This window comes from Heterocephalus glaber, unplaced genomic scaffold (genome assembly GCF_053883595.1).
Source record: "Heterocephalus glaber isolate CG9 unplaced genomic scaffold, H.glaber_assembly_v1.0 deba00001773, whole genome shotgun sequence".
In the NCBI taxonomy this organism is placed as follows: Eukaryota; Metazoa; Chordata; class Mammalia; order Rodentia; family Bathyergidae; genus Heterocephalus; species Heterocephalus glaber.
This window is the reverse complement of record NW_028258463.1, coordinates 7,512,652-7,574,577: the sequence shown is the minus strand read 5'-3', so window position 1 is coordinate 7,574,577 and position 61,926 is coordinate 7,512,652. Positions and strand designations below refer to the sequence as shown.

Genomic DNA, 61,926 nt, shown 5'->3' with positions numbered 1-61,926 from the left:
GGCCAGCCTGGGCACCATTGTGAGTTTAAGGGCAGCCTGAACTACACAGCAAGACCTGTCTCAAAAACTAGCTTAGCGTCCACTTTGTGATGTGGAGCTTTATGGTGACTCCAATTTGATTTTTAGCTTAGTGTGTTGGGATCTGGTGCAGGAATTATGGTCTCAGCAGTGGCTAGTGTAATTTCCATCACTCGTGCCCACCTGTGCTGACCTCCTCGTAGTGTCTTCGACTCTCTTAAACACCAAATCTGGCCCCCAAGATGCTCACGCTGCCTAGACGCACCCTCCTCCTCCGTGCCCTGGACTCCAGCGTGAGAACCGCAGAAGGAACTGTTTGCATCCACTCGAATGGGTCACAGCTCCCTGCATGCGGGCCTCACAAGCCAGACATGCGTGGCCCCTGTTCAGACTCCTCGGTTTTCTTTGGTCTTTCTGACAGAAGTTCTCTGAGCAACTGGTGATTCATGGAAGAGTTCCTGGCTGGAAGGAGGAGCCCAGTTTGTAGCCTTGGCCGGGATTGATGGTGTGATTCTCTGACCATGGCTGATTTCATTCTCCTAGTGCTTCCCAACCTGATCACAGGTAACTGGATGAGTCAACGATGGCTCCCTGACCTCCGTGCCACACACCCTGAGGTCAGGCATCCCACATGGCCTCCCTCTCGCCCTCCCAAGGGCTTGCTGGCCTGTGGCAGGGTGGCTGACTCCTGCGTGGGCTTTTAATTTCCTACTTCTCTGAGGCACAGTTAACAGCTATTATGTTTTTGTCTTTGAGACAAGGTCTCATTCTGTAGTTCAGGCTGGCCTAGGACTCATGGTGATCCTCCTGCCTCAGCCTCCCGAGTGCAGGGATTACAGGCCTGTGCCACCACACCTGGTTTATTCCCTTCTAAAATTAATTTCTGGGCCAGGGATTTAGCTCAGTGGTTCCACTGCCTGCCAGGTCCCAAGTTCAATCCCCAGTACCAAAAAAAACCCCACAACATACACAGTGCTAGAATAGGAGGCCTCAGGCATATGATCTTTTCACAGACAATAAATGGAGGCCCAAAAGAGAAAATAGCAGAGCAGAGCAATGAAGCGTTTGGATCCCAGCTGTCCAGGGCCTAATGGGCTAAATGGGGGAGGCGCCAGGCTGACTTCGCAGGCGCAGAGCAGATCTTGCAGACCCGAGTGCTGGGCCCTGTTGCAGGCAGCCTGCGTGGGGAGGGATTGAGGTGTGGACTTGAGGCAGCTGCCCACTTCCCATCACCCACTACAGCCACCCTGGTCTAAGCCCCCATCATCTAGAATCCCGTGAGAGCCTGAGGAGGCTCTTCCTCTTCGCCTTCACCCCCATATCATCCCAGTAGATCCTCCTGCTTCAGTCTCCCTGCATGCTGGGCTCATAGGCGTGTGCCACCATGCCCAGCTCAGATGTGTCTCTCTTTCTCTTTTCTTCTTTTCTTTCTTTGTCTTTTTTTTTTTGGTACCGTGAATCAAACTCAGAACTTTGCACTTGCCAGGCAGGTGCGGTGCCACTGAGCTAGGTCCCCCGCCCTCAGATGTGTGTCTTTCCACTGGGAGGGACAAGCATACGCAGACACCCACACACAGGCCCTGTGCACGCTCCGCAGACGTCTGAATCAGCTCAGGATAGACAAGCGATTTATTTCAGCACATTCTTTATTGGGCTGGCTTCTTAGGGACTCTGGAGTGAGGAGGGGCGGAGCTGGGCAGGCAGAGGGCAGAGTTCAGCTGGACCTGGGCGGGGAATAAGGGCGGGGAGGGGCGTCATCCCCGCGCGGGTTGAAGTTGAGACCTCCCCTGTCCTTGTCACCCTCCTACAGAGCCCTCTCCCTCCCCATTGCCCCCTGTCAAAATCTAGATTTTAACCAGGCTCGCCAAGCATGGTGGCGCACACCTGTGATCCCAGCACTGGGGAGGCTGAGGCAGGAGGATTGATTCAAGTTCAAGGCCTGGACTACAGAGCAAGACCTTGTTGTCTCAAAAAACCTCACTACAATCCCATGAGATAGGTTTTGAGGTCAGAACTGGGGTGGGTGGGTGGCAAACCCAGGCACACTAGCTGGGCGAGCACCCTGCCCCTAGCTGCATCCTTAGCCCTCCAATGAAACGCTTCACTTGCTTTCCTTCTAATGAAAACACTTAGATGTGGTAGGCACAGGCCTGTAATCCCAGCTCTTGGGAGGCTGAGGCAGGAGAATTGCTGAGTTCCAGGCCAGCCTGGATTACATAGGGAGACCCTGTCTCCAAAAAAAGAAAAAGAAAGGCCAAGTAACCTGCTCATGTGTGTTGAGGCAAAGGTCTGAATAAGGCCAGGGGTGCTGCTTGGTGGCAGAAGGCTTGCCCGGGACCCCCAAGGCCTGGTCCATCCCCAGTAGTACTGAGGGGATGGCCTGCACTCACATGACTGGAAGCTGAACCTGCTTGTGCCTCAGGCCCAGAAGCTCAAGCTCAAGCTCCTGCTGTGTGCCGGGAGGGCGCAGAGCCCAGCCACACACCCACCTGAGACTGCACAGATCTGTCCATTCCACCACCAAGGCCAGGAGCTCCTGTAGCAGCAGTTCCCTCAACAGCTCCTCGTCCTCACCTGGGGTCCTGAGGGGGGCAGCGAAGGGGACAACGAGGGAGCCTGCTGAGCCCAGCCTCCCCAGGGAGCGGGTCCGGGGTATGACACCACGGGGCAAGCAAGATGGGGCGGCTGTGGCCTCTCGGTTCCCTCAGCTCTCAGATCCTGGGGACCCAGGCTTTTCAGTACAGCCAGAGCCAATAGGAAAGCCAAGCATAGTCATGCACATTCATCCCAGGACTCAAGAGACTGAGGCAGGAGGATCGCCAAGAGTTCCACACCAGCGTGGCTTAAAAGTGAGGTCAAGGCCACCCTGAACTACATAGCCAAACCCTAACTCAAAAAACCCAGGGCCGGGGATTTAGCTCAGTGGTTCTGCCGCCTGCCTTCCAAGTGCACGGACCCAAGTTCGATCCCCGGTACCAAAAAAAAAAAACCAACAAATAGCCGGGTGTGGTGGCACGTGCCCTGCTGAGGGGTGTGCCGAGGTGGGTGACCGGAAGGAAGCCAGGGTCCTTTCTGCTCCTCTGGGGCCCTCACCTCTGCGGCTCCGCTGCCCCCTGATTCCCCTGAGGTGCAGGCAGCTCCAGGTTCCGGGTGTTCCTCTGGGTGATGTTGTGTCTCCAGCTGGAGGAGAGAGGTGAAGATGGAAGTGGAGATATCGCCCCATCTGGGGACACTTGGATGTTTTGTCTCCCTGACCCAGGGAGCAAGGACGCCACTTTCTCCACTCAGCCTTCACCAGTGACCACTTTTCGGAACTTGCCAGGTTGGCCAGGGTGGGTGGCCCACGCCTATCATCCCAGCAGTCTGGAGGCTGAGGCAGGAGCATCCCTGAAAGTTCGAGGCCAGCCTGGGCTACATAGCAAGACCCTGTCCTGACCGCCCCCCCAGGAGGAAAGAGAAGTGAAGATGAGGACGCCTCCATCGCTCTGCTGCCTGCACCACGGGGCTTCTGGGCCGGGCCAAGCTGCCCTGAGAGGCGTGCAGGGCACTGCCTGTGGTCTGAAGGCAGAGGGCAGCGGGGAGGGGCAGGGGAGCCCGGGGGACGCACTCGCTCTTCTTCCCCTTCTGCGCCAGCAGCCAGTTCACGAAGTCCTGCTGGCGAATCTTGTCCATGGCGATGCTGTAGTCGCTGATGAATGTCCCCTCTGCGTACCTGGGGCCTCGGGGGCCGCGAGGCCGGGCCTGGGGTCTGGGGGTAGAGGACAGAGTGGGGAGGGGAGAGAGGGGCTCCAGACCCTGGGAGACTGATCCTCAATGACTGGCAGAGGACAGCCTTGCCCAGGGCCAGGGTTTATCTTCCTGCATGTGCGTGCGTGCGTGCGTGCGTGCGTGCATGCGTGTGTGTGTGTACACGAGCATGCGTGCGCGCTTCTGGTTTCTGGGCAAAGAGGGCTCAGGAATCTCGCTTATTCCCAGGGACTGAGTTACACAGTTCCTTGCTTTCTTCCTCTTGCCTTTCCCAATTCAGTTCTTTAGCTCAGATCCAAAAAGTAAAGCCTGTCATTCCAACACTAGGGAGGCTGAGCCAGGAGAATCTTGGTGAGTTCAAGGTCAGCCTGCCCTGCACTACACATTGAGACCCTGCCTCAAAAAACCAGAAAACACAAACAACCACCCCCCCCACCCCCCGAAAACAGAAACAGAAACGCTCTCTGCATCTGTCCTCTCTGCGTTCCGGCAGCGGACAGTCGTTTTTCACAGCCCAGCCTCTCGGGTGGCCTGGGCTTCCTGCTCCTCATGGCCCCCAGCCGCTGACCTCCTTCCGCCCCTACCTGCTCAGAGCCTCTCCCTTGTGTCCCAGCCCTGCAGCCAGGAACAGCAGCACCAGCACCAGAGAGCAGGTCCTCATGGCTGCCATCACCCACGGGGTTTCTGAGCCTGGAGAGAAAAGGGCCAGAAGAGGGGCATCCGGGATGCTGTGAAGTCTTGAAGCCGGGCTGTGCTGGGTGCCAGGGCAGTGCCTCCAGGAAGGTGGGGGTTCAGGCAGTAGAGGCAGTGATACAAAGGACTTGGACCTGCTGTGTGTTGTTTTTTCTTTCTTTGAGACAGGGTCTCACTATGTGGCCCAGCCTGGCCTGGGACTCATGGTGATCCTCCTGCCTCAGCCTCCCCAATGCTGCGATAACAGGCGTGCGCCACCACACCCGACTCCCTTAAAGTCTGCCTGCCCTTTTCCTGTTGGGTCTTAGCTAGAGACAGGGAGCAGAGAGGAAGCTCCCTCCAAAGCCCTGCACACCCCAGCTGGCCCTTGGAGCTGGCCTTCCTGAGGGCCCGCCCCACTGCGGTCCCTTCCGCCCAGTCTCAGCCTCTGTCTTACCACACTCTCCCAGAATCCAGAAGGACGGGCTGGGGTCCCTTCCAGCTCCCTCCATCCCTGCTGCTTTATACTGTGGCTTCCAGGCCCCATTGGCCTAATCCCATCTTATCTCGGCGTTCCGCCACATTAGGCCTCTGTACACAGGGTGACCGCGCCTCCGCAGCTGCCCCGAGCTAATTGGTGATTAACATTTGGGTATCTGGGCTGCAGGCTGGGCACCACTGCCGGGACCCCATGCCCGTCCTCCCCTCGCCGGGCAGGCCCGCTGCTGCTCCCCACTTCCTGACTGTGCCTCAGGTTGGTGAGCTGGGCAGGGCACGCGTGGGGAAGCGTGGCGCTTCTAGGGTAGAGGAGAGGTCACAGTCATCTGAACACCAGTTTAAGCCCAACATGGTGGTGTGCGCCTGTCATCCCAGCACTCCAGAGGCTGAGGCAGGAGGATCTCCAGGAGTTGAAGGCCAGCCTGGGCTACATAGTGAGACCCTGTCTTAAGAAGCCAAATAAATGGCCAAGCTCATTTTCTGCCTCTCCAGTCCAGGGCCTGAGAGAGGCCCCAGGTGGACTTGGTGGCCTGGGATCCAGCAGGAAGTTAAGTGCCGCGTGGGCTGCAAGATCCCAGGGAGGAAGCCGCCTGCCCTGCCACCTGGAAACCAGCCTTCTGCTCACCCATTGCTCACATCCCCCAGTCTCACCCAGTGAGCGCCCTGCAGTCATCTCCCAGCGACAGCGACAGCGGCCTCAGCCTTCAGGGGACACGGGACTGCCAGGACCTGTGTCCTGGGGGCGACACTGTTAATGGCTCAGAGTTTGCGTCAAAACCCGGGCCCTTGCCCAGGGGCGGAGGTTGGGGGGGGTGTGAACATCGTTCCCTAGGATGCCCAGGTCCTTCTGGTGCCAAACCAGAGCCAGAGCCAAGAAAGTTCCTTTTGTTTGAGACGGGGGTCTCGCTATGTAGTGCACCCTGCCCTTGAACTCACTATGTAACCCAGATTAGCATCAAACTCATAGGGAGCCCCCTGTGTCAGCCTCCCGAATGCTAGGAGTATAGTCGTGTGCTCCATGCCTGGCTTTTAATTTTAGTATTTTTGTGGAGCTGAGGATCAAACCCAAGACCTCAAGAATGCAGACAGTGCTCCCCCTGACCAGCTGCACTCTGCCCAGGGCTCACACTGTAAGAAGCCACCTGATGAGCAGTCCTGGGGGCTTCTGGGTGGGGTGCAGAGAGGAGGCTTGGAAGATAGTGGCCCCCCTCCTGCTGTTCCAGGACAGAGTTTCCAGGACGTGGGGCTCAGAGAGGAGGCAGAGAAGCCTAAATCCCAGCACTTGGGAGGCCAAGGCAGGTGGATCCCTGTAAGTTTGAGGCCAGCCTGGGCTACATAGTGAGTTCAAGTCCAGTCTGGACTACATAGTGAAACCCTGTCTCAAAAAAAAACAAAGTAAAAAAAAAAAAGTGGAGCAATGGAGGAGCCCTGGGGTTTGCTGCCTCCTGCAGCCCATGGTGATCAGGACCCCGCCTCCCCCTTGGCCATGTGAAGACTGGGATCCTCCAGGCTCAGCCTCCCTCAGGCTCCACCTTTGAAGTTCCTGGGGTCTCTAGCTCCGCCTTGGGCTGACTCAGAGCCCACCTCCCTCTCTGTCCCTCTCACAGGCGGGTGGTGATTCTTGTGCCTGCCAGTGAGTCACCCTCCGTCATGCTGACTCCTAGAAGGCCTGGCCCCCTCGGGAGTCCCAGACAGTTCAGCCACAGCAGCTCTCACACCACCAGGTCCACGGGGACACTGTCCAAGCTCCCCCGGCAGTGCACACCTGGGATCCCAGCACTCAGGAGGCTGAGGCAGGAGGATCATTATGAGTTCGAGGCCATCCTGGGCTACATAGTGAGTTTAAGTTCAGCCTGAAATACACAGTGAGACTTTACCCAAAACAGAACATAACAAAATGAAAACCCCAAAACAAACAAACAAAAACTTTGCACCAGAGTGCTGGGATTACAGATGTGCAGGACCATACTCACTGGTTCTTTACCACTTAATAGTTCCATGTATATCTCCAAAAACTGAGGATATTCACTCATGTAACCCAAGTAACTAAAGGTATCAAAGTCAAGAAGGGTATAATTTTTTCTATTATCCCATCACATCCTTGGGAACGTGCCCTTCCTCTACTTGATCTGGTCTTTAATCATGTACTGTGCTCCATTGTTAGATCCCTTTCATTCTCCTTAATCAGTTTGCAGACTTTCACTGTTTGTCAGGATAATGACTTTTTTTGTCTTGTTTTTTGAGACAGGGTCTCCTTATGTAGTCCAGGCTGGCCTTGAGCTCAATATGTAGCCCAGGCTGGGCTCCAACTCCCAAGGATCCTCCTGCCTCAGCCTCCTGAGTGCTGGAATTATAGGTGTGTGCCATGACACCTGGCTAGTTTTCTTAATTTTACTCTTTTTTTTTAATTAGTACCTGTTTGCAGGACATAATATTTACATTTATCATGGGGAGTTGCTGCATGTACATAACACATCTTAATTCTTTTTTCATCTCCTACTTTTGGCTCTTCTAACAGGCATGTAGTATAACTCACTGTAGTATCTGGGGGAGGCAGTACTGAAGATTAAACCCAGGGAGCACTAAACTACATCCACAGCCCTTTTTTTTTTCTTTTTAAATTTTCAGGCAGAGTCTCACAAAGTTGCCCAGGCTGGCCTTAAACTTGTGATCCTCCTGCCTCAGTCCCCCAGGACCTGGAGTTACAGGTGTGGGTTATGATGTGCCCCTCTCATTTTCAAAAGAAATAGACTGGCAGAATGGATCAAGAAGCAGGATCCAACAATATGCTGCATAGAAGAAACACATTTAATTTAAAAAGAAATTCATGGACTGAAAGTCAGAAGATGGAAAACTATTCTCTATGTGACAGGAACCTGGAAAAAAAGCAAAGTTAGCTATTCTATTGGCAGACAGTGGATTTCAAGCCAAGACTGATTAAGAGAGACAAAGAAGGTCACTACATCCTTGAAATGGGAACAATCCAAGAGGAAGTGATAACAATCATAAATATATATGCACCAAATACTAGTGCACCCAACTATATAAAACAAATATTAATGGACATGAAAACCAAATAAACATGAATACAATTATAATAGGGGATGGGCGAGGAATTTAGCTCAGTGGTTTCGCCGCCTGCTGTGCAAGCGCAAGGACCTGAGTTTGATCCTTGGTACCAAAAACACCCAATTATAAGGGGGGACCTCAATACCACACTGTCACAAATAAATAGATCAAATAGATGAAAAATCAATGAGAAATATCAGAACTGAAGCAAACTTTTTTTTTTTGGTACCAGGAATCGAACTCGGGTCCTTGCGCTTGCGAGGCAGGCGATGGAACCACTGGGCTAAATCCCTAGCCCTTGAAGAAAACTTTTGAACAAATGGACTTAGTAGATATCTATAGTGTTCCACCCCAGAACATTAAAATACACATTTACAGCTGCACACGGAATGTTCTCCAAAACAGACCACATACTAGCTCATAGAACGTGCTTAAGTAAATGCAAAGGAATTGGAATTATCCCATGCATATTGTCAGGCCATAGTGCAATGAAATTGGAAATCAATGGAAAAGGAAACCACAAGAATTTCATAAACAGAGCTGGAGATTTAGCTCAGTGGTTCCTCTGCCTGCCTCGCAAGCACAAGGACCCGAGTTTGATCCCCAGTACCAAAAAAAAATGTTTCATAAACACATGGAAATTAAATAACATCCTCCTGAACAACCAATGAATCACAGATGTAATTAAAGAAATTAGATAGTTTCTACAATTAAACTATAACACCAATACAACATACCAGAACTTATGGGATGTAGTGAAAGCTGTCCTACCAGGGAAATTTATAGTGGTGAATTCCCATTTCAGATAAACAGAGCAAGCTCCAATAAACAACCTATTTTTCTTTGTTTTTGTTTTTTGAAGCAGGCTCTTGCTGTGTAGTTTAGGCTGGCCTTAAACTCCCTAGTTAGTTCAGGCTGGCCTTGAATTCACAAAGATCCTCCTGCCTCAGCCTCCCTAGTGCTGGGATTATAGGCCTGCACCAGCACTCCCAGCTTTTTGTGGGCCTTTTTGTTTCTTTGTTATAAACAACCAAATGTTAAACCTCAAGCTTCTAGAAGAGCAAGTCAAACCCAAAGCTTGTGTGAGGGAGAAAATACAAAGAGCAGAGCAGAAATTAATGCAATAGAGACTAAGAAAACAATACAAAGAATCAGTGAATCAGAGTTAGTACTTTGAAAGATCAAATAAAGTTGACAAACCCCTAGCCAACCTTATCAAAAAAAGGAAAGAAAAGACTCAAACCCATGCAATTAGGAATGAAAAGGGTGAAATCATAACAGATCCTGCAGAGATCCACAAGGTCATCAATATCTACTTCGAGAACCTGTACTCTAATATGATAGAAAACATAGAAGAAATGGACAGATTCCTAGATACATATGAATTACCAAAACTAAATCAAGAAAATATAAAAATTCCAAATAAACCAGTATCAGCCAATGAAATTGCAGATGTAATTAAAAACCCACCACTGGGCTAGGGATTTAGCTCAGTGGTTTTGCTGCCTGCTGCGCAAGCTCAAGGACCCGAGTTTGATCCCCAGTACCAAAACAAAAAACAAAAATAAACCCACCACCAACAACAACAAAAAAGCCCAGGCTCTGACAGATTCACTGTTGAATTCTATAAGAAATTTAGAGAAAACCTAATGCCACTACTCCTCAAACTCTTTAATGAAATTGAAAGGGAAGCAATACTCCCAAAGTCCTTCCTTCCTTCTCTTTCTCTTTCTCTTTCTTTCTTTCTTTCTTTTTGGCACCGGGAATCAAACTCAGGACCTTGCACTTGCAAGGCAGGCGCAGTGCCACTGAGCTAAATCCCCAGCCCTCAAAGTCTTTTCTGAAAGCAAGCATTAATTACCCTGATACCAAAACCAGAGAAGGATCCAACCAAAAAGAGAACAGGCCAATCTCCCTAATTCACATTGATGCCATCGATGCAATAATCTTCAATAAGATAGTGGCAAACAGGTACCTCAGCGGCACCACACCTGCCTGGCAAGCTCAAAGTCCTGTGTCCAATCCCCGCTACCCCCCAAAAAAGACCCCAAAAAACAAAACAAAACCCAAAAAACTTGCAAACAGGATGCATCAAATCATCAAGAAAATTATATACCATGACCAAGTAGAATTCATCCCAGGGATGATTTAACATACCCGAATCAATAGATGTAATGCACCATATTAACAGAGCCAAGGACAAAAACCGTATGATCCTCTCAATAGATGCAGAAAAGGCATCTGACAAAGTCCAACACCCATCATGATAAAAATCCTACAGAAAATTGGTAGATAGTCTTTATCTCAATCTTATAAAAGCCATCTATGACAAACCAACAGCTAACATCACATTAAATGGATAAAAACTGAAAGCTTTCACTCTAAAATCAGAAACAAGGCACGGATGTCCACTGTCACCATTCTTTTTTTTTTTGGTACTGGGCATCGAACTCGGGACCTTGTGCTTGTGAGGCAGGTAATGGAACCACTGGCCCACCATTCTTATTTAATATAGTTCTGGAAACATTAGCCAGAGTAATTAGACAAGAGAAAAAATAAAAGGAAAAAGGATAGGAAAGAAAGAAGTTAAATTATCCTTATTTGCAGATGACATGATCCTCTACATAGAAGACCCCAAAAACTCCACCAAAAGATTTCTAGATTTAATAACCAAATTTAGTAGTGTAGCTGAATACAAAGTCAACACTCAAAAATCAATACCACTCCTATACAAAAATAACAAACTCACTGAGAGAAATTAGGAAAACAACATTTTCACAATAGCATTGACAAAATGAAATATCTAGGAACCAATCTAATGAGGGAAGTAAAAGACTTTCACATTGAAGACAACAGTGCTCTGAAAAAGCAGATGTCAGAAAATGGAATTAGGGCCGGGGATTTAGCTCAGTGGTTCCCATGCCTGCCTTGTAAGCACAAGGTCCTGAGTTTGATCCCTGGTACCAAAAAAGAAAAAAAAGAAAATGGAACTATAAGCCTTGTTCTTGGGTAGGAAGGACTAATACAGCGAAAATGGCCATACTTTCAAAAACTGCTATACAGATTTAAAGCAATCCCAATCAAAATACCAATAGCATATCTCACAGAATTAGAGAAAACAATCCTGAAATTCGTTTGGAACCAGAAGAGACCTAGAATAGCAAAGGCAATTCTGGGCAACAAAGACATGGTAGGGGGTATCACAATCCCCAACTTGAAACTCTACTACAAAGCTACTGTGATAAAAACAGCATGGTACTGGCAAAAGAACAGACCCAAGGATCAATGGAACAGATTAGAAGATGCAGAATTAACTCCAGACACACTCAGCCACCTCATCTTTGACAAAGGAGCCAAACACCTTCACTGGAGGAAAGATAGCCTCTTTAATAAATGGTGCTGAAAAAATTGGCTTTCCACATACCAACGATTAAAACTAGAACCATATCTTTCACCATGCACTAACCTAAAATTGAAATGGATCAAAGATCTAAATATTAAAACAGAAACACTAAATCTGCTGGAAGAGAGAATAGATAGAACGTTTGAGAACATAGGAGTAGGCAAAGACTTCATGAACCAAACCCAGACTGAATGGAAAATATCAAAAAGAATCAACAACTGGGACCTCATCTTATGTATAACAAGCTTTTTTTGGGGGGGGTACCAGGGATGGAACTTGGGACCTTGCTCTTGTGAGGCAGGTGCTGGAACCATCGAACTACATCCCCGGCCCAACTTAGAACAAGGTTTTGCGCAGCAAGAGAAACCACCAACAGAGTGAAGAGACAACCCACAGTGTGGGAAAACAATTTTGCCAGCTGTTTCTCAGACAAAGGTCTACTATCTAGAATATATAAAGAACTAAAAAAAATCAGATCCCCAAATTTAAAGACCCAATCCAAAAATGGGCATCTGATATGAACAGACATTTCTCAAATGAAGAAGTAGAAACAGCAAATAAATGAAAAACTGTTCAGCATCACTGGTCATTTGAGAGATGCAAATGAAAACAACACTGAGATTCCACCTCACTCCAGAAAGAATGGCTGCTATCAAGAAATCAACCAGGGCGCCGGGGATTTAGTGGTTCCACTGCCTGCCTCGCAAGCGCAAGGTCCCGAGTTCGATCCCTGGTACCCCCCCCCCCAGAAAGAAATCAACCAATAACAAATGCTGGAAGGGCTGTGGGGAGAATGGAACCCTTCTTCACTTTTGGTGGGAGTGTAGACTAGTAGAACCACTGTGGAAATCAGTGTAGAGATTCCTCAAAAAACTAAAACCTACAGGTTCCATTTGACCCAGCTATTCTCCTCTTGGCCTCCTCCCAAAAGAATTAAAAGCATCCTACCATAGTGATCTATGCACACCCACGTTCATAGAGGGACAGTTTGTAATAACTAAATCTTAGAAACAGCCCAAATGCCCATGAACCAATGAATAGCTAAAGAAGATGTGGTGGGGTGTTTTTACACAATGGAGTATTACTCTGGCATAAAGAAGGATGAGCTGAGACATTTCTAGCTAAATGGATGGACCTTGAGACCATACTCTTAAGTGAAATCCATCAGACACACGTGTGTAAATACTGAGTTGTTTCTCTGGCGTAAGAAACCAAAAGTGGAAATAAGGACCAAAGCGTATAATAGATATTGGGAAATGGAAGGAACTGTTCAAAAGGGGAGGGGAACAAGGGAGGGAAGGGAGAAAGGAAGGAAGGGACAAGAGAAAAAGAGGACAGAAGGGAAAAAGGAAACAGAGCTTTTGTACACGAGGGGAAGAGGGGTTGCAGGGAGGGGAGGGGAATGGGAAAAAGAGGGGGGAGGTATCCTGTACAGGTTCAAATTCCCTATGAATGGTATCATTATGTAAGTCTAAAATGTATCAGTAAATGTTTTGCTATAAAAAACATATATTTATTTTATATTGTTGGTGGGAGTGCAGGCTGGGAATCGGTATGGAGATACCTCAAAGAACTAGGGCTAGAGGTCCCATTTGACCCAACTATTCCCCTGCTGGGGATCTTCCCAAAAGAATTAAAAGAATCATACCACAGCGATAGATGTGCACCCATGTTTATAGCAGCACAGTTTGTAATAGCAAAAGCTTGGAAGCAGCCCAAGTGCTCATCAACTGAAAGCTGGATAAAGAAGATGTGGTTTTTTAATAAAATGGAGTACTACTCAGCCATAAAGAATGAGAAACTAGAGACATTTATAGCTAAATGGATGCATATCGAGGCCATACTCTTAAGTGAAATAAACAGGACACACGTGTAAAGACCGAATAGTTTCTCTAGTGTGAGAGACTGAGAGTGTAAATAAGGATACACATGGATGAAATGGCCTAATAACATATTTCTTGGATTGTGTTTCCATCGTGTGTCATATGACTGTATCGAAATTTAAATTAGGGAGAAGCTTGGCTTATGTGGAGTCTGCTAGCTAACTGGAGTTTTTTTCCAGACCACTATTTGTTCAGTGTTGGTTTTGGGGACCTTTCTGAAAGAAATCACATCCTCTGGTGTCTTGTTGGTGCTTGAGATGCTTTTTTAAGTTATATGGAAAAATGTTTGGGGACGGAGATTTAGCTCAGTGGTTCCACCATCTGCCTCACAAGTGCAAGGTCCTGAGTTCGATCCCCGGTACAAAAAAAAAAAAAATGTTTAAGTGCTTTTCAGTTTTGTTTTGGTTAAGTTCTACTGTATTTGAATATTATTGTAGTTTTTTTCCCCTTGCATTGTTCTTCCTTGAATGGTTTTAATTTTTGTATGTGTGTGTGTTTGATAAGTTATTTTTTTAAAATATATTTTCTTTTTCTTTTTTTTTTCTTTTTTTGTCTTTTTGGGGCAGGGTCTTGCTGTGTAGTTCAGGCTGGCTTTGAACTCACTATGGAGTCCAGGCTGGCCTCCAGCTCATGGCGATCCTCCTGCCTCAGCCTCTTGGGTACTGGGATTATAGGTGTGCATCTCCAAAACCACCTCAAGCCAACAAAATTTCCTAAGCATGTACTGTATGCCATAGGATCCATTTACTGAGCTCTTACTGTGTGTCATAGTATGACACAGGAGGAGGAGGAATGTGTGAGGAAGATTGTGTGGTCTGATGAAGCCCACTTTAAGCTAAATAGAACAGTGAACGGACATAACAGTGTTTCCTGGATTCCAGAAAATCCCACTGTGTGTGAATAAAGCAGTTTACTGGGAGTCAGCATCTGGTGTGGGGTGTCAGCAAGAGGGTTAACAGGGCCATTTTTCTTTGAAGGTACAATTACAGGTCAAGCTACATACACGAAGTTTATGGAAATGATGTTTTCTTTCAACAAGACAGTGCACCACCATGGTACCCAAAGATGTGTGAGCTTATCTGGACGAGAACTTGCAGCCAGGTGTGGTGGTGCACGGCTGTCATCCCAGCACTCCGGAGGCTGAGGCAGGAGGACTGCAGCAAGTTCAAGGCCACCCTGGGCTACATAGTGAGTTCAAGGTCAGTCTGATCTACACAGGGAGACCCTGTTTCACAAAACAAAACAAAAAGAGAATTTAATGGGCTTGGGATTTAGCTCAGTGGTGCCGCCTCCTGCCTCGCAAGCCCAAGGTCCCGAGTTCGATCCCTAGCACCAAAAAAAAAAAAAAAAAAAAGAAAGAAATAGGTTATTCAAAAAAAGAATTTGCAAGGACACTGGCTAAGAAAACGAAATGGAGTTGAGTTACCCACACCATCTCCTGATTTAACACCTGCAGAATTTTATCTAGGCGGGGCCCTAAAGGATGTTTTGTATCACAGAAAACCCATTACACTGACGGCCCTTAGAGAAGAAAGTGCTAATGCATGTGCAGCAATTTCAATGACTAAGGTGACCCAAGCAGCAGCAATATCTGGAATAAATAATAAATAATAAATATCTGGAAGCAAATGGCCACCACTTTGAGCAACTCTTGTAACTGCAGAGGCCAAAGGCAACTTGTGTCAATCTCATGATATCTCAGTAAATGTAGTATTAAAATATTTATGTAAGCTTTTCTTTCCCAGAAGTGTGTATACATTTTTTGGCGGACTCTGTAGATACCTAACAAAGATTTTTTTTTTTTTGGTACCGGAGACCGAACTCGGGACCTTGCTCTTGCAAAGCAGGCTGCGGAACCACTGAGCTCAATCCCCAGCCCAGCTAACAAAGATAATATAAGGCTTACACATAGAATTTCAAGAATAATAAATCATTATTGTACTTGTGAAGCTATCACTAAGATTAATCGATTGATTTTGGTTTTTTGAGAGTCTCACTATGTAGTTCAGGCTGGTTTTGAACTCACTGTGTAGCCCAGACTGGCCTCGAACTCATAGTGATCCTCCTGCCTCAGCCTCCCAAGTGCTGAGATTATAGGTGTGCACCACCACACTCAGCTGACCACTAAGTTTTAGAACTAGAACAGCCTCAATGTCCTCCAAGTACCGGGTCCCTTCTGTGACCAACCTCACCACTGACCCAGAAGTAAATGTATTCAGGAATTCTGTATTCAGCATTTTCTTTGAAATTTCACCTATTCTGATGAATTTCTAAAAGATATAGTCTTAGTTTCACACATTTTTAATTTTATAGAAATGGGACTACAATGAATATCTTCTTCAGTTTTAATTTTTGGGGTGTACTGAGATTTAGGCACTGGGTACACGCAGAGGTTCACCTCTTGTCACTGCTCATTAGGACTCCGTGACATGAGAACCCCCGGTTTTACGCTTTACTTATCCCTCCTTCTGCTGACAGGCAGTTGTACTCATTTTGTTATCAACAACGCTCCTGTAAACCACCCTCTACATGGAGCCAGGTGCGATGGCACATACGGTAATTCCAGCACTCAGGGGGCTGAGCCAGGAGGATGCCAAGGTCGAGCCCAGCCTTAGTGATGTACCCAGACCTGTCTCAAAATTAACAACAATAATGATGATAAAAAGGCTGAGATGTTGCTCAGTACAAAAGCCCTGGATTCTTTCTTCAGTACTGCAAAAAATACATCCACAAACAAGCAAACCCCACGTCTTTGCTCAAATTTGTTTTTTTAAAGGAACTACATTTTTTTAATTTTTAAAAAAGCATGGTAAAATACAGAAAACAAAACTTACACTTTCAATCATTTTAAATGTAAAATCCAGAGACATTAAGTACACTCGGGTTTTGGGCAAACTCGCCACTCTACAGTCTCACAAATGTTTTCACTACCCTACTGAAATTCTGTACCCATTCTGAATTATGCAGATATAAAAAATTTCATCCCACTTCAAGGCTGAAAAAAAACTTCTACTGAATTCGTGGTGGAAAAGTACAAGCTCTAGGTCCAACAGTTGGAATTTATAAGGCTCTTATTGCCTGAAAATTGTTTTCCCTTCCCAGTCCGTTGCACCAAAAAACGAAAAACAAAAAATGTTCTCCTGTTTGTCCGTATGAAATGTTTTATTTCTCTACATTCTTGCTAGTAATTAATATGAGAAATATTTTCCAAACCCCACCTCTATTTTCATGACCTGCTTGATTTTTATTTCCATGTATCCCACTATAAAATTGGTTTGCCTTTTCTGAGAGTTTATAGCTACCCCAAGAGCTAGGATTTTCAGGGAGACTTTAATGTGGGCTCTGAGGGGAAACTGTAGCTCCGAGTGACACCCATTTTTCATGGTCACTGGGGTGCCTGCCCCGTCCCAGAAGGATGACCCAGAGATAGCTCTTGGCAGAAGACGTTTGCAGAATTCCTTCTGGACTTCTCATTCACCTGTATCATCCTGGGTTCACACAGGGACACGGCCAGGGACTCTGCCAGCCGCCAAGGGCTCCCTTGCCCTGAGTTGGGAACAATTTCGAAGCTGTGTAGCTGGACAAAGGGGCGAGGGTGCCCTTTGGCCGGCACTGGGCGCTGGATTATGGGGCGTTACAAGCCCGGAGATGCCCCTTGGTAGCTATTTTGGGTGTGGATCCTTGTGTGGCTGCATTTGTGGTACGTTCCCCATGATTATGATGTATTTTTTTAAAAGGCACTAATAAGGTAAAGCCAACATTTCATCTAACAATACTGACCTATCCTCTGGGAGCTCCAACACTTCTTCACTGTATTTTTTTTGAACACCTGTTAACATTGTGTTAGATTCCCTGAGTGATACATAGCCTTCTTTCTCAAGGATTTGACCCAGAAAATACTGATAACAAAGTGGCTTTTAAGCAACATAAGACACAGACAAATGATACAAAGAAGCAAAAGCTCCTAGTGAGTGTTCAGCTCGCAAATGCTGGGTGGACAGGAGCAGGGAGCCTGGGGTTCTCCCCAAAAATGTACAAAGTGTCCACTTTAGTGCATCCAATAATTCCAATGTCTGTGCATTCTTCCTCTTCCCAGAAAGGACAGTGGGAAGATAAGAAGTGAGTGATGGCGGGGAGGGAGGAGGAGAGGAAGGAGAGAAGGGTGGGTAGAGAGTGTGTGAGTGTGTTGATTGCAAAGAGGGAAGAAATGAGTGGAGGGAAGAGGGACAGGAGGAGGATGAAAGGGGAAGAGAAGCAACAAAGAGAAAAAGGGAAATTGTAAAGGTAAAAGGGGTGGAGGAAAGGAATTGAGTGTCGGAGCCAGAAGAAAAATGGAGGAGCAGAGGGGGAGGGGAAGAGAGAGGGTGGGGGAGGGGCGGGAGGAAGAGGAGGGGAGGGGTGGGCTTGGGTCCTCTCGGAGGGCCAAGGGGAGGTGACACATTTGACACACACGTTCTGGAAATGAAAAGAAAATCCTAAAAATGTATTCAATTTATCATTGAAAGTCTGACCCTGTATTTTCAGGCTTAAGAGTAGAAATTAAGTTGTAATAATACAGATTCTTACAAAATTCAAGAGTGTGTAGGGGAGAGGTGTGTGAATCAAAACTCTTCCTAGATGAACTCTTGAAAACCAGAAATCACTTGAGGAATTTTATCTCAACTTAATTAATCAGTTGAAAATACTATTTATCTGATTCCCTTTTGTTTTGTAAATGAAGATAGATGGAAAGGTTCTTGGTGATTATTACTATTTTTTGGTGATAAAATACTAGTGAAGTAATGTATTAATTTTTTAAAAAATAACTTTTAAAAATTAAATGGCATCATTTTTTTAACCTCTAGAACCCTGAAATACTTTAGATGGACCTGAAAAAAAAATCTTAACTAGAAACAGGAATAAAATCAATTAATCTTCCTAGGAATACAATTTTTAAAAAGCAAACAGAAATAATTTGTTTTTTAGCTAGAAAAAAACTTTTAAAATACATAAATATTGGATAGATAATGCTGAATTAACTTCATGCAGTTTGCTGTTGTGGTTTATTTGAAATAAAAGTTTGAATACTTAGAAGATATGTTAATTTCAAATACAAAATTATCTCATTACTATTTCTAACTTGAAGAATATTTAGGTATGGATTCTCTCTCTTTTGTTGCTTTTTATAATTTGTTTTGTTTTAAAGATATTTGTCTTTTGTTGAATTTTACAATTTCCCCCCCAAAGTACTAGTGGTTTACTTTGGATTTTGTGCTGTAGGAACTACACAAAATTGTTCATTATCTTTAAATGAATGATTTTGGAGTTAAAAAAATTAAGTAAAAGGCAGTAATGCTGCTGTGTGTAGAATGTTCTCAACTATTTCTTCTACATTTGTCAATAGGGGCTGAGTAGTTTAATTTAGTAACAAAATGAATTAACATCACTTTTAAAAAGTTAATAGAATAAATTATCCTCTTCTTTACTAAAGTTTTTACATTGTAAATCTGAACCAAAACAAAAAAATTGAGAGGTTTTATCACACATGCTGTGTAACCCACAGTAAAACAGTCAATTGTCCTTAAAGTTCTTTTTCTACCCTGAGTTCTTCCATCTCTAATAAATACATTTCTTTTTAAACTTTGAAAGACACTGAACACTTTTGAATGAATGACAATTTGAAGAAGGAACTTTTCCTTTTTGGTTCTTGTTCTCTTACATTTTATGAGATATCCTAAACACATAATTATGTTGCATGTGCTTTTAAACTGGGGCTAATTTACACTTTCTCAAAGTTTATAGCCATTGAAAAGAACCACACTAAGACTTCAAATTGCAGGAAGAAACAAAAACTTCCCAAGGCAGTAACAATGAAAAAATAAGCAAACAACAACAAAAACAAATAAAATAAAATTCAAACAAACAAAAAAACACAAACTCCTAAAAAAGCTTTGAAGTCAAAGCTGTCAGGAAATGTACATTTCTCTTTTTCTATATTTCATAGTAACCACCTTTTTGTTGCAAAATTGATTGATTCAGTAGAAATACAAATAAAAATTCTATTTTGATGTATTTACCTCCTATTTTCCAGTACTTTATGCTTTTTCGTTACATTTTAAATGCACTATATATTCTGAAAATTTATCCAAAAGAAGAAAACAATTATATGCCTCAAATGACCTATTTTGTACCATTTACAAAACTAAAAAATTCAATGTATCCAATTATACACAGATAAAAAAGCAATGATGTACATCTATCGGATGGAATAAAAATGTTGGGAAAACAAGGGAAAGTAGATGGTACAACAGTGGTGAAAATTTAAGATATAAAAATTAAGGCGACAAAATGTGAAACTTACAAATAGACAAATGCTGGGAAGAAATATTTAAGAATAAAATTAATTTTGTGCAATGGTAAAAATGTTGTTTTTAGAATCTATTCCCAATTTTTTTAAAATTTTGTTTTTTTCTCTTATACCTCCTCTCATTATTAGTTCACACTGGAGGAAAATGGATCAGAATCCTATCTTTCAAAAGGAGTCAAGTTTCAAAGTTTTTGAATTGAGAGGGGAGTTGAATTCCATCACTAGACCAAACCCTTCTGCAGGAAAAATGGAGGAGGAGGAGGAGGGGGAGGAGGAGGGGGAGGAGGAGATAGGAAGAGTGAGAAGAAACAACAATTTTATTATTATTCAAGAAAGAAAAGAACAATTTATCTTGCAGCATAGTTTTTTACTCTAACACAAACTGAATTTAGCTCTGCGTGGAAGATTCATCTTTCCCAAAAAAGCAATGCAGAAAATAAAATAAAAAATAGACACTGTTAGTTTTGTGTAAAGTCAGTAATAATAACAATAAACCAAAAGCAAGAAAAGATGAAAAGTTAGGGGACTGCAAATCTGGCCATTCCTCTCCCTAACGTAGGAATGTGTCTCCGGAAGGTCTAGCCCTTCTTCCAGATTAATTTTAGGCTCATTCAGAGAGCAGAAAAAAGTAGCCCTGTTCATCACCATTCAGCCCCCAACCCAGACGAAAACAGGTCACTGAGCAGAACCCAGCCCAGTGCTTGCTTCCTGCCTGTCCTGACCCTAATCACACACACACACACACACACACACACACACACACACGCACACACACACACGCACGCACCACCCCTCTTTCGGGGGGGGAAAGGGGGTGTGGAGAGGATCAGAATTCAGTCCAAAAGTTGACTTTAAAATATCAGTTTCAATTGATCAATAATTAATTTAAAAATATTTTTAAAGGCTATTGAAATAAATCATATTTTCTTCCCCCAGTGTTACTTTAAATACATTTCAAACTGGCTAGTTTCAGCTAACATTTAGACTTTTTAAATGTATTTTCTTCTTTTTTATGTATTTTCTTCTTTTCTATATATTTTGCTTTTTCTTTTATATTTTTAAATGGAAAACAACCTAAAAGTGAACTGAATCCATTTGTTTAAAAAAATGTTCCCTTTAATTTTAGCATAGTGAAAGGCGATTTGTCCTGTGTAGTAGTTTAAAGGTCAGTAGGTGTTTCTTTTGGGGGGGGGGGGACGCAACTTGCTTTTGTTTGAGAGATAAGAGTAGTAGATAGGTTCCCTAGGGACAAACTCCAGAAGTGCTTTTATCAATTCCTAAAGATTCCCCAAAGGAAGAAAAGAACACTTGCAATTTCTGGGACCTGGGGTACCCTGACTCACTCTCCTCCTTGTTCCCCAACACAACAGAAGAGATTTAAGGAGCCAGGGGCTCCCACTTAGCAAAAGGCCACGGGACACAACAGCCTTTCTGAGATCATTTTTCAGCTTTTCGAAATTCCACACACAAGAAAAAGTCCCCGGACATCAGCCACACACAACATTCGGACGAACAGAGTTTGTTTCTGGACTCTTAATTTCCGGAATCCTCTTTGCAGTTTATTTTAGCTGGCTCTTCATTGACATATTTATTGAGTGCCTACTATGTGGCGGAGCCCGTTTCCAGTTCATTGGATTGGTTCGTTTTAAAACTACGCTTGAGAATCAGCGCCGGGTAAATGCTGAGGCTGAGGGGGGGCCGGAGCGGACGTGGGGCGCAGGCCGGACGCCCCACCTCCCTCACGCGCTCCTCTGCTCGCCGACCACGAGCTCCTAGCATTTTAATTCCTGTTGCTTTGCAGGAAGAAAAATATCATAAAAACAAAAATCCGAGGCGCACGTGGCCGGCCAGGGCACAGGCGGACTAGGGCGGGTGCGCCGGGGCCTCCCCGCCCCCACGTCCCGGCCTCGGTTCTTTCAGCGCCTGGGAAAACGGGGAGGGGACGGAGGTGCCCGCTTCGCCTTCAACTCCCCGACTTTGGGAACGATCTGGGATCGTGCGGCAGGACAAGGGCGGCGAACCGAAGTCGGACCCTGAAACGAAAAATAATCACAAAAAAAGCAATTCGAGGCTGTCGGAGCGGTGCGGGCAACACGTGCTGCGGAGTCGGCCCGGGCGCAGGCGACGGAGACAATGGCGTGGGGCCGGGGCCGGGAGGGAGCCCTCCCCCACCTGTCCCCCGACATGCGCGCTCAACAGGCTCCAGCCGGGCTGCGGGACCCCGCATGCCCGGGGGCGACCCCCTCTTCTGCAGGTCACGGGGCTGGGGGGCTCCGGGGTCCCCGGGCGCGCCCCGCCGCCCGCCCCTCCTCGGCTTCGCCCCGCGCTCACCGCGGGGACCGGGTGCGGTGCAGCGAGCGCCCCGCGCTCCGCCGGGGACAGCGACACCGCCGCGCCCCTCCCCCACGCCGGCGCCCACGTGCCATCCCGGTCCCAGGCGGGTCCCGCCGGGGCTCCCCGGGCCAGAGGATCCGGAACGCGCGGGGCGCGAGGACCTGGGCGGATCCGCTCCCCGGCCCGGCGCGGAGGGGAGGGGCCACCGCCCGCCCCGCCCCCCGCTTCCCCCGGGCCGAGCGGAAACCGCCCCTCCCCCCGCGGGCTGACCTGGGGACGTGGGCGGGGCCTGCCGGCCCCCGGCCCGCCCGCTCCCGCCTCGCAGCACCGCACCCCAAACAAAGTTCGGAGGCCCCGACCCCGCGCCCGGCCCCCACCTGGGCGCCCCGCGTCGGGCCAGGAAGGCTCCCTGGGCACCGCCGCCCGTCCCCCCCTCCCGACGTCGCCCCAGGCTTCGCCGACCACCCCCGCGCCCCTTCCCCGCGCCCGCCCCCCTCGGTCCCGGGGTCACTCGGCGGGAGCCAGGGTCGCGCGGGACCCCGTGGTGCTGCCCGTTCGTGGCGTGCCCGGATGCCAGCGACTTGTCCTTGTGGGGCCCCCGGCCCCGGTCCCCCCACCCGGATCACGGCTTCCTGGTCCCGCGCGGTTCGGTCCCGCGTCCCAGACCCCCGGGGGCGGGGAGTACCGTGGGGGAGGGGAGCGAGGGGCGGGGACCCCTGCTCTCGAATCTGGGAAAAGGCGCCTTTCGGTTTAAATCGCCAGCTCGAGCGACCCCCTCTCGAAGACCCCATAGTCCCCGGCTTCTCTTTGTCTCTCCGCCGCCCCCCGCCTGTCAGTCGCCCGCCGCTAACCGGGGGCGGGGTGCGCCACGCAGCCCCCTAAAACGAATAAAAAGTACCCGTGCATTTCACCCTGGAGGACCCGGCAAGGGGGTCCCGGCTGCCTCCCCCCAGGTGGGGGTGGGTGGGGGAGGATTGGGGGCGGGGCGCTGCTCCCCGGCAAGGTCTGGGCGAGGGGGAGGGGGCGAGGGGCTCTCGGGTACGGCGCCCGCGGTCCCCCTGCACCCTGGGGCCGAGTTGGGGACCCCTTCCTTTCCGAGACGGGCGATTGCGGGGCTCGGCGGGCCGGGAGCGCGGAGAGGGCGGGAGGCGTCGGGGGTCTCCCGGTGCCGACTGGGTGGGGGCTGTCACCACGTGGCTTCGGCCTTTTTTTTTTTTCCTCTCCATTTTTTTTTTTTCAAGTCGATTTTATTTAGAGGCGGCGCCAGGTCGGCCGCGGAGAAACGTGACACAGCCCGCTCGGAGGGTCCGGACCGCTGGGAGAAGGCGCCGCCGCGTCCCCGCTCCGCCCCGCGCTTCGCCGCCGCCCCGCGCGCCCAGGCCGCGCTCCGCCCGGGCCCCGCACACTGTCGCGCGGGGTGCGAAGAAAGTTTGCGGCTCGGCTGCCCGCGCCCGCGCTCGGCCTCGCCCGGGACGACACCGCCACCATGAACAAGCTATACATCGGCAACCTCAACGAGAGCGTGACCCCTGCCGACCTGGAGAAGGTGTTCGCCGAGCACAAGATCTCCTACAGCGGCCCGTTCCTCGTCAAGTCCGGCTATGCCTTCGTCGACTGCCCCGACGAGCACTGGGCCATGAAGGCCATCGAAACTTTCTCGGGTAAGCGCACGGCGAGCCCCGGGACCGGGGGCCCCGTCGCTCCGCTGGCCGCCTACTCCTCTTACCCCGCTGCACCCTGGGGTGCGGGCCCCCCCACTCCACACCGATCGCCCCCTGCGCCCCGCAAAGCACCCGGTGTCTTCGCCCTTCCCCCAGCCCCAGATGAGGAGCTCGGGGTTCCCTTTGCCTCCTCTCCCCTCGACGGGGCGGGTGCCCTGGTTGGTGGCCGAGGAGGTGGTTTTCTGCACCCCCAGACGACCCCGATTGGGGCGTTATCGCCACGTCCAGCCCCTCCCTGGCCGCCCTCGACGGCCCCCCAGCTTGGACACCCCAGGTCCCCTGCCTCGCTCTTAGGCCTTTCCAGACCCTCCCCCCGCCGTCTTAGATTTCCCCGCTTTCCGTGGAGACTGCACCCCTGGGGCAGCGCCCAGGAGAAAGGGGCTCCCGCGTCCCGCCCAGGGCCCGGGGCTCGAGCCATTTTGATTTGAAAGTGGGGCGTGAGCGGGGTGGCGCGTCGGCTCGAGTCGCCATGCTGCTTCCGAGACGCCGCGGCCGGCCGGAGTCGCGCTCGTTGCGCCCGCAGAGACCCTCCCGCCCCGGCCCCCCCCCCGCACGCCCCGACAGGTGCCCGCCCCGCCGGCCCCACCTTCGCGGGGCTGGGACAAAAAATAAAGTTTTGTTCTCCACCCGACCCACGGCCTCTCTCGGAGGAACGGGGAGCCGTGGAGGCCGGGCGCGCACACAAACGCCCTCGCACATTTCCAAAGTCGAGCTCGCAGAGCGATCCACACACTTCGTTTCCTTGATTAAAACGAAAACTGAGGAAACGAATTCGTAGGTTCCACCGTTCCTAGAGCAACCTTTTCCCATTGGCCTGGAGGACCGCAGGCTGGATTCCTAGGACGAACTGGAATCCCAGAGCTCTGGGGTTTCCCTTCCCCTTCCTCCCCCACCCCAGTCACTCCTTTATACCCAGGCTCTTTTTAAAAAAAAAAAAAAAATCTTTTTCAATCTTTAGGGAAAGTGGAACTGCAAGGAAGACGCCTAGAGATTGAGCACTCGGTCCCCAAAAAACAAAGGTAGGAAAGAACCCTTCCGAGGGGGTGGGAGATGTGTTCAGGGGTCCATGGCGACTCCGGGGAAGAAACGCGCTACGGGCCTTCCCACCCCCAACTCCGGATGTTGGGGCCTGGGAGGGAAGACGGCCAACATCTTGGAATGACTGGTTGTTGGGGGGGGGGGCGAGGGAGAAAAAAGTTTGGGCTGAGGTAAGCTGAAAGATGTTACTTGCAGAATTAAAGGGGGGGGGGATCAATGGGATGTAGAAATCTTAAGAGTGTTCTCAAAGTGTGGGGCCATTTTTGTGGGGAAGCTTAAAATCTTCGGAGTTGAGATTCATGGCTGTGGCAATTCGTTCCACTTCTTATCAGGCCTCGTATTCTGCCTCCCACCCCGAACCATAATTGCAAAGTGGATTTAGGGTGTTCCTTTTCCAAATCCCAAGGGGATATGGATCGAGACCCACCCACCCCACCCACCCCACCCACCCCACCCACGCCAAGAATCTTATGTTGTGCGTTACTTATATTTCTGTAACGGGCAAAGACACGATGTATGTGTATACATGTGTATATATATATATATGTTTGTGTGTGTGTGTATATCTGTCTGTCTATATATATATGCCAATATGTGTGTATATTTTCCCCTTACCCCCCAGTCCCTGAGGTCTTACACCGTCCCCTCCCCAACTGGATTTTTCCAAGAATCTGCTGTGGCCGCCCTCGCCTTTAGGACCCCCACCCCCACTCCTTTAGCCCATTGTTACAAGCAGACCATCTGGGGTTAGAGCTTTGTTCAGGCTGTGGGCTGGGGCTCTTTGGAGGGTCTAGAACTCCGTGGATGAATGGGGTGTGTGTGTGGGGGGGGGTGTTCCAATACTCTGTCCTCTCCAACAAAATGGGGTACGGCTATCATGCTTGCCAAAAATTCATGGTGGGTTTCAGATCTTTCATGGAACTGTGCCTGCCTTCTCCCATCAGACTTTAAATACATTGACAGTGCAGTTTTCTCTCCTGTCTTGTAAGCAGCTCCCAGAAATCTTTGATCCCCTCAACCTTCAACCCTAATTTCCACTTCCAGTTGGCCCTGTAGAATAATCGAGCGTTTTCTGAGTGGCAAAGGTGGGGGTGGGTGACTGCCTTTTTTTCTGTTTTTTTGAAAAGCTGTGAAAGGATCTAGTAGAAAGTTTTAACTCGAGATCATCTGTTTGGTCATTTATTTTGTGATATTTAAGTAACTGGAAACTGTATCCATAGATGATCAATATGGCTTGTTACTGTGTTTCTAGAGCTCCTGATCTGACCTCAAGTGTTTGAAATACTCTTATTGGAAAGGTACTAGATTTAGGAGTAAAGAGGCAATAAAATTTGAAAGGGGGGGGTCTATTTCAAAATATTTTCTGGGACCTGCCTTGCAAGCGCAAGGTCCCGAGTTCGATCCCGGTACCAAAAAAAAAACAACAACACACAAAACATTTTCTGTAGATGAAACTAAGAAACGAACTCAACACCAATAGATATATTGAACAGTGGATATTTGAATTGAAATCTGGGTGTTGATGAGAAACATCTCTTCATAATTGGAATTCTGGATTATGTGAACATTTTTCCTTTTGCTTTTGAGAATGGTTTAAATTTTAAAGGGAATGAAATGAAAAGCAAAGAGAAATTGCAAAATGTGATGAAATGGAACTCAAAACATTTATATTTTAATTTTCACGGTGCCCTGTATTTGTGGATCTTTTTCCTCAAGCCGTCTGCTTGCTTTTAAGCCATTTCTGGGCTCCTTGTTCCCTCCAAAATGCATTACTGAGGGCTCCTTTGAGTTGAAATGGGGAGGGGTGTCTTAAGAGAAGACCGGGTTAAAAAAAAAATCCTGTTCCACATCCATATTAAATTAGACCTTTTGTGTGTTCTTCCCTTTCCTGATATACTTTTTGAGTCCAAAAATTGATTCAATTGTTCTTTTCTTTTTTTTGCGGGGGGGATGCTACTGGTGAGAAGGGTCTTCATTTTTCTAGCATGAATCAGTTTTTTAAAAGACACTCAAGGTTTAAAAAACAAGAGTTTATTTTCATTAAGTCAGTTTGCTCTATCATTTTGTGTTGTGAGGAAGCTTGTGGTGTGTGTCTTCAGTCAGTGTCTGAAAGTATTCTTTGCCTTGGGCTTGTTACTGGCTTTTTAAATCTCGGAATGAAAAAACTAGTTATTTAAGGCTAACAGTCTAAGCAAAATGAGCACATAGGTATTTTGTGTGTATATATTCTTCAGTTTCCACTCTTTAAAATAAAAAACTTTCCTTGATGAAAGTTTCAGAAGAGTTATGATTTAAATTTCTAAGAGTCTCATAGTACCCAACAACCTTAATATTCTTGTTTTTTTTTTCTTTAAAATGGGTGAAATCAAAAAAAGATATATTATAGAAGTTACTTTTGATCAGCTCTGATTTAAAAGTATTAATATATTTTGTCATTTCAAAGCCATTTTGATAAATACAGCTTATATTTTTTAAGAAGTCACATGACAACATTATATTTAAGCCAAAAATAGCAAATAATTTGCGTTTTTTAAATGGGTAACATTAAATTTCTGTCACTTTCCCAAACCCCTTCTTAGCCAGTGTTGGAATTTGATTAACAGTTTAGACTTTTTATTGAGCATTTACATAAACACATGTAATCAGTGTCCAGTATTGGTACCTAACAGAAAAGCCAAAAGCATTTTGAAAACAGTTGTGGGGTTTGGATGTGTTTACTTTTGAGAGACCAAAGAGTAGTAAGGTGGGGGAATGATCTTTGTGAGACTTGTTACTGAGGGAAATTATTTGTTTTGTAATAATTTGTAACTTTTGTTACACTTGCCACTGTGGGGTATGCCTTTTTCTAGAGGAATGTGATAGTGTATTTACTGTCAACTGGTGTCATCGAAATAAAAGATGTCACTTGAAAAAAAATAAAAGTTGCCCTGCATTTTTCTAGGTGGGAATATATTGAAGGTTGACAGTCCTAAGTTTGGTGATTTCTTTGGGTTGATAATCGTAGTTCTGTCCTTTAGGTTGACTTAAAACGTGGTGGGTTAACATATTTCCCTACATTTCCAACTAGCAAAATAAAAACTAGCCTCTTCAAAGACAATGTGTCCTAACTTTATTCTCAAGAGTTATATTTTCTGATGCTAGTGGGTTTTAAAAAATCTGAAAGTTGTCTTGTAAATGGTAAACAAAAAAAATTGCAGTTTTAAAAGATGATTTATAGGTATTGTGAAGAACTCACTGGCTCACAGAATATTTTCAAAATAAGCTCAAAAATTTACCTCTAGGAATAATTTTCCATTTGGTGAAAAAAAATACAAACTTGTCGTAGTTAGAGGCTGAAAATAAAAGGAATGGGGTTTAAAAAACAAGGGAATGAAAGGTACCAGCAGAGATAGATTTTCAGGTACTTTCTTTAATGGTTCTAAGAAGAGATTAGCAAAGAAAGTTGACAACTCATGTAAGGTGAGAGATGTAACTAACTTTGGTCAACACTTAGGACTCTTAGTAAAAAGGCTCTTCTATTAGGTTACCTTTTTTTTAAAGTGAAAAAATGGTTAGTTCTTAAATTTTTGTTTATTTTTGCAGAAAATATTGGTTCATTCTGTCATTTCTAACTTCCATCTAGCAATTGAACTTTATAAGTATAATTGATTTTTCTTTATTGCTAGAAAATCCGTAGTTTCTTAATTTGGTGGTCAGTATTTCAAGAGGAGACCTTCCTAAGGACAGTGTATTTGTCCTGTAGCCGCATCGTGGGTTTCCATAATCCTTGATTTTCTGACCCAAATTAGAAACATGAAATTGAGCTGTGATGTTCTCAGATGGAGAACTTTTTACTATTGAAGGAGGAGAACTACAATCGCAGTTCCCATCACTAAATCATTCAGAGTATAGCTAACTCTTCCAAATGTATAGTTTTTATAGTTTTAGCGGCAGAGCTTTTGGTAGAAAACAAGACAAAACATTCTCATAATTACGTTTCAGAGATGAAATTTATAACACTTGCAATTGGAAGACTCTTTAATTCAAAGATTCTGAGCTTCTAATCTTTTTTTTTTTTTTTGCTTCTAATCTTTTAAAATTACCTTAATATATATCATTTGAATCTGGCCTTGTATGTGTGTATACTTATAAAGTTTGTTTTGTGAGTTTATTTATTCTATAATATGTGCCAGGCAGTTGACACACTGAGATAGGCTAGTGTGTACACACTTTTAAAACATTTTTAAAATTTCACATCTGGTTTAGTTGAATGAAAAAGGGAAGACTAGCAAATGCTAACTGCTGAAGTTCAGCAATCGGTGCTGAAGAGACAGGCATTGGCTGTACCTCCACCGATTGGGGTGGTGGGATCTTTAAAATGAATGATTGAAGTGAAGCAGAGGCATTTAAAGAACTGATGTTTTCAGCTGTTAGAATTTTAAATACAATCTTTTTTCACTCCCCTCTCTTAAAAGATTCTTAAGAGGGGCTGGAGATTTAGTTCAGTGCTTCCGCCAACTGCCTCCCAAGGGCAAGGTCCTGAGTTCGATTCCCCAGTACCAAAAAAAAAAAGATTTTTAAGAGGTGGCTGGTGCATTTCAGAAAGTGCAGCTTAGGTTTTGGGATGGGGGTGCCAGGGAGGAAAAAGGGGAACCCTGGGAGGAGCCGAGTGGAGGATCAGGTGCATTTCCCGCTTCCTTTTGAAATAAAGAGGAGTCTCAGGGACCCGGCAGGGTCTGCCCAGGGCAGGGCTATCTTTGTGTACAGAATTCACCTCCTCCCTTCCCTGGTAAGATTGAAAGAGAAAAGGACAAGCGGAGAGTGGCAGCCACCTTGGCACTGCAGGCGCTTCCTGGGAGCCCCCCTCAGCTGCCCACCTTCCTCTTGCGAGGTCCTTTCCCAGGGTCCCCAAGACTCAGGGCCCTTGGAACACAGATCCCAAACCTAAGCAGCACCCCTTGGCCGAGGGGTCTCCCTGCTTCCCACCCTTGGGCAAAAGGCCAGGGGATCCACGTGAAGGGGAGGGGGAGAGAAGAAGGGGAGATGGAATGAGAGAGGAGGGAAGTGGGGGCCTGCAGCTCTTGTTGGTCCCTTGTGTGACTTGAGTTAGCAGGCAGCGTGATCATGTGACCATCTGCTGCCTGGCTGCTCGGCCGGAAGGTGGTTGCAACAAGAGCCAGGAGTAATAGTAACGACAGTGTCCGCGGTGGATTTATGCTGCCCAAGAGGGACAGCAGGTCTTCCACTTGGCCACTGGCTCCGGGGACTTCATCAAGGCCTCGGCCAGAGTTTGACTCTGAATTAACAGGCAGCTTTGGCTCTTCCATTCGTTTCCACTGCACCTTGTAAAACACCTTTCAAAACGAAAACTGAAGGAAAAGTCCCTTTGGGGACCCACGCTGTGGAAGGTGGGTGCCCCCTTGGTCACTGACGACCTTTGATTGGGATGGAAGTGAGACCGCTTGGGAAATCCACCTGCCAGAGGGGCTCCTGGGGCTTTGACCGCACCGTGTTGGGCGCGGGGACAGGGCCATCCGAACCCCGAAACACGGGGCTGCTGAAGTCAGATGTGGGTTGATGATGGGTGAATCCTGGGGAACATTCGATTTGGGGCCTGTCGTTTTAATGCAGTCGGAGCTGATTGCTGGAGGTGTCGGGCTCCCAGGGGCCTGGCTGCCGACAGGAAACTGCTTCTGAATGAAATACAGGACAGACAGTGGGCGATTCAAAGAATTGTTGACCCTAATGTCCAGATATGGTCCAGACTCCTAGGCACACAAGTCTGATTCGTAGACAAGTGATGTTTTGGTGGCTGGAAAGTGTACAAGGGACCATGATGAGGGATGGCTGGAAATTTTGCTTTTTAGTTTAACCAAGAATTGGAGGAAAGTTTTCTCTAAATGGAGGAGGAGGCAAAAAGAAAAGAAAAGTAGGAATCTCTGCATCTTCTCTTTCCCTTTCTACCGCGTCTGTTCTGTGGATTCTTCTCAGTCTTCCACATGTCCTTTGGAAAAGTGGGCTAAGGAGATTTTCCAATTATGTTTCATTTGGAGTTAATTTTAGTTAAAATCAGTCATCAGTCTGCGTGGATAGAGCAAATGGAAATGCGCAGGTGGGCTGGGTACTTTGGTTAAGATGGTGGGACACCGTTTGAGTCTGTAAGAAGCCAAATTGGAATTCAGAGATGAAGAAAATATTGTTCCCACATATGAAGGTTGTCCGTGGCTTCCCAGCTCTTCAAGACTCCAACAGGGAGGAAGCTGGGTCAGGTCAGAGTCCTGTGGGCCACCCCAAGTCACTCAGTTGCCCTCCGAGGGAGTTAGGAAAGGTCTCCCAGGAGACCCAGTGTTGAGAAGCAGGGGTTCGATTTCTTATTTTTTTAGACAGGATCTCGCTGTGTAGCCCGGACTGGCCTCACACTCTCAGCAATCCTCCTGCTTCACCCTCCCGAATACTGGAATCCCAGGCATTTGCCACCATGCCAGGCTCTGAGGCTTAATTTCTGAACTATAAAGGAGTGCTGCTATTTCTATGGTATTATTTGTGTCTTAGATATTGACCTCACTGCCTCCTATCTGGCCAGTCTTTGTCCCCCTTTCAAGTTCCTGTTCTGCCCCATGGAACTGTGCTCGGCTTGAGAACTGGAAGTGATGAAGAACAGAAGTGCTTGGAGCCAGGTTCCTGCACGGTCTGTCTGCTTTTTTGTGTTTTTTTGGTACCGGGGATTGAACTCGGGTCCTTGCGCTTGTGTAGCAGGTGGCAAAACCACTGAGCTAAATTCCCGGCCCCTTACACGGTCCATCATTGACTGTTGGGTATGGCTGCTGCCTGCTCCTTTAGGCCCTGGCTTCAGGTTTAGAAGCACATTTGGCCCTTTTCCTGGGGAACAGTGCTGGACAGGAAGGTCCAAGGGGCCCTGTGTCTGGTGCCATAATAACTGTCCTGAAAGGAGAGAGGGGTCTGGTGTCCACCAGAGCCCCAGGACACCTCTTGCCCACTTTCTCAGAGGAAAGGGCTGGCGAGGGAGCAGTGTGGCGGAGAAGCCACAGGTGGCTCACGAGGGGAAGGGGCTGTGGTTCTATTGCTGAATAGCTTCTGATGCTGCCGGGCGGAAATTTCACATGTTAGGGTTCCTATCAAATTTACCTGTAGGGTAGGGACGTTGGTGCCTGAGGAACCACGGGAACCTGCAGATGAAGAAGATGTAGTAAGAATTCAGATGTCCGGTGCGGTGGTACACACCTGTAACATTCCGGGAGGCTGAGGAAGGAGGATCACTTTGAGTTCAAGGCCAATCTGGATTACAGACCCTGTCTCACCAAAACAAAGCAAAAGAAAGCAGAATTCTGGACCAGGGATTTAGCTCAGCGGTTCCACCTCCTGGCTCGCCAGTGCAAGGTCCTGAGTTCAATCCCCAGTACCAAATAAAAAAAGAAAGAAAAGAAAACAATTCAGGATGAAGGGAACAGCGTCAGACCTCTTAGGTCTGAGGAAGGAAGAGCAGTTTCCCCTCCCTGGTGCAGATGTGTATATTCTGCTGTTAGTGAGCTGATATAATGAGCGTCCAGGAATTGGGGACCCCCCGGGTGCCCAGGAGGTAGTGGAATACATTGTTCCCTCCTTCCCCTGCCCTAACCTTCTCTGCATGGGGTCCCTGGTCTGGAAGCACCCGGGAAGCTGCTCTCAGAGCCCCCTTTATGGCAGCTTCCTCTGTCAGGCCCTCTCTGCTCCGGGCTTGAACCCCGCACGCTGCACCCTTAGGTGACATGGGGCCCACCACCTGGCTGGAAGAGCAGGGGCTTCCACCCAGGTGTGGCTGAGACTTTTCAGTGGTCCCTAGACAGAGTGTACAGTTCATTTATCCCGAGGGAGGGGCTGCTGCGATGGGAATTGCTCAATCCGGGCTCCTCAACTTCCCATTGGGTTCTCCGAGAAGGAGAGAATGAGGGAAGGCCGGAACTGCAACGGAGGTGCTGAGAGCATCTAGTCAGAGTTAGAAACACTCAGTCCACTTCCTCTTTGAGGTCTCGAGCTGCTTGGAAGAAGAAATCCTACCGGAATAGAGACCAGTGCCCTGGCAGGATTTGGAGCGGGCGCCCTAAAGTGAAGGGGGGAGATGATCCCCTCACAGACCGACACTGGGCTGGGACTGGGTGTCCTGGGAGGTCCGAGGGGAGAAACAGCACAGTTGCTTGTTTTGTTTTTGTTTAGGTTGTGAGTTGGTTTTTTGGGTTTTTGTTTTTTTGTGCAGGAGATGGAACCTAGGCCTTTTCTCTGGTACTGCGCTACATCCCTAGCCCAGGGGTTACTTTTTAAGTCTACTCCAGCTGGGCCAGGTGGTGTACACCTGTAATCCCAACACTCAGGAGGCTGAGGCAGGGGGATTTCCATGAGGCCAGCTTGGGCTACATAGCGAAACCTTGTCTCAAAAAACAAAAAAGTGTCCACTCCAGCAACTTTCCTTTTATGGAAAGAAAAGGAAAATCTGACTGAGTGTTCTTATCTAGAGGGCTTCCCTCATTATTTATTACCATTCAGTCTGCTTTGGGAATAGAGTAGAGGGAGAGGAACTCCTTGCAGAATGGGCACCTGGATAGGCAGGAGGACCTCCCAGACCCCGTGTCTCTGTTTCGTTTTCCTCCGCTGGCCCTTGCCAGCCACCCTGACTGAGCTTCCTCTTTCGGGCCCTCTCTGCAGAAGAATGCTCCCATCGTGTCCTGCCCTTTGCTCTTCTCTCCACCACCTGCAGCAGCCTTTGCCTGGGGGTGTGCGGAGTGGACTTGGCCATTCAACTTTCTGAAAGACCTTACAAGCCGGGCTCTGTGGCCCGCACTCTCTGATCCCAGCACTAGGGCAGGCTGAGGCAGGAGGATGGCCAGCTTGAGTAAAGGAGAGGGGATGCAGCTTGGCCCCAGGCTTGATCTCCTGTGCAAAGCGAAACAAACACACAGAACCTCAAAGTGCGCGTGGGACGGTGTTAAGCGGGGTGCTTCTGAGCGCCATGACTGCCGTGGATTTATTCCTGGTGCTCCGACCTTGCACTCCATGACTTGTGCCGTGCGTGCATCCAGTTTTCTTTCTAACTATTCTGCTATTGTGGGACGCTTCCTGCAAGCGAAAGGCCTTGGTCTTGTAGTGGATTTGGAAAGAACTATAACTTACAAGTACTATTTTTCTTCAAAACTGGAGGTTTTTCCTCTATATCCTTGTTTTTTCTCTTTCTCCCCCTCTCTCTCTTAGAAAGGGTCTCACTGTGTATGCAGCTCAGGCTGGGACTCAGTCTTCCTCCCAAGTACCCAGGATTACAGGCAGAAAAAAATGGCAGTTCTTCTTTTTTTTTTTTTTTTTTTTAATTTTTTAGCCAAGGTCTCGAGATGTAGTTCATGCTGACCCTGAACTGTGTAGCCCAGGCTAGCCTTGAACTTGTGGCGACCCTCCTGACTCAGCCTCCGAGTGGTGGGATCACAGGTGTGCCCTTGCCTACAAAATGGCTATTTTGAAACCATGATTAGCTTTGCTTTTTCCCACACCGCAGTCACTTGTTCATCCTAAAGAAAATGGGTGAGGAGCTGGGCGTGGGCCCAACATGCAAAGATGAAGAAGGAGGTTTTGAGGTCAGGGCCAGCCTGGGCTATGTGCAGCAAGTTTAAGGACAAGCTGAACTGCATAGTGAGACCGTGTTTCAAAAAAACCTCAAAATACCAGGCTCAGTGGAGCATGCCTGTCATCTCAGCACTGGGGAGGCAGAGGCAGGAGGAGCCTTAGGAGTTCAAGGCCAGGGTGAACTACGTAGCAAGACCCTGTCTCAAAAAAAAGAAAATAGGGCCGGGGATTTAGCTCAGTGGTTCAGGCGCCTATCTAGCAAGTGCAAAGTCCTGAGTTTGATCCCCTGTACCAAAAAAAAAAAAAATAGCTGAGAACTTTTGCCTGCCTCTCCGTCTGCTGCACTAAGCATCTTATTTTGGGGGTTTATTCTGTAGGTGCAGGGCTTGGGGAGGGGGTCTTCCCAGGGAGGGGTGCAGGGTGCATCCCTGCCCCCCGCTTCTCCCTGTAGACCCAGGGGTGCCCTGATCATGGCCCCAATGGAAGCAGGCTCTTCCCGGTTCAGAGCTAAAATAGAGTAGGGAACGGCAGCTAAGCCAGGAAGAAGGAAGTGAGGAGCATATTAGGGGGCCCCCAGGGACCCAGGATGGTGGCTAGGGGGTGGCAGTTCCTCCAGGAGGGTTCGAAGATCTGGGGGGAGAAGTTACAGGTGGGGCGCCGACATGGACACCCTGTATGTTAACATCACGGAGCTCCACACTTACTTCTTTGTCTTTTTTGGGGTTTTTTGAGACAGGGTCTCGCTATGTAGTTCAAGCTGGCCTCAAACTAACTGTGTAACCCAGGCTGCCCTTGAGCTTGCAGTGATCCTCCTGCCTCAGCCTCCCAAGTGCTGAGCTTACAGGGCCCATGCGACCGAGCCTGGCTTTGACACTGATTTCTCTGAAGCCCCAGAAGAGCTCCTTAGGTCCAAGTGGCACCAGTAACCAACCCCGCCAAAGGCAGGCCTTTAAGTCGGGCTCCTGTATGTCTGTCCCCAAGGCTGAGCTTTCCTGGGGCGCCCAGTGGGTGTGAGGCCGGGGGTTCACCACCGCCCTCTCCCCGGGTGTGCAAGCCATGGGATGTGGGGTCCGTGGTCCGAGTCTCCGGGCCTCTGTTTCCCCACCTGGCTCCTCCCCATCTCCGGAAAGCCCAGGCAATCAGCTGCAGGGGCATTTAGGATGCAGCCCCTCGGAGGCACTAGGCTGGAGCTTTAGGGCGCACCCCTCTTTGGTTTGAGTTTAACCCAAGGCAGTGGGAGCTTGGGGGTGGTTAGATGCTTCCCCTCCTGTCCTCCTCCCTGCAGGAAGGGACCAAGAAGTGACCCTTGCCATGCAGCCACTTGTACATGTTAGTTTCTGGGGAGCAAAGGCTCAATTGCATTTTTGGCAGGGACATTGATGGCTGGTGTCACCTTGGGCCAGTCACACGACCTCTCCGAGACCTTTTTTTGACCTGTAGAATGGAAGTAACTATTCTCAAGCTGGGCATAGTGGTTACACCTGCAGTCTCAGCACTCAGGGAGGCTGAGGCAGGAGGATCGCTGTCTGGGGTTATGTTAATTATGTTAAACTCATTATGTTAATGAGTTCAAGGCCAGCCTGAACTACCTCGTGGGGAGACTGTCTTAAAAAACGAACCAAAGCTAGTCCAGAACAGAAAAAAAAACCCTACAGTATTCTCAAGCTTCCCTGGTGACTCAGGGAGGGCCTCGTTTAGTTGTTCCCGTCCTACGAGATGCATGGGGTTATTTTGTGGACTGTGAGTGCTAAGCGGAGTCACCGGTGAGATCATGAACTGGCGCGGCTCTGTCCATCCTCACTTCTCACTTACCCCGGAAGCCTAGGGTCCTAGGGACCCGGCTGCCCTGCCCAGGCGAGGGGAGGCCGGCCCGCCCCTCCCGGGCCCTCTCGGTGGGAGGCCCGCGGGTCTCTGAGGAATGCCGCCCCCACCCGGCCTTTCTGTCCCCCACGTGCAGCCTTCCCCGGCTCCCACTTAAACGCTTGCAGGCTGAGCGCGGCCCCCTCCCCCACAGGACCACCTCTGTCACAGCCCGGCCGGCCGGGCTCGGGTTTCCCGGTGGCTCAGGGGAGAGAGACAAAGGGCAAAGTCCCGGTCCCCACCCCCACGCGGCCCTGGCGCGGGTCCCCTCCCCCTCCGGGCCTGGCCCCGGGACCGGGGAGCAGCGCGGGGAGCAGCGCGGAGCCACTCGGGGCGGGCGAAGCCACGTTGGGGGCAGGAGAACCAGGCGCTGGCACAGGGTGGGGCGGCCCGGGTCCCCTCCCCTCCTCAGTGAGCCCGAAGCCGCAGCCCACCCAGGGGCTGGCGGGGTGGCGGGGAGGCCCAGCTTTCCCGCCTCAGCTGCTTGGCCCTTCCTAGCTGCCGCCGCCCTTCCAGACACCCAGAGACCCCGGGGCCCTGACTGCAGGGGGACCTGTCCCTCCCGGGCAAGGGCAAGGGCGGTGACAACCATCTTGGAAGCCCTGGCTCGGGAGGGAGGCAGAGCGGGGCCTGAGGAAGGGCGCCCCTGTTTCCCAGCACCAACAGGTCTTTGTTGTCGACAGGAGGGTGGCAAGCAGAGCTCCTTTCTGCCACGGGACAAATTCGATCCTTGTTTCTTTCTCTTACGCGGAGGAGCAGCACGTGGCTCTGGTGTTTTGGGGTGGCCCGAAGGCTCCCCACAGCAACGTCCTGTCTGGACTCTGGACCCCATTTCCAGCCCGCAGACGCCCCATTTCAGCCGGGGCTCTGGTTTGCATGGAGTCTCCAGGGAAAACCCTGGAACCTCTTCCCCTGCCTGCCTGCCTGCCTGCCTGCCTGCCTTCCTTCCTTCCTTCTGTATCTTCTCTGTTTCTATTCTGTTTTTGCAGCACTAGGGACTGAACCTCACACTGAGCTACCCCCAGCTCTTTTTCGTTTTTATTTTGAGACAGGGTCTGGCTGAGTTGCCCAGGCTGGCCTCCTGCCCTGTGACCCTCCTGCCTCAGCCTCCTGAGTAGCTGGGATTACAGCCATGTGCTACCACACCTAGCTTTGGTCACTTTTATTTTTTAGAGACCGGGTCTCACTCTGTAGTCTGGGTTGGTCTTGAACTCACAGCAATCCTCCTGCCTCACCCTCTGGACCACTTCCTTTTCCTATGTCTCTTGCTTTAGGTTTTTTTCTGATGATTTCCTGAGGACATTTCCAGCCCCCTGTGAGACCCACTCAGGTTAAAGAGCGGCAGAGAACAGGGCATCGATTGGGCCCCATTTGAGGCAGCTGGACTTGGGGCTCGTCTCAGAGATCTGTCCCTTGGCATTTTTGGCTTCCTCTGGCGCAGCCCAAAATCTGCCCGCTTCCTTGTCAACCCGAGTGTTCCCGAGATGAGCGGGCTGAACTGCGTGGGGCCTCAGTGTCCCCACCCAACACCTTTGCCTCCTGCCCACCTGCCCCCTCTGTTCTGCAAGGCCAGAGCCGGGACTCCTCCCTGTCCGTAGAGCTGACAGCCGCCCAGGTGTATTACAAAGTCGTTAGCTCTTCTGCAAATTAAATCTTGTGCCCAAATTAGAGCCAGCAACAGCCACTTGGCAAGCGCTTAGCCACAGAGAATGTGGGCATCTTTCCCGCTCCAGTTGCTGGCTTCAAGAGCTTCTGCTCCAATGACAGCTGACTCCTCTTCAGAGACAAAGCAGCGAAGCGCAGGCAAATGAAGCCTGGGGTGCTGAGTTCTAGTTCTTCCACCAACCTGCGAAGTCTCTCCTCCGAGACTCGATTTCTCCATCTGCGTAAGGAGGATGGCTTGTATTTTTTTTGAGCTAGGGTTTCACTGTGTAGCCCAGGCTGGCCTTGAACTCAGGGTGCTCCTTCTGCCTCAGCCTCCCCTGGTGCTGGGATCACAGGTGTGTGCCACCACTCCCAGTTTAGGGTGACTGTTTTGGAACAGGATGAGGGGCTTCTTTTTTCTTCCTGTCTCAAAATAAGGATCTGATTTTCTTCAACTGGAAGTTTTTGGTGACAGGTGGAGGGGCCCCTGTGTGTCATCCGCTCCTTCCCGGACTGATGTGAAACACGGGTAAGGAAGCTGCCTCCAGGGTTCTTGCAGGGATCCCGGCTCCAGCAGGAGTGCATGTGCCACATTTAACCGCTTGTTCTCGGCCCGCGGGTGCCTCCAGTGATGTCCCTGACTTCCAGCCCCCCAAGCTCTGCCTCTGTCCTTCCCGGGGTGTCTGCCGTGCCCGAACGCACCCTTCCCAGAGGGCCCCTGTTCCCAGCCCCCAGCCCTTATCCCGCCTGCCCGCCTGTCTGGCTGCCCTGCCGCTGGATCACCTGGCACGGAGCCCTGGGCATGGAGCCAGCGCCTCCTCCCTCCGGGCCCCGCCCCCGTCTCAGCTACTGCCCAGCCGGAGCGTGCCAGGCCCGCCCCTGAGGCGCTTCCTGGACCTTTTTTTCCTTTCTGCGCTGTTTCTCCATCCTCAGTCAGGAGAAGCCCGGGGCTGGGGAGGAAGAGCTGAGTCCAGTGATGATTTCCCACCGAGGTGGGTGCTGTGGGCAGCTGCCAGCTGGGGCTGTGGCATGTGGAGGGCTCTGCTGCCCACGCTCCTGGCAGCCACTGGGGCTCCTTTTGTCAATACGCCAGCAGGGCCACCAGTTCCTAGAGGCCAAGGGCCGTGGACAGCCACCCTCAGCGCCCTGGTTAACCTTGTTCATTCTCTTCCCGGCTCAAATCAACCAGCCAACGTCCCCTCGGGACTGGAAACTATGAGGGCAGGAGCCTGGCTATCTCTGTGCCAGCCTGGTGGCACAAAGCCCAGCGCTGAAATAGCCACGTAGAGGGAGCCACGCAGGGAGATCGTCATTTCCAATTGTGATGGTGTACGACTGTCATCCCCGGGAGGCTGAGGCAGGAGGATCGCTGAGAGTTCACAGCTAGCCTGAATTGCATAGCAAGACCTTGTCTCCAAAAAACCAAAAATAAATAAATAAAGGTTATCACTCCAACATGCAGCCAACATAAATAGTAAGTAATGAGGTGTTCTTTTCTTTTTGTGGAGCTACTAAAATCTGGGGCATCCTATGTGTATTTTATTTTACACCTAGCTTGTTGCAAAATTCAGATGTTAAGTTTTCCTTGGAGATAGTCTGCATTAGCTGCCCTAAAATTCACAGTAGCAGAAGTTAAATGACATCAGCACTTGGAATAAAATTTAAAATGATGTCTTTCTGTGGGCAGTAGCCACACTGCAAGTGCCCAGAGCCCACAGGTGGCCTCGGCTCCCACACAAGCTGGGAGACGGCTGTGTCCAGTGCCACAGTTACTGGGATCACCACCAGCGTGGACGCCGGGCAGCTGGACTCTTCTCAGAAGCCTGGGGGATGCCACGGCTGCCAGCTTCTTGACACTGGAGTAGAAATGGGTGCCAGTTTGATTCGCCATGCTCCTGGGTTTCCTCAGGATTGAAACAACTTTGTTGTTTCCACTTTTGCAGTATTCTCTTGGTTTTTGGGGTTTTTTTGGTACTGGGGATCGAACTCGGAACCTTGCCCTTGCGAGGCAGGCGGGGGAACCAGTAAGCTAAATCCCTGGCCCTTTCTTGGTTTTTTGAGACGGGGCCTCACTGTATAGGTCAAGCTGGTCTCAAATTCACATCAACCCACCTGCCTCAGCCTCGTGAGTAGAGTGATTGCAGGTGAGTGCTATCAGCCCCAGCTTTGGGTGTGTGTCTTTTTTTACTTTGAGAAACACTGGGGATTGAGCCCAGGACTGAGCTACATTCCTAGCCCTTTATTTTTATTTTTTATTCTGAGATGAGGTCTCACTAAGTTGCCCAAAGCTGGGCTGGAACTTGTGATCCTCCTGCCTCAGCCTTGCAGAGTGCTGTAATGACAGAGTGCTCCACCACACTCAGCTTGGCTTTGTATCTTCATTGCACTTAAAGGTTCCAAAGTTTTTGTGAATCCCCCAAATCTTGAAATTATGTGTACATTGTTCGCATTTTTTTCTGCTGGAGGCAAGCTAACAGCCAGTTGTTTAGCCATTAAGGCAGAGAAAGTCCCTCTGATAAGAAAGCTCCCTTTTAGGCACGAAGGGTAAGCCTGCCCGGGGACACAGGACCTCAGAAGGGACAAACCCTGCTCCTTGTTTCCCTGATAGAGGGACAGAGGTCTGGAGGTCCAGAGTTCCAAGCCTGGCTGGCAGGTCACAGGCAGAGGCTGCAGTGTGGCCCTGGGAGGGGCTGGAGGTGACTGAGTCTAATCAGCCATCTCCTTGCAGTCCACAGTCCTCCTGGGGCCTCGGTGAGAGTTCAGGCGCCAGCTTGGCAGGATTCCAGGCTGTTCCCCTCCACCTTGGGCTGGCCCGCCCCTCCCCCTCCCAGGAACTGTCCTCCTAGGGAGGGGCCCGTTCACATTTGAGGTGGCCCCCTCCCCTCAGGAGCTGGGGGCTGAAAGGAAGGAGCGGCTTGGCCAAGAATTAGAACTTCACACATCGATGCATAAGGATAAGCCAGGTGTGATGGTGCATGCCTGTAGTCCCAGCATTCAGGAGGCAGGAGGATTGCTGGGAGTTGGAGGCCAGCCATGCATAGTGAGACCCTGTCTCAAAAAACAGAGCCAGGCATGGTGGCGCACCCCTGAATTTTCAGCACTTGGAGGCTGAGACAGGAGGATCAACATGAGTTTGAGGCCAATATGAACGGCATAGTGAGATCCTCCTCAAGCCCCCACCCCCACCCCAAAACAACTAAAAATACAGGGCTGGGGATTTAGCTCAGTGGCTCCACGCCTGCCTTGGGAGCGCAAGGTCCTGAGTTCGATTCCTAGTAACAACATCAAAAAATGACTAAAAATACAGTCTGGGAATGTGCAGCTGGACCAAGAAGCTTAGAGAAGGAAAGGGGGATGTTTTGGCTGTAGGATAGCAGCGACCCCAGGGCAGGCCCCTAGTCACCCTGCCATGTGAGCTCTATTTCCCAGCACTGCTGAAGCTGTTCCTGGGCAAAAGGCCTTTCTGTCATTAAATTGCAGTCAATGGGAAAGGAGTCCATCGGGTTTTGAGTTCAGATCCCGATTGTGGCTCTCAGTCCCGGGCCCTGGGCTGAACCAGGCCGTGGCTCCGCACCATAGCGGTGGCTGTGGGCTGTGTGAAGATCTCAGAGCTGGGTAGCTGCTCCTCACTTGTCAGTGGCCTCTGAGTGTGAAAACACGGGTATTTGCGCCCTGCCCACTTCCTGTGGCCCGGCCCTGTGCCTCAGTGTCCCTCCAGCTGCCCCAGTGATGCCCCTGTCTCTGACCTTCCTGAATCACTCTGTCTCGTGGCCCTCGTTTTCTGGCTTCTCCATCATGTCAGCTGCCCTTTAGGCCGCCACGAGGCATGGGCGGTTGGCCCTGGCGACCCCTTCTCCTGGCACAGTCTCTGTCTCCATGGGCCTGGGCCAGCTGGCAGCTCGGTGCTCTCCAGCTGCAGGTGGGGGTGGGTGAATGAACCAATAGGGTCCTCTCTCTCCTTTGCTGAGCCCTGGATGCTGGGGTGTAGCAGCGGGCAGCCAGGTAGCCTTTCCTGCTGTCTTGGGGACCCTTGCAGCCTCTGGGGGGTGTGGGGGGTTAATGATCCAGGGCCACCAAAGTCCAGTGCCAGCTGTGCTTGGTCTCCCTGGGCTCTGCTGTGGCTTTGTGGTGTGGGTGGGTGGGTGGATGACCCACGCGCTCCCCGGCAGAGGAATGCAGGTTCCAGTTGTCAGCGTTGCCCCTGAGCTTGGGACCTGAAAGAAATTAGGTAGCGCGTCCTTAATAGAAACCAGGCCGGGGGCTTGGAAGACAAAGGTTCCTCCTGGCCCCGCTCCCACAGCTCCTCCTGGTGGCGGGTTCCCAGGGTGGGGTGCGTGCCCTGCAGGGCTGGGGGAGGCCCGGGGCGCAGGCAGCGTGGCCCTCCTCCCTCCCTCCTTCCCCGAGCATTCCACGCATTCCAGACGATCTGCTCTGGGGCTTCCAGGATGTGGATTAACGTCCTGCGCAGATTGGATTTCACCATCGCCCCGCCCTCCCCTCCCCGCCAAGACAGCCCCCCCCCGTGGGGTTTGAAGGTGGAAGTTCTGACCTTTGACCTCTGAGGTGCCCCCCCCCCTTCTCCCTCGGGGTGGATCTCCCACCGGCCTGGCGGGCCCGGGCTCAGAGTTCCCCCACCAGGGGTGACGCCGTTTCCCATTCTCCAGCAGCTTGGACGAAGATGGTTCGTCCATCTGGCCATCAAGTGAGCTGTGTGGAGGACCTGAGGGCCCGGGAGGGATGTGTTCGTTCCTCACTTCTGTCTTGTTGCTATCTGACTTCCTTGGGTTGATGCCAAGGAGCTATGAACCAGCAACATAGAACACCTCAAAAATTCTTTTTTTTTCCCTTTTTTTTTGGTACTGGGGATAGAACTCGGGACCTTGTGCTTTCGAGGCAGGCGCCGGAACCACTGAGCTAAATCCCCGGCCCTTTTCCCTTGTTTTTTGAGGCAGGTTCTCACTGTGTAGTCCAGGCTGGCCTCGAACTCCTGGCAATCCTCCTGCCTCAGCCTCCTGAGAACTAGGAGGATGAGAGGCGTGTTCTTCCATGCCCGGCTTCAGAGATTGTCTTCTACACCTGTCCTCCTTTTCCTGTCATTTCTGCCCAGCGAGGCTTTTCCTGAATGCACTTTGTGGGTAAAAGCTCTCCACATGAAGCCTTGCTGGGCCACAGGGGACCCTCGGGACCCTTCCCGTTGCCTTTTGCACCCAGACAGACTGGTCCAAGCGCAGTGGCTGAGTGGCCGGGGCAGCCACGGTCCTCACATTGACGGTAGGACTTTGGGTCCTTTTCTCCCCACAGTGGAGCAGGACCTTCGTGGCCCCATTTTGTAGCTGGTGGATCCCGAGGCCTTTGAGGAGGTGGAGGGCACCCAGGCTGGGCCAGTTCACGGGCGAAGGGGCTTTCCTGTTTTCTAGTTGTTTTCCTTCCAGCTTCTACAACTGACGGAATTGTTCTTGAACCAAGTTTGATCGGAGCTGTACAGAGACCTAAACAGCAATTGACTAACACATCAAGCCCGGTGCACGTCTTCAGCCTTGATTTGGGGGGTGCGCTGAGCCTTCCTGGGGACAATTACATTTGTGAGACGCATTTGAGGCCTGGAGTCTCGCTGGATACAGGGCATGCTGCGCAGAGCCTGCAGGGGAGGTCCTGGGTTCAATCCCCAGCACTGAAAAAACCAGCAAAACTAACAAAAAAGGAAACCAAACAAACAAAAACATACTTGTGGAAGATGCCAGAGTTAAATTTTGCAGTGTGGTGGGTCATGTCTGTAATCCTGGCACTTGGGAGGCTGAGGCAGGAGGATTGCCATGGGTGCAAGGCCAGACTGAACTACAAAACCCAGACCCTGTCTCAAAAACAAGAAAGATGGGAAGGAGTTAACTGGGAGGGGATTGCAGGCCTAGCGCTGGTTGGATGTGTTAATCACACCCACCTTATTCTTCGCCAAGGTGCGTCTATGGTTACATTTCAAGTACTCCAACTCTTTGGCTAGGCTTTATAAATATTATCTCCCACCACTACCGCCTGTGAATAGGGATTATCCCTGCTTTACCAAGCAGGCACCCTGGCCTCAAGTTAAATAATCTTTTAAAGATCAGAGCTAATAAGCGGTTTACATCCGTACCTGTGCCAAGGGCTTAACCGCACTATTATCTTGCTGAAATTTGTGGCCTGATACTGCCTCCACTAGTGCCTCAGGAGCACCAGCCCAGGCATTCTGTCAATTGCTGTGCCCTTGGCCTCCAGGACAAAGTAGAGTATGGGGCAGGTACAAATGAAATCGTTGCCAGGTTAATTAGTGACTTCTGTATTTTTTGTTTGTTGATTTCAAGACAGGGTCTCACTATGTAGTTTAGGCTGGCTTTGAACTCACGGCGATCCTCCTGCCTCAGCCTCCATAGTGGTGGGAATACAGACAGGAGCCACTATCCTGGGCTAATAATTCGTGTCTTATTTAATTTGAATTATAGTGGGTGGAACATAGGGTAATAGATGTTGCCTGAATAAAGGAATGAGAAAGCTGAATAATGGAGGAAAAAACCCCCGAGACATTTCGGCTTAAATCTCTTATCCCTAAAAAGTTGTCATTCTAAGACTTTCATCTCTGCGAACAGAAATTCAGTAGGCAAAAACCGGGATGAGCGTTAGACACTGCTAGGTGTCACGGGTACTAAAACATCTGGGTCTTTCACTGTTGTTTCCACTTTCATTTCAGGAGTCGGAAGATTCAGATTCGAAACATTCCACCCCAGCTGCGGTGGGAAGTGAGTGTTGGGGAGCTGTGGGCTGGGGTGGGGCTGGTACTGGGCCCTGGTTGTCTGAGTTGGAGAAGAAGCTCCCTGGGGCTGGTTGGCTGCCGTCTTTACCCGACTCTGTCTTTTGGGGTGTCGTGAGGCAAGAGGCATTCGTGGGTGGGTGAGGGAGGAAGGAAGGTGGAGGGACGCCCCATCCAGACCCTGCTGGGGCAGGCTCTGACTGTCTCCTCCTCGGCCCCAGGTGCTGGACAGCCTGCTGGCTCAGTACGGGACGGTGGAGAACTGTGAGCAAGGTGAGGCCGCGGCGCGAGGGTTGCCAGGGGCTTGGGTTCCACCCTGCTCAGTGATGAGATGGATCCACTCGGCCCAGAGGGAGCCGCGCGGGCTGGGGCCCCACTGCTTCCCAGTGGAAGTGGGTTTCTCTCCTGTGGAGCAGGAAGCTTGCATAAGGTCCCTGCTTCCCAGTGTGGGGTCCTCAGCCTCTTAGGGAGCAACCCACGATTTTAGTAATGATTGAAGAATGCAAATTGTGCATTCCATCTGCGGAAGTTGATAGCACTTTGGTGGATTTTTGAGACTTGCATGGCGGTTCCTTCTGCCTCAGCCTCCTGAGTGCTGGTTGCAGGCATGCACCACCATGCCCGGGCCTCAAAACTCTTTTACCTGAGAAGCTTCCCTTTCCTTGGTTTTGGCTAGAATAACCAACTGGTCACCTTTCTTTTAGAAGCCCCTGTTGGCATCTACATACGTCTTCGCTCAATTTAAAAAAAAAAAAAGCAGAGAATTTATTAGTTAATACAGTTTGAGCGGCAGAATCTTTGAAGAGTGGGCCCATAGAAGGAATAATCGAGAATCTAAATCATAAACATGTGCTAGAATTTTAAGTTTTCTCCGTTACTAGGGTTATAAATTCCTGCTGGGTATGGTGGCGCAGATTTGTAATCCCAGTGGGAGGCTGAGGCAAGAGGATTGCCAGGAGTTTGGAGACTAGCTTTGGTTACATAGCAAGTTCAAGGTCAGCCTGAACTATAATAAATAGCAAGAGCCTGTCTCAAATCCCACCCCCCCAAAATTCTTTTTTTTTTTTTTTTGAGACAGAGTCTTGCTATGTAGTTCAAGCTGGCCTTGGACTCACTATGTAGCCCAGGCTGGCCTTGAAGTGGCCGGGATCCTCCTGCCTCAGCCTCCTGAGTGCTGAGATCACAGGCATGCGCCACCATGCTTGGCCTCAAATGTTACTAAGTGAGGTCGACTCTGTCTGCCCGTTTAAGATTGCATCTGTCCCGCCCTCTTGCCACTGATTTCTCTTTCTTATGGCACTCATTGGTTTCTAACATTTTATAGAATTTGCTTATTTATTGGTTTGCTTGCGATTCCCTCGGGTCCCCTCTTGTACCAATAGTCACCGAAGGGTTATTCCTGCAAAATCCTCCCACCAGGGTGGGGAGACCCTCTGAAGGCCCGAGCAGTTATATGTGTCCACATTGAGATTGTGGGGCCTAGCACCTTGTCCTGGGGTACAGAGGCAGAGGCTTGAAGCCAGCCAGTGCCCCACACCCCAGGGTCGAGCGCATCTCAACCCAAATTCACTACAGTGATGGATGCAAAAGACAGGTTAACTTGGGCCTGGGATTTAGCTCGGTGGTTCTCCTGCCTGCCTCTTAAGCACAAGGTCCTGAGTGCAAACACCCTGGTACCAAAAAAAACCAAAACAAAACCCCAGATCAACTCTGTAAAGTGAGAAATAGGAGCCCGATTAGGGATCTGTTAATCAAGTGGCCAGCCCATTCTCTATAGGAAAGAAAGAGTACTTCAAGGATCAAAAAACCAGAAGAATGCTCATAATAATAATTATTATTATTATTTGTGTGTGTGTGTGTCTGTGTGTGGTACCAGGGATTGAACTTAGGACCTTGTGCTTGAGAGGCAGGTAGCAGCAGCACTGAGCTAAATCCCCAGCCCCTAATTATTATTATTTTTTGAGACAGGGTCTCTGTAATTCAGGCTGAATTTGAGCTCGTGGAGATCCTCCTGCCTCAGCTTCCTTTGTGCTCCCTAGTGTAGCATCGTGCTCTGTGATTCCCCATAACTCCATGGAGGGCTTTGTGGGATTCGCAGCCAGGTCCCTGAAGCAGATCACTGCACACATCTAGTACCAAGATATTTGGGGTCCTCGGGCCAGAAACTGTCCCTTGGGCAAGATGCAGGCAGATTCTTGGCCCTTGGTGCAACAGCCGCCCTGTCCACACATCCAGCCAGGACTTCGGACACTGCTGAGGTGTCCTTGGGGACAGTGTTCCCGGGTCTCCCCCACATCTTTCCTGCCCATTTCCGGGGCTGTTTGCCTCCGTGAACTGCCCACCTCTCCCCGAGGGTGGACGGTAAACTGGTTTAACTCTCCAGGGCTGAGCTTGTCTTAGGGGCTGGGCTTGTGTGATGTGGGGCAGCCCGGCTGCAGAGCTGATGTGCGCAGCCGCAGCCCCTTCCTCCCTGCCTTCTGGGGTTGTCGGGGACGTCTGTGACTGTAACTCCTCCACCCGAGTTTCGGAGGCCGCCTCCTCTTCCGGATGCCTTCCTGGCCCGGCCCCCGGAAAGCTGGGGTTGGGGTTCGCGTCCCTATAACTCCAGCTCTTATCTCCGCAGTGAACACCGAGAGCGAGACTGCGGTGGTGAACGTCACCTACTCCAACCGAGAGCAGACCAGGCAGTGAGTGTCCTGGGCTTGGGGCTGGGTCCCTTCTGCCCTCTGCCCTGTGCCAGGCCCGGACCACAGCGGGGGGGTGAGGGGTTGGGGTTGGGGTCCAGGAGGGCTGGACTGTGGTGAAGAGGACTTTTCAGGGGGTGTATCTCCTTTATGTCCTGTTTACCCGACCTCAGAGGTTCAGAAACTTGGAGGTTGATGGCAAAAACAGCAGAGCCTCCGGGAAGGTGGGGCCAGGGCCTTTTCTGTGTTGAAGGCGCCATCTAGTGATACTGGGGGGAACTGCAGGGTCCTAAAAAGGTTTCAAAGCAGATGCTGCCTGACCAGACCCATGGCGGGGTGGGTTTGGAACCCCGTGGCTAGCTCATGCTTTCCAGGGGTCTTGTTGGTCCCGCCGCAGCCAGTTTCTAGCTTCTTAGCTGTGTGACTGAGAAATCCCACTTCTCACCCCCTGGTACCGCACATTTTGTGGCCTGCCCACTAACCCCTAGCTGACCCTGTTCAGGGTTTGTCATCTGCTCTCGGGCTTTTCTTGCTTCTTCAACCTGCTGCCTTCTCCAACACAGAGATACTTTCTTTTTTCGTTTTCTGCAGTGCTGGGGACAGAACCCAGGGCTGGTGTGCTAGGCAAGTGCTGTCCGACTGAGTTGCATCCCCAGCCCTCCCATTCCTGTTAGATGCGTCCCTCCTGGGCTGGGAATGTGTAGAGATTCCTGCTGTCTCTGACCAGCCGGGCACCTTGGCTTAGCTTCAGAGTTGCTTGTGACTTCATTCATTCATTCACTCCAGGGCCCTCACCCAAGCTAAATCCCTACCCCTTCGTAACATTTTTTAAATTTTTTGTTGTTGTTGTTCTGAGGGTTGAATTCGGGACCCTGTGCTTTCGAGGCAGGCTGTGGCACCACTGAGCTAAATCCCTGGCCCAACATTTTTAAAATTTTGAGACAGAGTCTCATTAAGTTACCTGGGCTGGGTTGGTACTTCCTGCCTCAGCCTCCCAGAGTGCTGAGATTGCCAGGCTCAGCAGACATAAAAACAGCAGACTCTTAGCTCATCCCTCCATTTGACACGGGATTCTCAGAAATCTTGTGAGATATGCAGTTTTATCTGAGACCCACAAGCCAGCTGGACAAAGAGCAAGGGAGTCAGAGCAGCCCTAACAATGCTGAACTTGTTTCCAGTCTCAAGGCTTTCTTCAAAGCTGCCATAACCGGAGGATTATTTACAGGCTCACGGTAGACGTGTTGGGACAGGATCGAGAGCCTAGAAACAGGTCTAGCCGAGGCCTTGGTGGTTGTCAGTGCTCAGTTTCCTCTAGCAGGAAGTGTCAGTGCCCCTTCCCTCTGTCCCCAGAGCCATCATGAAGCTGAACGGCCACCAGCTGGAGAACCATGCCCTCAAGGTCTCCTACATCCCCGATGAGCAGATCTCTCAGGGGCCCGAGAATGGGCGCCGGGGCGGCTTTGGCTCGCGGGGTCAGCCCCGGCAGGGTTCGCCAGTGGCCGCAGGGGCCCCAGCCAAGCAGCAGCAGGTGGACATCCCACTCCGGCTCCTGGTGCCCACCCAGTACGTGGGCGCCATCATCGGCAAGGAGGGCGCCACCATCCGCAACATCACCAAGCAGACCCAGTCCAAGTGAGTCCGAGGCGGGGCTGGGGCCAGTGCCCGGGCAGGGGTGTTGAGACCCTCTCTCAATTAATCAACCAAAGGGTTCTCTGATGTCTCTAATGACCGGAAAGTGTCACCAAAAGGCTCCGTAAACAAACCCAGACCTGAGAGTCAGCCTGATTGTTACTGGTGGCCCCAAGGCTGGGAAAGTGGGGGCCGCCATCCAAGGCCATAATGGGGTGCCGTCTCCCATTCTAGCACAGCACCCCCTTTCTCCAGCCATAGCTGCTCAGCATGCTCTGCGGGACAGACGGGTCACATCCCGTCCTTGTTCGTAATAATGCATCGGTTTACTTGCTGTTGGGACAGTGTCTTCCAGTTGCTGCTGGCAGCCCCTGCTCACCCCTGCCCGGCCCCATGGCCAGCGGTCATCACCTCTCCCTGAACCTTCTTTGCCCCGGCAGTTTTGTCCTTGACCATTGTTCCGCCAAGAAGAGAGGGCTCTGTGCCTTAGACAGGGAAGAGGCCCTGTCTGGGAGCTAACTGGCTCTGTCCGTGGTGCAGGATCGACGTGCACAGGAAAGAGAACGCAGGCGCAGCTGAGAAGGCCATCAGCGTACACTCCACCCCCGAGGGCTGCTCCTCCGCCTGCAGGATGATCCTGGAGATCATGCACAAGGAGGCCAAGGACACCAAGACGTAAGGATCCACCGTGCTGGGCCTCAGGGACTGCCAGCTCCTCACACAAGCACTTGCTTTTGGATTTGAGGTCCTCCTGCATCAGCCTCCTAGTTGCTGGGATTATAAGGGTCCATGACCAGGACTCTCCCAGCTCCACCCACATTTTAATAGCAATAATAATGCAGAGATTGTCAGACACCTGAGGGGTGGTGAATGTTTAAACTTAAAATTTACTACAGTAGGGCCGGAGATTTAGCTCTGTGGTTCCGCTGCCTGCCTCGAAGGCGCAAGGTCCTGAGTTTGATCCTTGGCACCAAAAAAAAAAAATTATTACAGGAAAAGAAACATTGCCATTAATTCCCCTCTAAATACTTCCTTGTCGTTCCTGATGCTTTCTGAACCAGTTCCGGAAGTCCTCCTTCATGAACATCTTTGTAAGATGTGATAAAAAATACAGTGAATGCTGCTGCTGAGTGCCATCTAATGGAAAGCCAGGCTGGAAAACCACATCAGTGGCCTCATCCAGCATATTCACTGGTACTGTGCAACTTTGGCTTTTCCCAGTCAGAATTACCAGGAAAGGGAATTGTTTTGAATCAGTTCCTGGATATCGAGGCAGTCGCAGTGACAAGACTAAAGACTTTAACAAAAGAGGACTTCCAGAGCTGCTTCGGAAAGTGGCAAGAACAGTGGGACAAATGTGTTTAAAGAGAGGGCGGTAGTCATGGGAGGATTTGTAACAGTATTTTTTTTTGTTTTTGGTACCGGGGATCGAACAGGTCCTTGGGCTTGTGCAGCAGGAGGCGAAACCACTGAGCTAAATCCCCGGCCCAAGACAGTGTGTTTTTTACTGTAATGAATTTTTAACTTTTTTTAAGACAGGGTCTTGCTTTGTACTCCAGGGTGGCCTCGAACCCACTATGTAGCCTGGCTGGTCTCTAACTTGCAGCAATCCTGCCTCAGCCTCCCGAGTGCTGGGATCACAGGTGTGCACCACTGTGCCTGGCCTTAAATTTTTAAAATTCAAACAGTTACTCTTTTTGTTTTGTTATTTATTTATTTATTTACTTACTTACTTATTTTGGGGGGTGTAGTGGGGATCGAACTCTGGACCTTGCACCTGCGAGGTAGGTGGTGGAACCTCTGAGCTAAATCCCTGGCTTGTTTTGTTATTTTTGAGACAGTCTCCTTTGCAGTGAAGGTTGGCCTTGAACTGGCTGTGTAGCCTGGGCTCCCCTCAAACTCACAGCGATCTTCTTGCCTCAGCCTCCCCAGTGCTGGGATAATACGCATGTGCCATCACACTGGGCTGTTTTTCTTCTTTCTTTTTCATTTTTTAGACAAGGTCTGCTGTGTAGCTCAGGGTGGCCTTGGACTTGTGGCAATCCTCCTGCCTCAGCCTCCTGACTGCTGAGATTTCTTCACCCATACTGTTTTTTGCGGGGAGGTACTGCGGATCGAACTCAGGACCTTGAAGCCTGCACTTTGCTACATTACGATGTACAACGTATAATACATGTTGGCAACGTCACCCTTCAGACAAAGCAGTGACCCCTAGTTTCCTTGGGCCCCTGGCCGGCCGTCCTCCGCCCTGTTTCTCTATCCCTCGGCCACCACGGACTCACTGGCTTTTGTATCTGACACTTGCGTCCTGGAAGTGGGGGTGGCCTGGTGGCTGAGCCCATCTCCGCCGTGGAAGGAGCTCTCATCCCCCATGTCTTTCGCAGGGCTGATGAGGTCCCCCTGAAGATCCTGGCCCACAATAACTTCGTGGGGCGCCTCATCGGCAAAGAGGGGCGCAACCTGAAGAAGGTGGAGCAGGACACGGAGACGAAGATCACCATCTCCTCGTGAGGCCCACGGGTCCCTGCTGGGGGTGGCACACAGGGTGGCGTAGGGCACGTCTCTCACCTGCAAGCCAGAGCTGGCCCGTCCTGCTGCTGTGCTGGGCGGGGCTGAGAGCGGAGCCCCTCTGTCCTCTCCGCAAACATCGTCACTGTCGTCTGCAACATGAGGGCAGCCTGCAGCCCGGTCCTTGTCCCCACGAGGGCTGGGCTGCTCTTCAGTGAACTGACGGGGGGTTAGCGCGTCTGGAAGCCCTGTGGCCTCTTAGTCTCGCAAGGCACAGGCAGAGGATGGCCTCTGGGGACGCTGGCTGCCCCAGGCTTCCTGCCCAGTGGGTGCCCATAGCGTGCCCATGATCGGCTTTGTTCGAACACAGCGGCTGCACACGGGCGTTGTTGCCTGTTGCCCTGTGCCTCCCTCCTTGGCCTGGTAGCCAGCGGCATCCAGAGCTTGGAGATGGGGAGTCACCACCAGAAGTTAGGCAGCCTAGACTGGGCACAGTGTCGGTGGCATACACCCGAGGCTGAGGCAGGAGGACTGCTGAGCGTTCAAGGCCAGCCTGGCTACAAAGCGAGACCCTGTCTTTAATGAAAAGAGAAGTTAGGCACCCTGGGGCCCAGCTGGCCTGGCAGCTGGTAAAGTCCCAGCGGCCCCATCTCCACCAGGCTGCAGGACCTCACGCTCTACAACCCCGAGAGGACCATCACAGTGAAGGGCGCCATCGAGAACTGCTGCCGGGCGGAGCAGGAGATCACGAAGAAGGTCCGGGAGGCCTACGAGAACGACGTGGCCGCCATGAGTGTGAGTGGGCCCCTCAGCCCCCCCCCCCGACAGGCCCCGCCCGGCCCGGAAGCGCTTGATGTGGTGGGGAGGCCGCTGCACCTGGGTCTCACAGGTTGCTGTGGTTGGGGTTCGGTGCAGGCGTCAGAGGTCATCTTCCTGTAAAAACAATGATCATTTTCCTGCAAATGTGGCCCTCGTGTGAAAGTGGTGATTTCCGTACTCCTCAGTGTTGAAGGTCCCTGATTTTCATTGGAGTTTTTTGGTTTGTTTTAGAGGCAACAGGGTCTTGGTCCTGTAGTTCAGGCTGGCTTTGAATTCACTGTGAAACCCATGCTGGTCTCGAAGCCTCAGTGATCCTCCTGCCTCAGCCTCCCGAGTGCTAGGATAGCAGGCATGCGCCACCACGCATGGCATGGGTTTTTGGTCTTTGGTCTCAGGAGACAGGGTCTGTCTATGTGGTCCAGCCTGGCCTTGAACTCACTGTGTAGCCCAGGCTGGCTTTGAACTTGTGGTGATCCTCCTGCCTCAGCCTCCTGAGTGCTGGGATTACAAGTGTGGACCACAGTGCCTGGCTCCACATGTGTGAGAAAGTAGGCAACCACAGTCCGGGTAGGTTCTGACCCAGGGGGTGCTGTCCTCGAACAGGGCCCCATGCCCCCTGGGGACTCCCCCTGCTTGTTTAGCCAGCGCCACACGGAGGCCTTAGCCCTGACCTTGACCTGCGCCTTGCCTCTCTGCAGCTGCAGTCACACCTGATCCCCGGCCTCAACCTGGCCGCCGTGGGGCTCTTCCCGGCCTCATCCAGCGCTGTCCCGCCACCTCCCAGCAGTGTTTCAGGGGCTGCTCCCTACAGCTCCTTCATGGTAGGTGGGGGCCCCGGCTCCCACCCGCATCTGGCGCCCTGGAAGTTGGCAGGGAGGGAAGGGAGGCCCAGGGCCCCTTCACTGCTTCTGCCACTGGCTCTTGCAGAGCCCCCAGGAGCTGCCTGGTGAGGTGGTGCTTTGCATGGTGCCTGCCTCTTGCCCTCTGGCCTGGCTGGGCCCAGGTAGCGCTCAAGGGCTCGTGGCGCCTCTGGCAGCCCAGGGCCTTGGGGGTCCTAGCTCGTCCCTCAGTGGTAAGGTGCCCCTGTCCTGCAGCAGGCCCCGGAGCAGGAGATGGTGCAGGTGTTCATCCCTGCCCAGGCCGTGGGCGCCATCATTGGCAAGAAGGGGCAGCACATCAAGCAGTTGTCACGCTTTGCCAGCGCCTCCATCAAGGTACCAGTATCCCCGGGGGTCTCTTTACCCTGGGCCTTGTGGTCTTCTTGTTTACGACCTTGCCGGGTCCCCTGTGGGCTTCCGGGATGGGCTGGAGCAGGTCTGTGTCAGCCCCGCCCTGTTGTCACCCCACAGTGATCTGTGCTCCCCCAGCCTCATGGGCACCCAGGAACCCAGGCACCTGAGCCCCAGGGTGAGAGGGCGGGCGGGAAGACTCCTGAGTCCCCTGTGACTGCCCATTGCTTTGTAGATTGCACCACCGGAAACACCCGACTCCAAGGTTCGAATGGTCATCATCACTGGACCGCCAGAGGCACAGTTCAAGGTGACCGTCAGTATTCATTCTCCTGGCTGGAAAGGTCACGGCCACTTCTCTTGGCTGCCCTCTGTCCCTTGGTCAGTTACCATTCAGGGCCTCGACATGCTGTGCATGGCTGTCATCCTGCCCCCCGTAGGTCTGGTTGGTAGACTCGGGATTGTGTCCTGGGCAGCGTTTATTCAGTTGCCTGGGTCTCTGGGACAGCAGGTAGGCAGGAGACAGCATGATCACAGGTGTGTCTCCTCCCAGGTCAGGCTGGCCAGGGGCTGGCGCTTGGGGTCTCTCCCCTCGGGTCACTCCTATGTGGCAGCCTGATTAGCAAATGCCTCCTCTCCCAGGCTCAGGGAAGAATCTATGGCAAACTGAAAGAGGAGAACTTCTTTGGTCCCAAGGAGGAAGTCAAGCTGGAGACCCACATACGGGTCCCAGCCTCTGCTGCAGGCCGGGTCATCGGCAAGGGTGGCAAAACGGTGAGCCTGAGGGCCGGGCCTGCTCTGGCCTCCTGCCTCCTTGCCCTTCTTCACTGTGGGGCTCCCTACTTGCCTGGGCTCAATGGCCGGCTCTTCTACCGGGCCCCTTCCCTACCCCTCTGCCTCCCCTCCTCCCTGCTCTTCTTGTGCATGAACCAGGGCGGGGACATGCCAGGCAAGCCCTCTACCTCTGAGCTGCACCCCCAGCCTGCAGCATGCTTACTGGGTAGCACCCTGAGCTCCTCTGGCCACCCCTAGGTGAATGAGCTGCAGAACTTGACGGCAGCTGAGGTGGTGGTCCCTCGAGACCAGACCCCAGATGAGAACGACCAGGTCGTTGTGAAGATCATCGGGCATTTCTATGCCAGCCAGGTACCCACAGGACCCATCTCGGGAGGGAGGCTGGGGATGGGAGCAGAGAGGTGAAGGCTGCGGAGGTTCACCGTGGCCTCCCCAGCACTGTGATTACAGGCACCTGTCGCCATGCCCGGCTCGGTTTGGCAAGCTTCGTGTTTCACATATGACTGCATGTGTATGTATATAATCATTATATTGTCGTAGGTCACACATATATTAATGGGCTTCCTGTTTCTCTAAGCTTAGTCCCCCCGAACCCCCTTTTTGCACTGGATGCAAAAGAAAGTATTGTCCAGCACGAGGACGGTAACCATAGTAATGCCCCAGCTCTCACTTTCGAGTGTGGTCCCCTTTGGTCCCTTTGTCTTTCCCAGAACCTCTGCTCCTGATTCTTCCCCCCTCCTGTGCCCTTCCTAGGGCAGATGCCAGGGCCTGCAGGGCAAGGCCAGTATCGGCTTCAGATTTTGCTAGACTCCAGCAAGTCGAGAACAGGGTGACTGCAGGGAACGGGGTTCTCCTAAAATCTGAGCTCCCCGGTGTTACAACCAGAAGCCCAGCTAGAACCTTATTCCAAGGGAAGAAAGATTTAAGAATGAAGGAGTACAGATCCTGACCCCTGGTACAGTGTCCATTCCACAGCTGAGCTAGTTTATCTCACCGCCCTTGTCAGGCCGCATGTGGGCTTTTCTTCCCCGCCTGGAGTGCTGAGCAGTGGCCTTGCCATGGTGCATTGAGCCTCTGGGCCAGTGTGGGTGTATTTCCGCCCGGAAGCCCTCACTTCCGGATCTGTGACCCTCCCTGCCTGTTCTTGCCATCGTAGATGGCTCAGCGGAAGATCCGAGACATCCTGGCCCAAGTAAAGCAGCAGCACCAGAAGGGACAGAGCAACCAGGCCCAGGCGAGGAGGAAGTGACCAGCACGTTCTCATCCCCTAGGCTTCGGGACACGGGCCGAGCCTGAAGAGCCTGCTGTCCCCTGCAGGCCTGAGAATGCGTGGGAATCAGGGACCCTGGGGCCGGCAGGAGATCAGGTTTGCCCACCTGCTTGACAAAGCTGTTTGGTGAGGAACCCTGATCTCTGCCTCAGTAAGATATCTGACCAACCAGCCCAAGCAGCCCATCCCTCGGGTGTCACCATGGAAACTAGCTCAGGGTGCTTTTAAACGTGGATTGTTGAAGGAAGTTCTCCAGGCCCCATCAAGAAGGTGGGGTCAAGCCCCCTGGGGACGAGAAATAAAATTTCCTTCAGGTTTTTAAAAACCTCAAAGGATGGTTTGTTTCTTGACCCTAAAATCTTTCCAGCTTTCTTTCCCCTCCTTGGTTAATTGAGTAAAATACCTCCAATCTCCTTCCTGGGTACCACTTCCTCCTATGTTCACGCTGTTTTATCTTTACTGCTACCAGAAAAACATGGGAACTAATTAGTGCAGCGTGGCCTTAGTACAATACCAAGTCTGTGGAGAGGACTTGTCCTCCAGAGCTCAATTTCAGTCTTTCCCAATAGGAACCACAGAAAATAAAAGAGAGGGGAGGCCGGGCGTGGTGGCGCATACCTGTCATCCAGCACTCAGGACGCTGAGGCAGGATTGCTGCGAGCTTGAGGGCCAGCCTGGAATAGTGATCCCCTCTCTCAAAATCAACAAAACAAAATTAGAAGAGGGGGGAGAAATGGGAAGAAAGATGATTAAAATAAATAGTAATCCACGTTTAAAAGGAGTGCCCTTGGCCTGGGGATATAGCTCAGTGGTCCAGCACTGCCTAGCAGCTGCGAGGTTTTCATCCCCAGCACCACAAAAAAGAAAAGAAAAAAAAGGCCTGTCCTGTGGGCCAATCTAGACCACACGGCCACTGTTTTGGAAAATTGGCACAACTCAAATCTGCCCCAGTCTGCCCGGGCCTCCCTGCCACATGCAAATCCCTTGCACCCGGGGGTCCGGCTTGGTGTCGGGCGTGGGTGGCACTGAATGCCCGGCAGGGTGGGCAGGGGCTCGCCGCTGTCCCTGATTCCCATCATTCTCAGGAGGATTTTATATTTTTTTAAAGTCTATTTTAATGATTGGATGTGAGCACTGGGAAGGGGACCTGAACTCCCCTTGATAAAGTCTCAGCTCCGCGGAGGATTCGAGGGGCCCAAAGGAGCCCTCGCCCCAGCCCACATGCTGCCGGGAGGCGAGGGTCGGGGGGCCACCCTCCACCACAGCACTGTTTGCCTTGGTGGTGGTGGGACGATGCACCCGGCCCCGGCCTCCCGGTCGAGCTAAAGTCCATCATCTGGCAAATTCAGTCAGTCGGAGAGAATTTGCTTCTGTTTTTAATCCTAGAGGAGTATTTAACTGATGGCTTCTGGCTCTGTGAATTCTTAACTGTCGTGGTGAATGGTGTGCCTAGAACAGAATTCCAAATACCAGCAGCATGATGCATAGAGAGGGGGTGAATAAGATTAATTTATTGATTTATCAGGCTCAAGATCCTGCCGGAAGTTCTGCCCTTGAGGAGAACGGGAGCCATCGGTTAAGTGATCCTAGGGCTCTGTGATTGTCAATGCATGTTACCAGGTGGTGCACTTTAGCTACCCTGGACAGAACTATCAAGTGTGCTCGGAAAGGAGGAGGCCTCTCCTCCTAATGCTGCAGCAGCAACAGTGACCACGAGACAACCATGACGTGTGGGTGGTGGGTGTCAGGCAATGCTGTGTGTGAAGTAAACTACCTCAAGGTATGAAGTTACCTCAGCAATTGTTTTCCTTTTTGTTCCCCTCAACCCTCTTTTTTTGTTTCATTTTGTTTTGAATTTTTTTGATGGTTTTTTTTTTTTTTTTTCCTTTGCGGCTTGCTGATATTTTATATAAAAAAGAAAAGCAAAGCAAAAAGAGAAGCTGATAGTCTTGAATATTTTATTTTTTTAATGAAAAGAAAAAAAAATGAGAAAGTTATGTTGCATAATTTCTTACGATGTGAGCCAGTCACCCTTTAAGAATGCCCGACTGGACAGCAGGCCGGTTGGGAAGGGCAGCAGGGCTGGGCCCTCGGGTGAGGCTGGGGTAGAGATGGAGGGCCCAGGCTTGGGAGGCCCCAGGGACAGGGCCCAGAGCCTTGCTTGGCCCTGGCTCTGGCTCTGGGCCCGCTCCTGGAATATCTGCCTGCCTGACAGGGTTAAAAGGCCTCTTGGGCCTTGGGAACCCGGGCCCCAAACCACCAACCGCCTGGCCCTCGGCCTCCCTCTTCCTCCCTTGGTTTAATGGCATCCCAGCCGGTTTTTCGCTCCAGTGGTGCCATTGTGATATTTTGAAATATTGCCTCCGTTTTATCGAGGAGAGAAATAATAACTAAAAAATACACCCTTTCAAAAGAAAAAAAAAATCTCTCTGCCTAAAAATAGGAGAGCCAAGATTTCGTTCACAGGAGAAGGACAAGGCCGCCTCTCGGCCGCAGAGGGGCTCACTGCTTTGCCGTCGAGGTCCTTTCCTCGTTGACTTGGGTTACGGTGTCATTTGGGTCCCGTCTTGCTATTCTTGGTCTATGCCCACCGACAGGGGGTGACTGACCGCCCCAGCTCCCTGTCATCTCCAGATCTCTTGATTGACTCTGAACGTGGACCCCTACTTAGGAAATTCTTGATTTAGGGTGACAGCTCGGGAGAGGAGGGAGGGGTGGGAGTGCCACAGGTGCCTGCCTTCCCATGGTCTCGGCACTGACCCAGTGACGTCCTCTCGTAGCCCCCGGAACTGGAGAAGCAAGATAGCATTTAGGGGTGATGTCCAGCCGATAGAAGAAGCCCCCCACCATTCCCAGCCACAGAAAGGGTCTCCCTCCCAGCTTCTTTCCATCTCTGGCTCCGCGCTTTGTCCCAAAATGAAGCAGATAACATTCAGACTTCGGCCGTGTAGTGATTTAAAGTGGATTTTCAGCAGCAAGCAAGCTTTAATATCTGGTTCAAATGATCATTAGGAAAGAAGAAGGAAACCCCACAGTACCTGAAATGTGATTGTTGCAGTATTAGGTTCCTCGGGGGCCTGCACCCTCACACCTTAACGTGTTCCCGACCAGGCCGGCCATGCACGCCTGTCCCACCCAGGGCCCTGTCCCATGTCGCCTAGTGGGACCCTTACACTGCGCCACCCAGGGCTGGTTGGAGCCGGTGGGACCGTGTTAAGCCCGGGTCCTCTTCCTTTGGCTCCTTCAGCTCCCAGAAGAGACCAGGAAGGGGAGAAAGGAACGGACAGCTTCCTGGAAGTGGGCAACCTCCACTTGTCACTGAGGTTTGCCCGCAGGAAGCTGGTGGAGGTTTGCTACCTACCAGCAGGCTGTAGGAACAGGGCTTAGTGGCTTGGGTGTCACAGGAGGAAGGGCCATCCGGGCGCGGGTTCTCCTGTAACCCGAAGCCAGATCTTAGGGCGTCTCCTGCCCCCATCCTTGGTGAGATACAAGCTGTCACGAAAGCACTTGGGAGAGGCGGGTGGTTTTGAGAAGAGCAACTTTCTGAGATTCGTGTGTGCGCGCGCTGCACATATATTTTTGTGAGAGGACCATCTCTTTAGGATATATTTTTTAAACTCTTTGAAACACATAGAAAGCCAAAACGGTTTGATTCACTGACTGACTTTGAAGCTGCATTTGCCAGTTGCACCCCGATGGCTTTAACCCACCCCCCTCGAGGGCCTGGGTGCCTCGAGCATTAGGCAGAGGGCCCGGAGGAGAGAGCCAGTCCCTGAGCGGACAGGGAGTGTAGCGCCCCCCTTCCTCCCGGTCTCCATCAGTCTGTTTTCCTTTTTTCTTATTTACGCCTCACTGTTGGCAGCATAGACCCCGTGTGAGACCCAGAGGACACGGGAGGGGTTCTCGGGGGTTCTGGTGTCTGTCTCCACTGTGCCAAAGACAGACAGACAGACAGGCTGGAAGTCATCTGCCACCATCTTCCCAGGGAGGGGCCTGGAAATAGGCAGCCTCGGGCTCCTGTTCCCCTGGGAGCCAGAAGGGGGGTCCAGGTCAGTTGGCTGTGGTTGCACTTTGGGGAAGGGGGGGGCTCGGGTCCTCCTCATGGGTCCCGACCCCTGTTCCCCTGCAGGGCTGGCACTGCAGAGTTCCCTTCAGGCCCGGCAGACTGGCGGTGAGGAGGGGCCTCCGTTGACTCTCCAGGGTGCCTTCCCCTCCTCCGTGCCCAGAATACCCTCTGCCAAACCGGGAATCGCTGCTTAACTACCTCACGGAGCCCCCGGGTGCCACCTCAGGCCACCCCTTCCTCCACCTCTGCTTGGGGGGGTGTTGGGGTCTCCTCCTTTCTTTCTCCTCAAGTGCCCCTGGGGAGGTGCTAGTGGCTTTGCCATGTAAACCGTGAGACTGTTTGGTTGGAAACCAGGGCAAGGGAGACAGCACAGCCTGGCATGTGATTGCAGAAAGACTGAAGAAAACTCCTCATGATGTCAGGGGATGTCAAAGCCATTTCCCTCCAGTACTCCATGGTGTAGATGCAGATGTAGAGGAACACCAGCCGGAACTTCGGGTTCTTCCCCCTTGGGTACAGGGGAGGGGAGGGGCCTCGGACCCAAGCTGGGTGCCCCGGCCTGGGGTCCAGGCTCCGGGCTTCTCTGTGGGGCTCAGCCTGGGGGTGCCCTGGTAGGGTGGGATCCAGACTGACATAGACAAAAGAGAATTTTTTTTTTTCTGAAATGAAATAGCAGGAAGCTCCTCATGAGCCCATGTTTTGAGTGACCACAGGCAAAGAGAGCTATGAGTTTGAATGGATTAACTACCTCAGTCTTACAGTAAGGTTGGAACCGAGGGCTGGGACGCCTGTGAGCATGGGGGGGTCCCAGCTAGGAGAAGCGAGTTGAGGCTCGTGCCACAAAAGGTTTGTCTTGGGGCCCGGGCAGGCCTGCCAGGGTCCCTGCTCCTGGGGGTCAGTGGGCAGGGCTGGCCGTGATGTCCCCTCCCTGCCTCCTGGCTCATTTCAGCCCTCTCCCTCCAGCGAGTCCCTCTCACTGTGAGGAAAGGGTGGCCTTCTCCCAGGGCCCTCGGGAGGTGACCTCGGAGAGGGGAGGAGAGGGAGCAGGATTCTTTGCCCTGGGGGACCCCGAGGGTCCCCGGACGCCCCCAGGCCACCTTTGTAGTGGGGGAGCCCCTCCCCGCCCTCTAATGGACCTCCTCATAGACCCCCTTTTCTCTTTTGTTTTTATCTACCTCTTAGCAAAACAATAGAGAGAAATTAGGTAGTGGCTAAACACCACTTGCTTAGGTTAGAGGGGGGAAGATTTCTTTTTCCAAAGGAAAAAAAAATTACCTTAAAAATACTTTCCAAAAAGTTTTTTTAAAAAACCAAAAAAAAAAGTTTTTTTGTTTTTAACAAGAGGGATACATTTTCCAGTGACCACTGGATTGTTTTAATTTCCTAAACGTTTCTCTCTTTTGTTCCCCCGTAAATAAGTTTCACTCTTTGGTGATTTTCATTTAACGAGCTAGCTACAAACAGGTACAGCTTTGCCAGTCCGCCCCTTGGCTTGCTGAATGTCCCAGCCATGTGACCGCCCCCCAGGCAGGGCCAGAAGCCTCTGTGTGTGTGTGTGTGTGTGTTGGGGACACTGTGAAGTCTGGCTCACCGTGTCTCGGGGCGGGGGACCACTTGGGACATTTCTGTGCAGATTCTCTGTAAGCCACTGCTAGGAAGGGCGCTCAAAAATGAATTTGGGCACCAGCATTTGGACTCTCCCTTTTCCTCCAGAACAAGAACTTCATCCTTGCAGCCAGAATCAGTCAGAAACTTGTCCCCTGAGGCAGAGGGGTCAGTATGTAGTCCTGGAGCGAGAAGTCTATTTTTATGACTTTGAATCGGGAGGGGCAGGGGACTACTACTTGTGACTTTTTTTGAAAACTGAGTGCTACCTTGTTCTGTAACGATGCTGACTCTGAACATTGTACTGTACGGAAACCTGCCAGCCATTGCCACCCCAGTGTGATTGTACCTTCCTCCTCCGCCCTTGAATCTCTGCGCATCCTGGGGAGGTGGGGTGGCACCTGGCTCAGACCCGGAGTCTGTTCTCCAGATGATGAGCACCCTGGTTTTCTTCTCCCAGAAGTTTGTTTTCAGCCACAAACCAGTTCATTCCACTGTTTCAATTGCAAAATAAAAGGAAACTTATATTAAAAGCTCAGTGTGTCTGTCTCAGGAAGGATTTGGGCGGCGGGGGGTGGGGTGGGGGGGGGGTGGTGTCTGGGAGCTGAAGTGTTTAGGCCTTCGGGGCTCAGCCCAGCCCCCAGGGCTCTGGCTACCAGTGAAAGCAAGTCCCCCAGATACAAAGTACCATTCCTGAGCTGGGTAGGTGATGCATGCCTGCCATC

At 50.9% G+C, this 61,926-nt stretch overlaps 2 protein-coding genes across 3 annotated transcripts; one reads left to right on the top strand and one right to left on the bottom strand.

The window, feature by feature from the left end:
- Positions 1 to 1,630: 1,630 nt before the first annotated feature.
- Gip (gastric inhibitory polypeptide) lies at positions 1,631 to 4,931 on the bottom strand. The gene is made up of 6 exons (XM_021240379.2): positions 4,895 to 4,931; positions 4,350 to 4,455; positions 3,626 to 3,766; positions 3,112 to 3,198; positions 2,508 to 2,600; positions 1,631 to 1,742 (listed from the first exon to the last, which is right to left on the bottom strand). The coding sequence occupies exons 2-6, from the start codon at positions 4,433 to 4,435 to the stop codon at positions 1,733 to 1,735; spliced, it is 417 nt and encodes a 138-aa protein (XP_021096038.2). The 5' UTR covers positions 4,436 to 4,455; positions 4,895 to 4,931; the 3' UTR covers positions 1,631 to 1,732.
- An 18,467-nt stretch (positions 4,932 to 23,398) lies between these two features.
- On the top strand, positions 23,399 to 61,717 carry Igf2bp1 (insulin like growth factor 2 mRNA binding protein 1). Of its 2 annotated transcripts, none has more exons than XM_004859636.4 (15): positions 23,399 to 23,631; positions 24,650 to 24,710; positions 44,537 to 44,585; positions 44,818 to 44,869; positions 47,220 to 47,283; positions 48,631 to 48,912; positions 49,450 to 49,584; positions 51,294 to 51,416; positions 52,077 to 52,212; positions 52,935 to 53,057; positions 53,334 to 53,450; positions 53,701 to 53,775; positions 54,108 to 54,239; positions 54,498 to 54,611; positions 55,417 to 61,717. In XM_004859636.4, the coding sequence occupies exons 1-15, from the start codon at positions 23,457 to 23,459 to the stop codon at positions 55,507 to 55,509; spliced, it is 1,731 nt and encodes a 576-aa protein (XP_004859693.1). In that variant the 5' UTR covers positions 23,399 to 23,456; the 3' UTR covers positions 55,510 to 61,717. The 2 variants fall into 2 exon arrangements, with proteins under 2 accessions (XP_004859693.1, XP_004859692.1); XM_004859635.4 differs by having other exon boundaries at positions 23,400 to 23,631; positions 53,331 to 53,450.
- Positions 61,718 to 61,926: the final 209 nt, after the last annotated feature.

What these genes read in the sequence shown, in the direction of transcription:
- Gip (XM_021240379.2), bottom strand. Translation starts at nt 4,435, where the DNA reads ATGGCAGCCATGAGGACCTGCTCTCTGGTGCTGGTGCTGCTGTTCCTG. An exon ending in CAGAAGGGGAAGAAGAGCGA is followed by an intron (nt 3,199 to 3,625) that starts GTGCGTCCCCCG and finishes TCTCTCCTCCAG; the next exon opens with CTGGAGACACAACATCACCC. An exon ending in GGGGCAGCGGAGCCGCAGAG is followed by an intron (nt 2,601 to 3,111) that starts GTGAGGGCCCCA and finishes TGCCCCCCTCAG; the next exon opens with GACCCCAGGTGAGGACGAGG.
- Igf2bp1 (XM_004859635.4), top strand. Translation starts at nt 23,457, where the DNA reads ATGAACAAGCTATACATCGGCAACCTCAACGAGAGCGTGACCCCTGCC. An exon ending in CTCCCTACAGCTCCTTCATG is followed by an intron (nt 53,058 to 53,330) that starts GTAGGTGGGGGC and finishes CCTGTCCTGCAG; the next exon opens with CAGGCCCCGGAGCAGGAGAT. An exon ending in TCGGCAAGGGTGGCAAAACG is followed by an intron (nt 54,240 to 54,497) that starts GTGAGCCTGAGG and finishes GGCCACCCCTAG; the next exon opens with GTGAATGAGCTGCAGAACTT.